Genomic DNA, 72,089 nt, shown 5'->3' on the forward strand with positions numbered 1-72,089 from the left:
CTTCCAAGTCTACTGACATCATAGTGCTAAGAATCAACAATAATGGGAGGCCCCGGCTTCTGTGTTCTGCTTCCAGGAGCATCTGGTTATGTGCTGTGCATCTCAGGGGTGGTTGGGGAAATTTACTTGGCCCCAAAACAAGCCAAGCTGCAAGCCCACACCTCAGAGCCACTCAGTTCAGACCCATCCAGCAGCACCAAGGCTCACGCTTTGGTGGTGTGGGAAGAAGCAACTGGTGAGCTGATATTGTTGCTGCTGAAGGCCTCAGTTGCTTTAATTGGCTTACCTTCAGCGGCTTCTACACGTTTTGGATCGGGACAGCTTGTTGGACCATGGCTGTTATACACGTCTACTACGGCCATCGCCCTTTTTTGTGTAACTGGGGACTATACCAGCTATAGCTATTATTGGCAATAATATTGTACATTTACTGGCCTTTGGAATTATTTATTGTTCCTTGTATTTTTGTATTACACACTAAAATTGCAGAAAGTTGTACAATTGCCTTGGGTATTTTCCGCCTGGGGTGAGCTTCCTTTTGTTGTGTTGCGTGGCTGAAGGCACCCAGTCAAGCAGAGTCCTGGGACTAGATCCTGCCTATCAAGGACCCTCCAGGGCAGCGGCAGTCAGAAAGTTAAATGGCTATTCCACCCAATTGGTCTAATGCAACAGGACTGCCTTTCTTTCTTTCTTTCTTTCTTTCTTTCTTTCTTTCTTTCTTTCTTTCTTTCTTTCTTTCTTTCTTTCTTTCTAACATAAACTGGGATGTTTTAAAACAACTTTTTTAGCAGCTTGATTAACCAAGAGCAGCTTTTGGGGTCGATGAAAAGATGTCTATTCGATTGTACTAACCCATGTAATTGACTAAACGTCGCAGTCCAAACTATTTGGGAAGGGCGCTGTTATCATCCGGCATCGGGGGCGGAGAGAAGCGCGGCCGGCTGGTTTGGAGGCCACCTAGCGAGTTTCTTTGGCGCGATCAAGGCTTGCAATTTTGCAGCAGAGCCTGTTCCCGGCTCAGGGCGCGGATTCTCCCAGCCGCCAGCAGCCTTAACCGGGGGACAGACTTTAGACGCAGCACTTTCGTTTGGCAAGGAAGTTTGGGAGCTGAGGCGCTGGCTTGCAGGGTCGGGGGGGTTTCCACCCGGCGAGGAAAGCGGGTGAGATGCTTTTGCCTGACCCCCCCACTCTCCCCAATTCCTCCCTCCAGCTGATGAGGTAGGTGAACCGTCTCCCCGTTCCAACTTTCCCCACCGCTCGGCTGGGAGGGAGGAGGGACGCTGGCCTCGCCCCGATCTGCAATGTGGGGCGGGGAGAGAAGAAAAAAGAGGCGCGTCCGGGCACGGCTGCTCCTGCGGGAGGTTCCCGGAGCAGCGCGAGGCCCTTTAAGCTCTCATCTTCCCACTAGGCTTGGCTCCCCCCACCGGCCGCTGGCCCCGCCCCGAGGCCCTTGGCGCGTCCCCGATTGGTGGGCAGGGCCGGTGCCTTTGAAGTGTGCTGCAGATCAGAGCTATTTGACGTGCGGCTCTGAGAACTAGAAGGCTTTTTTCCCCCTGTCTCGCCGGGGACGGTGCGGTCGTCCTCGCCGCCGCCGTTGCTACGACGCCCCTGCCCGCCTTTGCACGCCGCGGAGCCGGCCTCGCCTCCTCCCTCTCCCCCCCTTCCCCAGCCCGGCCCTACCCCACCCCCGCCCTGCCCGCCTCGCTCCCCCAAATGAGCGGTTCGCCCGCCGGATCTAACGCCAGGACATCGCCCAGCAGCAGCGGAGGCAAGAGCGCGGCCGCCCCCACCCCGCCCGCAGCCCGCTCCCCGGGAGCGCTCTCGCACCTGCCCCCGGCGGACCCCCTGCGCCAGGCCAACCGGCTGCCCATCAGGGTCCTGAAGATGCTGAGCGCCCACAGCGGACACCTCCTGCACCCGGAATACCTCCAGCCCCTCTCGTCCACACCCGTCAGTCCCATCGAGGTCAGTGCCACTGTCCCCGGGCAGCCCGTCGCAGAATCGGGACGATCCGAGTTGGGGGTGGGGGAAGGGGTCCTATATCCTGGCCGCCGGGGGGGGGGTCCCTATAGCCTCACCCCCGGTGAGGGGGTCCCCTCTAGCTTGGCCACCGAGGCTTTCGCTCACCTGCTTGTTTCCGCAAACGGCGGCGCCCCTCTACTCTCTAGTCCCGCGTCGATTTCGGGAGCCGCACCCTAGGACAGCAGGATTTGGGTCCAGAGGCACCTTAGAGCCCAACCAGATCTCCGTGGTATGAGCTTCCTAGGGTCAAAGCTCCCTTCTTCAAACACTTTGACTCTCGAAAGCTCGTACCACGAAAATCAGGTTGGTCTCTAAGGTGCCCCCAGACTCCAGTCCTGCTCTTCTGCTGCAGACCCAGACGGCTACCGGCCTGAAACTATCGCCCCAGGACTGTTTTTCCCCCGGGTTGGGCTCCAAAGAAGCCCTCCCGACTCGCTGCCTTTCGTCGTCTGCTTGCCTTTACCGAGACTCCCGGGAGCATTCCCTGTCCCAACTTGCCAGCTTTCCTATAAAGCAAACGCTACGTCGGGGGTCTGTTTTAGAGATGTATTATTATAACGCTTTTTTAAAAAGGGGGGGGGTGAGATCTTCGGAGTCGAGGGCTCCGACTTTGCAGGGCAACATTCCGGCGCTTCTGAACACCCTTGTCGAGCCCTTGTGGTTCCGCAATATTATATAAATGGATCGGGGAGGGGGAAGGAAAAGAGAGAGAGTTTGAGATCTTCGCGAGAGCCACCGGAGTTCGGATCCCCGGGGGTGGCGAGCGTCCAGGGGAAACTGCTTTGGCTGGGATAAGGAAGGGCGAGTTCTGTCTGCGTTATTGGCGGGGGGGGGGGGTGGTAAACAGGAAGGCGAAGCGATATGCTCGGTGAACTGACCGGACAAGAGTGGCCGTGGGGCGCCAGGTTGCGCGGGGAGGGGGGCGCTTCCAATAGGGGCGGCCTGCGCAATGCGCCCCGACGTCTTTTCGTCCAGCCTTGCCTTACCTGCTCTTTCTTTCCCCCCCCCCCCGTCCCGTCTCTCAGCTGGATGCCAAGAAGAGCCCGCTGGCGCTGCTGGCCCAGACCTGCTCGCAAATCGGCAAGCCTGACCCTCCGCCGGCCTCCAAGCTGAACTCGGGTGCTGCCGGCGGCCTCTCCGGCTCGGACAAGGAACCGGGCAGCCGCGCCGCCTCCGGCGCCCTCAAGCCGCTGGGCGAGCCGCCCGGCGAGGACAAGTCCAGCTTCAAGCCGTACTCCAAGGGAGGCGGCGGCGGGGGGAGCAGTGGCGATCCGCGCAAAGAGGGCGGCGGCGGCGGCCCGCCAAGCCAGGTCGGGCCGGGCCCGGAGAAGAGCGGCTTCCGCGTGCCCAGCGCCGCCTGCCCGCCCTTCCCTCCTGCCTCCGCCTCCTCGGCCGCCTCGTCTTCGTCCTCCCCGGGCGGCTCTCGGGGCAGCTCCCCGCAACACTCGGAGTGCAAAGGGCCGGACGAGAAGAAGGAGCTGGAGGCCAAGGCCAGCCCCGACGGCGCGCAGGGGGGCGCGGGCAGCCGGGCAGGCAGCGGCGCCGGGAGCGCGGAGCCCGGCGCGCACGGCGAGGCCTCTTCCGGGCGCAAGTCGGAGCCGCCGGCCCTGGCCTCGGGCCACGTGGCGCCGGTGTCGCCTTACAAGCCGGGCCACTCGGTCTTTCCCCTGCCTCCCTCCAGCATCGGCTACCACGGATCCATCGTCGGGGCCTACGCCGGCTACCCGTCCCAGTTCGTGCCCAGCCTGGATCCTACCAAGGCCGGCTTGGTGAGCAGCCAGCTGCCCGGGGCTTTGGCTTTGCCCGGGAAGCCACCGAGCTCCAGCCCACTGACTGGGGCCTCTCCGCCGTCCTTCATGCAAGGATTATGCCGCGACCCCTATTGCCTGAGCTACCATAGCACCTCCCACTTGGGCACCAGCAACTGCTCCAGCTGCGTCCACGACCCAGGCAGCAGCCTGAAAAGCGGATACCCCTTGGTGTACCCCACGCACCCGCTCCACACCACCCTTTCCTCCAGCGCCACGCCCAGCCTGCCGGGCCACCCGCTCTACACCTACGGCTTCATGCTCCAGAACGACACCCTGCCCCACATATGTAACTGGGTGGCAGCCAGTGGACCCTGCGACAAGAGGTTTGCCACCTCGGAGGAACTCCTGGCCCACTTACGGACCCACACCACCCTGCCTGGGGCGGAAAAACTTCTGGCTGGCTACCCTACCTCTGGGCTGAGTTCTGCCGCCTCCTGCCACCTCCATCTCCCGCCTACTGCCCCGGGAAGCCCCAGCTCCTTGCCGGGATCCCTGTCTTTGAGAAGTCCACACACTTTGGGACTAAACAGATACCATCCCTACGGCAAGAGCCATTTGCCCACAGCTGGGGCGTTGCCAGTGCCCTCCTTGCCAACAGCTGGACCCTATTATTCTCCATATGCCCTGTATGGCCAAAGACTAACTTCAGCCTCTGCACTTGGATATCAGTAATTAAAGCGCCGGCCGCGGCCTCCCTCCGTCTTGCGACCTCTCTTGTCCTTTGCCCTGGACTATGTATTTATTGACTGTATGTTAGCTTAAAGCTGGGAATATAAGTGCATTAATACACCAATGAATCAATGGTATGCAAAAAGTCTGTGTTCCCCCTCCCACAAAAAAAAAGAGTCCTTTACTTTTGCAGGTGTTGGGGGCTCTTCTTGTGTTTCCTTTTTATCCCCTTTAATTTCTTTCAAGTTTCCTGCCCCAATGTCCTTTTGCATGATTCTCAACAGCAACAAAAATGCATTTCTTCTCCCACCCTCCCCTTTGTTTTATCTTTTTTTAAAAAAAAATCAGTTTCTCTTCCTTTTGTACAGTAACCAGAAATGTAATTTTTTTCCCTTTTGTGTATTGTGTTCGGAGGAAGGGGTGGTGGGAGATCGGCTGGAGGTGGTTTGGCTTTGCTGAGTTTGCTAGGGTATCCCTAGCTTTTGGGTGCCATCTCGAGAGGGTGGGCAGGGAGGCAAGGGAAGAGTCTAGCTTACTCGCAGCTTGGCTGGAACTGCTGCTCTTTATAGTCAGGATTCTTTCTCCTCTGTAAGGGTCTGTGTTGTCCAAGCTAGCTGGTTCCCCCACCACATAGACATTATTGGCCTGCCAGTCTTATGGGCACTTGGATTGATGCTGTGACAGTGAGGCCCAGGAAGCAAGGAGTCCACCATGGGAGCATCTTTCACCTTTTTTTTCTTAAAAGACCTGGATTTAAATGAATTTGGCATCCTCGAATGACTGGAATAGAGCAACTTTTTCACAAGCGCCAAATGGAGAACTTGGAAGAACTTTGCTCAGCGTAGTAAGAGCTGGATCCTGTCAATGAGTCCAGCTAACCTTGGGGGGCCCGTTGTACCCTCATCTTGAGGCTCAAATCTACATACCAAAAAAACAACCCCAAACAAACCCTCCCTAATGCCCCCACCCCTCAACTTCTCTTGACCTATAGGAATGAAACAGTCATTAGGGTGCGGAGCCTCCCCCATCCTCAGTCTAACGCAACGGCGGAAGACTGTGGATCATTTTGGGTGAATAGAGCTCCGTTCTGGTAAGTCTTATTTTGTTAATAAATGAATACTTGGCTATATCTACTCTGCAGTGCGTGCTGTCTTGCATTCTCCCCTGTTCCCTGTCTTTGTTCGTACACCTTTTATATACAAAACAGAGCACCCCCCCCCCAAAAAGTAATCAAGGGCCAATGAGTTGTTTTAGCTGTTATCCATTGAAATAACTGAGAATTGTGTTTTGAGGTATGCATGCGTCTAGCTCTGGTTGACCAATATGGTGGTACGAACAGTGTGGCAGGGATAGAATGGACTCGCTGATTCAGACTACAAGCAGAAAGTTACATTTTGAGGCTGAAGTCTTGCAAATAGAAAACCAGCGCAACAGGCAAAAGCATAAACTAGAGGTTGCCTCCTTTATGTACTAGCTTTCTGGTTGCAGAGGAGTTTTTGTACGGGGGAGCAGTCAAAAGTGGCAACACCCTCCAGTAGTCTGAAGTAGAGCCATCCATTCTCTTTCTGCTGTGTGTATATGCATAGCCTGGGTTTCCATTTCTCTCTTCCAAGTGCTTTTCTTGCACTAACTCTGTTCCCTAAATTGGGGAGTTCTCATAAGAAAAATACAAGCTAAGGGGCATTAAGACTTCAGAGAAGGGAACTGCAGTAGACTTGAGCATTGAAAGACGACACCACCATCTAGTGGTGGAGAAAAGCAATACAGTGAGTATGAGTTGCACAAGTACAAGCGCAACAGCACACCTTTGCCTGGTGGTTGCTCATGCTGTACAGAGCCCTTTATTAGCCTATTAAAGGACAAACACAGTCAGCAGTTAGATGCCTCTCTATTATGTTTATTTCTCTGAACTTCTTTAAAAAAATAACTTCAACCATAAAACCTGGTAGTCTTGCAACACTGCTTAAGCTATGTGTACCAGTATCTGCAGGCAGTGGATTCCAGCTCTGTCTTTGTGTGTCATTTTTTTGTAAGTGAATTGTAAAAAATGGGTGGGGGCCAGGGAGAGTGGTTTTAGTTTGGCATCTCTGTCTGAAAATGCATACGGAAAGCTCTTGGAAGGCCTTCTTCCTTGTTTGTCTTGCTAGGTTGCCCCCCTCCCCACCGCAATAACTGTGGATTTACAGCTAGATTTATCAGTGTAAAGTTTATTTGGCTTTCTTTACTGGCTGTGACATTTCCACAGCGTTTTGGTGAATTGTGTATTTCATTAGCCTCTATATAATGTAAGCATTGTATACCCCACATTTTAAATTCCTGGGCCTGGTCTAGTATGCCATGGATGCCGTGCATAAAAGCCTCATTCCCCCCCCCCCCCCGCCCACCTATGGTGTTCACACATGGGCACTCAGACCAGTGCAGAAAATGGGAGGGGTAGCCAGCCCTTACTGGAGCAGAGTGAGATAGATAAAGATACAGAAGGCATGATCAGCTTGTCCCACCTCCCCTACACACACCATTCCTTGAAATGGCCCGCTATGCTAGGTGCCCATGTTTAGTTGCAACACAGACTTGTGTTATCCCTTGTAGGGTCCTTCCAGGCATTGAACCCAGTTGCACCCTTGGGATTCTCCGATGGTTTCAGACAAGCAAGCAAACTGGTATAGGATATCCCTTGCTGAAGTTGCTAGGATCTTGGCTCTTCTTTTTGGCTCATTGGCAGCTAGAGGTCCATTCTTGACAGGGTAGCCTCAGAACAGAGTCGCCGGAGAGAGGAGCTTAATTCAGTGCAAAGGTAGTGGGAGATTGCAGCCAATTTTCGTACAGCCTGGATGTTTTTCAGAATGGCGAGTTCTTGACACCTGACCAAGATTTCTGAGTCTGAGACTCATCCAGTTTTTGGAAAGATCCAAAGTGACTTAGCCACATACTTAGTCTTAAAAGTAGCTGGGTATAAATCCTTCCTGCATCACCTGTTTAAACAGAGTGGCTCTGAAATCCAACTGCTGTGCATTAAAAATCCCGAAGAAGAAGAATACAAGGAGCATACAGTGTTCTCATCCTTGGTGTTTAATGTTTTAAAAAGATGGATTCTGGGTCTTGTGTGGAAGCCTCACCATGGCTGTAGTTCTGCACTGCATCTGCTCAAGACTGAAGCCTCATGCCTGGCTTCGTATATAGCGTTTTTAATGTACAGCTTGGTTTGTGGCTTTATGCCTTCCTCCACAACACTCCAGAGAGGCAGGATGCACTTGATAGATGGGAGAACCATGGCTAGGGCTGCCAACTTCAGATTAGAAGATTTCTGGTGATTTGGGGGTGGCGCCTGGGGAGGGCAGGGCAGGGGTTGGGCAGAAGGGGACCTCAGCGAGGTATAATGCCAGAGTCCACTCTCCAACACAGCTGTATTCTCCAGAGGAACTGATCTCTATAGTCAGGAGAGTTGTAATTCTGGGAGATCTTCAGACCCCGCTTGGATTCTGACAACCCCTAATGGACTTGCTCAGTGCTCCCAAACTCTCTTGTTATGCCAGTTACAGAGTTAGTGCCAAGAAGGCAAACCAAACCCGTACAGGAAGCTCCTTTTGTGAAGCAGCTCCTACATTTGGCCTAATTCCAACCTCTCTTTGATCCCTACCCCTGTGAGAATCCCCTCTTGCAACCATTCCAAAAGGCTTCCATGGTGTGGCCATCTCAGCGACAAATTCACCACCAGCGTAATGAATGCAGACGACCGGTTCAGTCAATGGTGAAGGGATTGACTCTGAAGATTTTTTAATCTGCTTTTTGGGCAGGACTGAATTAATGACATGGGTTTTTTCCCTGCCCCCCTTTTGTTTTCCTTGAATGTGGATTCATGATGAAACCAAGCACCTTTTCTACCAGAGAATCCCAAGGCCTCTTCTGATTCATAAGAATTTTATCTGACGGTTCAAGAAGAACCAGTGCACTGTGCGTATACATTGCTGGAATGTCATGTTCTTGTAAGGGGGAGAAAATCAATCCTTTAGTGTAGGCACAAACATTGAAAGCAGTTGTATTTTATCTTTTACATCCATATCAAAACTGGTTTAAGTGTTGCAGGCCGACTGCATGCTTGAGGGGGGTGGGGATCTGTTTTTATATGATTTTGATATCATATAAAAGAGAGGCCAAGAGCATTTTAAAAATTGATCATGTATGTAAGAAGTTGTGGGAAGTAAAAAAAAAACCACCTTTGTTTCCTAGAAAACTGCAATGCTCATTTTCTGTTGTGGGCAAGCATTGTGGGTGTTGAACTGACTGAACAAGGTAGTGAAGAACAAACTAGCAAGGACTGATCAAACTAACAATTCTGTTTACGAACAGGAAGGGCTTTGATCATTTGTTAATTTTTTAAAAAAATTATAGTTCCACAAAATGCTTTGGGAAGGGCACCATAAAAAGTGGGTATACCCCTGGCTCCATCAGTCTTGCATACAAAAAGCAAATCTGGGGAATGGGCAAGATTCAGGAGGCAATTATAAGCACAGTTACTTGACAGTAAGTCTCTCTGAATTCAAGAGGACCTACTTCAGCGTAAATTTGCCTGGGATTAGGCTGTCATGTTGTCTTTTTTCTGATAGGGTTATCCCTCATGATTGTTTTCTGCATCGTTGATGTGGATGCCAAGATTTCAGTTGCTATCAGTGATCTGTGCAATTGTATCATTTCAATTTGCTGTGTTTATTTTTTAATATCTAGCACAACATAAAGCAATAAAAATAAGTGGTCTGTTGACCACCAAACTGACAATAATATCTAGGAATATTTTCCTTTAACAGGCACCTGTTTGGTCACATCTAATAGAGTATAAAGGGAGATCTTGACCATCTTCTCCTAATGCCTGGACTGCATCTGTACGTGTTCAAGGGGAGATGCCAAAGCCCGCTCTTCAGATATTATGCAAGGGCAAACAGGGTGATAGATGACTCTCTGGTGTCTCTGTTGTTACCAGGGCCGATTCCAGACGGCCCTCCCCATTCCGAAACGTCGCGCGGAAAACGTGAAATAATCTCGTTTTCTCATGCGAGTTTTGTGCGACATCGCGCGAGAAAATGCGATATTTCACGTTTTCCACACGACGACGCGCGACGTTTCGGAATCGGGAGGGCCGTCTGGAATTGGCCCAGTTCTTGTGGCAAAAGCCAGTTCCACAGCTTAGTTCACACATACAGAAGAATGAGGTGGAAGAGCTCAAAAGTGGTTTCTTTTCATTTATACTACATTTTTCTCCCCAATGGGGACTCCAAGTGGCATACAATGTTCACCCTTCTTCCATTTTATGCTCTCACAAGATCACCCAGCAAATTTACATCACAGATGGGGATTTGAACCTGGGTCTCCTAGATCCCAGTCTGACACTTAGACTTCAGTTGGTAGTTTCTAGCTGTGGATGTTTTTTTTAAAAAAAAAACCTTGCAAAGGGAAAAGATTCTAACCCCCCCCCCACTCCTTTGCCTGCTCTGGTTGCTTTCTACTCACAAGTAGGTTTTAACATTGGCAAAGCATTCCTACTATGTGATCCTCCACCTGCTATCTGAAGCAGCACCGTTCTTTCTACCACTTCCAGGCGCCATCACCCCATTCTGCACGGTGTGAACCAGGCCTAAAGCTACTCCTTATGTGATGCTTTTCTACATGGATATCATCTCTGTACAGTGAGAAACCTGTAAAAATACATACATTGTCAAGTGAAGAACATGTCCTATTTGGTTATAAATGCATGGATCGTGACGCTCCTACACTTGTTGCTTGGCTTCCTGATGGATGTATTCTCATAACTTGGCTTCCTGATAGAGCTGCCCATAGCAAAATAAGACACTGGCATGTTCTTCCCACATCACTCCTATTTGTTGCGACCATGAAGCAGCCTTTACAGGAGCTGTGAACAAGTACTTTTTTCTTGAGCTCTAAGATTTGGAGGTCTTCTGGTTCTCTTGTTTTTAGGGACATGTCTTGCTGAAGATCTCAAGGCCTTGTTCCTTATGCTTGAATGGGGGCTGAATTTATATTTTACTTCTAAATGTCTTTACATGGGCTAAGCAAAGTGAAGCTTTAGTTTAAGGTGTGTGTGGGGGGGGGGGTTGTTTGCTTGTTTTGCTTTTTTGGCATTGTGTATCACGTACACTCTTGAACAGGCAGACGTCAAGTGAAAGTCTGTATAAGAGCCCAGGATAAGATTCTACATTTCAGGTTTGAAACAAGCTCTGATCCACCTACCCATTTTCAAGTGGTGGAGAGAGGTAGGGTTGCCAACACATCTGGAGGAAAATGCTCTATCCCTTTAATACAGTCTTAATGGGATGTTATTTACCAGAGGGTAAACCTCTCGGCCGTTTCCACACATTTTTCTCCAAGAGTGTGTTGGCAACCCTAGGGAGAGGGAAAAAATCAAATATATATATTGCAATTAATGCAAATTCAGAAAAAAATGTCTTAATTTAGAATGTGGTTCAGTTATTTTATTCTGAAGACATCCTATGATTTGTTAGCCACAAATTTCAATGCTCCCTGTCCCTGTGGTATCATCTTCCTTGAAGTGCGCGGATGTGTGTGTGTGTGTGTGTGTGTGCGCGCGCGCGCCGTATAATATATGAAATCTGAAATCTTTTTTTAGCCAAGCAAAGCTACGAGAGCTTTGTGATCTTGTTTGGTAACAGACTTAACAAGCCAGTGTGGTCTACTATACCACATGGCAGTGTCAGACTGAGAAGAGAGACATGGGTTCAAATCCCCACTCCTTTTTGAATCACTCACCCTCTGCTACTTTAATCCTACTTCACAAGGTTGTTGAGAGGATAAGATGGAGGACGGACAAACCATGTACTCTGCTTTGAATATCTTGAAATAAAGATGGGATTAAAAATATGCTAGTATACAAGCTGCCACAAAGAGGCTGCCATGGCACGCAGATTAGATTATTTATCTCCACAAAATGACAAAAAGCAGGTTTTTTCCTGGGCGGAGGCAGTCACTTGTGTGGAGGCAGCTGGCACACAGAGTTTTTGAACACAATCTCTGCAAGGTAGCCATTTTGTAAAGGGGAGGTTATGATATTTCTGAGGTAATATTACATTTTTTTCTTGATTTTCCCTTGAGTGTTGCCCTTCCTTGGCATCTGGCAGGGCTTTTTTCTGGCAGCACTCACCAGTACTAAGTACCGGCATCTTTTTATGCGGGGGGGGGGGTTGTTTTCAAGGAATTCGTGGAAATCAGTGCAACCATATATTTATATATACGAGTACCAGCACCTTTTTAAAAAGGAAAAAAGATCAGATGAAAGGTAACCATGACTGAAAGTTTCTGTTCAGCTTGGATAACATTTTGAGTCTCAACCACCACAGACAACAGCTTCTTCATTCCTTGTTTCACCCAGACAAATTCCAGGTTGCAATTCCTTTTCCAGCATTGCAAAGAACGTGCTCCCAGTGCTGCAAAGCATTATTTGGAACCTGCAATTTTATCTGCTGCTGAACGATCGAGCCGCCAATGTATTAAAGAAGTCCCTGTCAGACATATGCCTTGGTTACTGCTGAATTCATCTTCTAATAAGAGCTCCGGGATGTACTTTATTAATCATTCTGTCTAACAGCCCACACTCGAGAGTTTTCAGCATGATTTGATTTCTTCCTGTCTTTCTGAAAAGAAAAATATATGGCTAGGCGCAATGGGTAATATATGGCTTAATTTAGGAGTTCTATGCTTTTGAATTACCATTTTCATGTATGTGAGGCACATGTAATGCACTCGCAGCATTTAGTGAGGAAATCTCCAGGGTTTTGTGTTTGCCTGAAAGCAAAGAATTGGCTCAAAGCGAGAGATTTTTTTAAAATTTTATTTTCCAAGCCAGCTGCCAGTGGTCTTCTGCCCTGTGGGGGCAGTTGTTCAAATGACACAGGTGGGAGCCGGGACACTGCAAAGGATGTGTTCCAATTCCTATTGACAGTAAACTGCTGTTCTCCTTATTGCATAACAACAAGTTTCCTAGCTCTAGCCCAGGACTGTGAAAGACCTTTAGTGGTTGACTCCCGGCTGACCCTGATCCCCACACTCCCCTATGAATGGTTGCAATAACACCAGCTGTCCGTTACTCAAACTCTAACTGAGGAGGAAAAAGCCCTGATTATCCAAATACAGTCATTAAAGGGGAAATGTGTTTTTAGGGCTGTCAGAGTGATTAATGAGGGTTAGCAAGCTTCACAAATGCACTTGTTTAGTCTAACTGGCAGCCTCTATTTTCCTATTGATTTATTGCAGCAGTTGTGTGTGTATGTGTGTGTTTCATTGGAGTGTGTGTGTGTGGGGGGGGAGAAGATTCCGGACACTTTGCAATTGTTTGCTGCTTAAACAGAAATCATGCAAAGAATTTTTTGTTCATGTTGTAGGGGATCACTTTAAAAGACAGGAGTCTTTTTTCTGTTTCTTTTTTGTTTTTGGCTAGCTCACAACCAAAACCTAACAAAGGCCATGTTATCCTTTTGGACTAGAAAAAAGAATGAGCTGGATGCTGTAGCCTGAAAGCTGTTCTGTCAAGGTGCAAGATCCTTGCTAAATATCTTGGTTAATTCATCATGAAAGGAATCTGGCTGCAGAGGAGATGTTGGCCACCAAACTCATGAATTAAGAGTGTCAAAAGTCTATTTCCATGAATGACGAATTCTGCTCTGGTCTTCATTTTTGCATGAGATGGATTCCTGTGCTAAATTAGGGAAAGAAGACAAATTAGTAAAGAGGTTCCAGCAAAGGAAGTTAAACTATTGCCATATGCAAGCAAGACCTTCAATACAACATAGCACTAGAAATCTGTGGGGTGTCACCTTTGAGGTACAATTGGTTGATTGCAGATGTTTTGGAGGCTTTTGAGAGTCGCGTTTGAAAACAGTAAGCAAGTTGCCAGCCCTCATGGATGAGAAACTTTGTTAACACAATGAAGATCTGAAATCCCCTTCTACAGATAATCCATTTAGTGTAATATAGTGGTTACTCTGACCTGAATAGCCCAGGCAAACCCCATCTCATCAGATCTCGGAAGCTAAACAGGGTCAGCCTTGGTTAGTGATTGTATGGGAAACCTCCAAAGAAGACGAGGGTTGCAGAGGCACACAAAGGCAAACACCTTTGTTAGTCTCTTGCTTTGAAAATCCCAGTTGGGGTTGCCATAAGTCAGCTATTACTTGACAGCACTTTCCTCCACCACCAGTGCAGTGGTTAGAGTATCAGAATATGATCTGAGAGACCCAGGATCGAATCTCGACTGTCTGCCATGGAAGCTTTCTAGGTAACCTTGTGTCAGTCACACAGCCTAACCTAAAATGGAGAAGAGAAGAATGATGTGAGCCTCTTTGGGTTCCCATTTATTTACTGCCTTTATTGCCCATTGGCAATAAAGGCAGTAAATAAATAAATGAACATGGCTCTAACGTAGAGAAGGCAGATTTTATATTTGAGCAAGAGCTAAACATTGATCCACGCGTGTTGTGCCTGCTTACTCCCATGTAAGTTATACAGAGGCAAAAGTTCCTCCAGGAAGAGCAAAAGAAACTAATAAAGACACTTTTAACAGCACATTTTTGAGCTTTTTGCATAAGGTGAAATGACATGCAATCACCATGAGAGGAGGAGGAGCAATAAAACATTTTAAAACAGCTGCCTCAGGTTCCAGTTCAATTGAAGATGCTGGTTATGAGCCTTAAAGCAGTTCACTGCCTAATAGCTAAAGGACCATCTCTATATGTTCCTGCTTGCCAACTTTGATCCTCACTCAGGTTGCCATCGGCTGCCTGTTCCCCTATTTAAGGGAGCCCACCTGGAATAGACCAGAACTGGTGCTTTTTCTATTGCATCTACCCTATGGAAGAGGCACCCTGAGGAGGTGAGGCTGCATGCACTGTCTCTATAAGTTTTAGGAGGCACTGCAAGGCCATTTGATTTGCCAGGGCTTTTAATGAATTGTAGGCTACAGGCATTTTTAGGTGGGGGTTATTTGGAGGTTTTTTGTATTTTATATGTTTTAAATTTGAATTTGGAAATTGCCTTGAACCATAGGGGCTGGTAATGGTAAGGCATAAATATTTTAATAAATATATAACGATACAAATCCTAAAGTATTTTGGTAGAAAATTACGCTCTTTATAATTTTCAAGGCCCAAATAACAGCACAAAACAGTCCAAGTGAAATTAAAAGGGGGTGGGATCCCACAAATGCATCTCAACTTTGTAATGGAATTTCTAAAGGATGGCAGGTTTTCTACACAGGTTTTTTTTTGTCAGTTCTAGCCCCATACTGCTTTGATCCCCTGATTTCTGCATGCAGTTTTTGCCTTTAGTTTTCTCATCTTCTTCGTCAGATTCTTCTTTATGTTTTCCTGGGGTTTCCCCCCAGTTCTTTTGAGATTACTTTTAACCTGGTCTTTTCTAGAACCTGATTTAGAGTCGATTTTTTCCCCTTGTATTCAATGCTTCCTTCAATTTTGTTTGTCCTTGCCATTCCCACCCACTTCCAACTAGGGTTGCTAGGTCCCCAGACCCCCACCCCCCTGGGCAGTTCAGAGGCCCAGCACCTACCTTTTGGCTTCCCTCTCGTGTGTGCACTCCCAGCCTGTGCGATGACATCACTTCCAGGAAATGATGTCATTGTGTGGGTCACGTGCTGCCCTGGAAGCGCTCCCGCACTCTGCAGGGGGCCAAATCAGGCCCGAATTGGCCCGAATCCAGTCACTGCGGAGCATAGGAGCACTCCTGCTCTCTGCAGCAGCCCAATTCCACCCGAATCTGGCCCAAATTGAGCTGTTGCAGCATGCAGGAGCGCACTGTGCCGCCCAGGAGTGCATACTGGGAGGCGCGTTCCCCCTCCCCTGCCAGCCAGGTAAACAGGGGTGGGGAGTGGAAGGTGGGAGCGGGGGGGGGGGACTGACAACTCTACTTCCAACCCACTTTTAGATGACTGGATGTTCATCATTGACGAACCACTCCCCCCTTCCTTTCCCCCCTTCCTGGTTTTGTTTTATCTATTTTTTATCTTCAGTTTCATATTGCTGTATTAACATGCTGTTGTACTAACAGGTGTAGCAGGTTCTCCAAGTTTCCAGTTTTCTGTAGTCCCTTCCATTGGGGAGATACACCGCCCCCCTGCCCTGCCCCCCCCCCGCTTTTTTCACTGCAAGGGAAGGGGCTGGAGGCTCACTTTTTATCATCAATTTTATATTGATAAATCAACATGCCATTGTAATAAAAGGTGCAGCAGGTCCTCTAAATTCACAAGTCTCCAGGCCCTTCCTTTGTGGAGATATATGGGATATATATCTTCAAGGGAAGGGTCTAGAGACTTATTTTTTTACTTTTAAAAAAATGAAAGCTAGGAATTCAGAGAACCTGCTGCACCTTTTATTACAACAGTAAGTTGCTCTATTAATCTATTGGTATGAAATTGATGATTTTTTTAAAAAATTGCAAAAGACTCAGTGACCGAGGGGAAGGTGGGAGTGGCCCCTTCTAGCACCAACCCCCCCCCCCCCATTACAGGTTGAAAAGCACATAGCCATTGCTGCTCCAGGTGCCATCCCAACAGAGGTCAGTTTGCCCCGCTAGTGCCAGCTTCAGCCTCCTGGCTCTGAATCAACCTAGGCAGAGCTCTCCATTTTGGATGGGGGAGGGCTTGGATATGGATGGCAGAGCTGGTCCCCATTTAGGCTTCCCTATATGTTCATTTTCAACCTTTTTTTAAAAACCAGCCTTTATATCATTCTATCAATCTATAGATAAAAGTATGTGCAAAACATAAATAAAGGGGGGTGCTGGGATGTCATCAATGATGCCACCAATGATACCGCCCCCCCTTGAAAATCCTGATTATTTAAGGCACGTGCAGAACAAAATTAAGTGACTCCACAACGGCAGGGCAAATGTGCAAAAGAACCGCACCCAAACTGAATCCAGTGTTTGGGGATCAACTGCTATGAAAATCAGGAATAAGTCTAGCGCGTGGAAAAGCCTCACATCTCCAAAAACCCCTGGACTCTGATCTAAGAAACAGTTTCCCTTTTCCTGAGAGAAGGAAGGATATGAGAGAGAAAGCCAGAGGAAAGAGAAATAAAAGGACTGAGAGAAAACTGTAGCTGGGAACAGCCCTGTGAATGCTGAAAGGCCACCAGTGAGTATTGTAGAAGTTAGAGTCATCATGAACATCTTGGAGTCCTGCTGTAAGACTGAATATCCAAGTAGAAACTTTTAAGACTGTCTATGTTAGGAGGAAAAGTTGTTCAGTCATACTGGTCCACAAATGCCTGTTACCGTTCGTGATATGAAAGAAGGGGTTGGAGAGCCCTTTGCCTTATATCAATGCATATTAAAAACGGATACAGGATGAAATGCTTTGCCCAGGGGCCTCCTTACTGCCAGATTGAACCCCTACATCCTCATTTACTGTTAAGATCCCCATATTCTGGATTTCATTACAGTTTCCCAGTCAGGGCTGCAGTTGGTTTGGAGCCTATGATTATACTGTCCAACTGAGGGTGGGGGGGCGTTGTCCCATCAAAGGATTCTGTGTAAAAATGGGTTTTAATTTGTAGCATGATAGGGGATGAGACTGGCCACTGAGGGCAATAGGATGCCTGACCAAATGGACCATTGGTCTGATAATCCAGTAAGACTGTTATTACACCATCATTGATATAGATTGGATGGAGAGATAGATGAGAAGGAGGGATGGGATGGTTATTTATTACAAATTGGCTGGGGAACATCTGGAAATGTGGCAACCCACCAAGTGAGAAGACTTGCTATGATCTGCCTGTTTCCAGTCCCAACTGTGCCTGCAGGTGTGTAGAAGAAAGAACCCTCCGGGCAGTCTTTTCCTATTTGATGTCCCCTTTGTTTCCTTCAGATGCATCCATTTCCCCTTTGCAGGCCTGAAGAAACTCTCTTTCCCCCCAAATTGACAAGACAATGCACAGAGCAGCACAAAGTTAAATGATTCTCTGCAGGGCTTGGTGACGTGAGACTTTCAGACAGATTTCCAGGCAATATTGTTTGGAAGAGATGTTATTTTACAATGATGATGATGTATGGGTAGCAGTTAGCTCTCTGTTTATTATCTTGGTGAATAACTGAGGAGACATAATTCTCTGCGTACTAGAAAAGTTCTCAACGAAACATTTAGCAGGCCACTTCATTTAGAAAGGATATTTCTTTAACATGATTCACAATAACAGCCTTCCATAGCTTGTAATGTTTTCTGTAAGGAGTCTCTGCCAAAAGTTGAAAAGAGAAGCTGAACTGTGATTTCTCACAGTGGAAGCTGACTGTGTGAGTATGGTATAGCAGTTAGTGTGAGGCCTGCATTCAAATCTTCTCTCTGCTTTGAAGGGACTTTGAGGGACTTTGGGTCAGGTACTTTGTCTCAGCCTAAGCTGCTTTACAAGGTTGTTGTGAGGATAAAATAAAGGAGGGGAGAGCCCTGAACACCACCCTGAACTCCTCTGAGGAAGGGCAGGAGAGGAAATGCAACACACAGGCTAGCCAACATTTCAAAAGAGAGAGAAAGCCCATGTGGAGTAGTGGTTAAAATGTCAGACTAGGATCTGGGAGACCCAGGTCTGAATCTCTACTCTGCCATGGAAGCTCACTGAGTGACCTTAGGCCAGTCACACTCTCAGCCTAATCTACTTCACAGGGCTGTTGTGAGGATCAATTGAGAAGAGAATTACATAAGTCATTTTGAGTCCCCATTAGGGGAGAAAGGTGGAGTATAAATGAAGTATATAAATAGATAAAAATACCTGTGTAATGATTAGACTAGAACTAGGAAAACCTAGGTTCAAATCCCTATTTAAGCATTACCTTGGGCCAATTATTTCCTTTCAGACCTATATCCTGCGATATCCCTTGCAAAGTTGAAACAGAGTTGAGGAAAACCTTGTATCTTGTTGAAGTTTGCAGCTATGGGGGGCATGTTGGGGGTACAGCCCCCTTAGAGATAAATGATGCCCTTCTCAGAATTTCTACTTGTATATTGTTGTCATTCCTTCAAGTGGTTTAAAGTGTATGAAGTGCAAAAATAATTTAGTCAAATAATGACATTGGATAGATAGCCACCATGTTTTGAATAGTTTACCCAGCTGTGACTCCTCTAGAATCCAGAGCCCAGATGAGTACATGGAAACCTGACCTTTAAAATCAAATTAATTACAAATTATATAAAGTTAGTGTAAGCATATTTATTATATTTTCATCCATCATTTCAGCCCAAGTTTTGCTTCCAAAGCAACACACAAGAAACAAAACTGACTACAAAATAATAATTTAAATTCAAAACAACATATTCCTGGGGGGGGGGGGGTGGATTCTCAGCTGAGTCTGTGATCTGTAGCAATTGAAAGCTGGAGGGACAAGAGTCTCAGCTGGATTCTGGCAAGGTGGAGGTGGGCCTGGCTACCTCTTGCCCTCCCTCTGAGGAATGTACCTATATTCAGTTTTTGTTTTCATGTTGGCATAAGATGTCTGCATGACATAAAATTGATGGCTGTTCTTTCCTCACAATGTAAGTATGAAAGTCCCAGCCCTTGTGAAGTCTACATTCTTAGACGCTTAATCCTAAACAGATTTTCTTGGAAAGAACAACCTACTTTATTCAATTGGGTTTACTCATAGGAGAGTTTTCTTAAGATTGCAGCCCTAAATTCCCCATCCTTGACCCATGCTAATAACTTTGATCAGGAATTTTAAAACATGCACATTCATAGGTATACACTGAAAATGAAAAATCTCTTAGGGATCAGTTTACATTCTTGATTTCTTATTTTATTTCTTTTTTTAGCAGAGGCTTCTACCTGACTATTGATTGTACCCACTGAAGAACTGAGAGAGATGATGGTAACACCTTTTTCGCCACATGGGGGTGCATTCATACAGATGTGAGCCTCAATGGAATTGCAGATCTTTTTAATATGCAAACATGGGAAGAATGGAAATTAATCCTTAAATGCTTTGACACTTGAGCTGAAACTTCCCAGAAACAAAGAAAACAGGAACAAGAAGTAGGTGGTGTTCAAAAGTGATTGGTATGTAGATGATCACAGGTCAACATCTGTCTTGTAAAGAGTTTGATTTTTTCAAAGCTTGCACATTGCCAAAGGTCATATCTTTGATCTACAGAGGTTTACCATCCTTAAGATGCCCATTTACTTGTTTACAGGGATCCACTAAATTGATAATCTTTAAATACAATGGGGTTCCTATTCATGCGTGACATTTACTGAATGTGGCTAAACCATTTCTAAAAGAGAGGATTAAAGAGGGAGCAGCGGTGGCACATTCTTGTCCACATCCACATCCATGCCAGACTTAAAGCTCTTGTTCTGCCTACCTGTGTCAGATGGATGGAGGCTGTTTTCTAACCTAGGGGGATATAAGGGCTAAGCTACGTGTCACTGGAGTTCTGCAATTAGAAATTGGTATTTGTTTTTCTTATAAGGGGTTAAAGCAGTGGGGGGACATTTTCAATCACAGAAATTACAGGGGGGTGGGGAGATAGTGACTCCTTCTCTGGCCATGTGACTCTGATCCAGATTTTGGGGAGGGGGGCAGACTGTTTTTTGTTTTGTTTTTTACAATTAAGTATCACAGTTGGAGTTCCAGCCTGCAAACTCCAACACACATGAAGCTGCCTTATACTGAATCAGGCCATTGGCCTATCAAGGTCCATATTGTCTGCTCTGATTGGCAGTAGGGTTCAGGTCTGCTACCTGATCCTTTTAACTGGCGATGCCAGGAATTGAACCTGGGACCTTCTGCATGCTAAGTAGATGCTTTACTACTGAGACACATCCCTTCCCTTGGGTCAATTGTCCCCTAGAAGCACTGTTATTTCCATGATGGGTGTAGAATGGAAGAACTAAATCTAGGATTTACTTTACACATGGGAATTACCAGTTACAGACTCATTCTTTTATAAAGTTAACTGTGGTCTTACTAACTAAGTAGGGCAAAACACAGCCTGTTTGCAAAAAAAAAAGAGCAGTTTACTTTTGTGTTGAGGTTTAACTTAAGATTTTCCTAAAAGTTCTTGGCTCCCTTCTTCCCAGATGTGCCACAAGCCACTAGGATGCTGTCAGTTCCACCTTATTACCCAGGGTGAAGCTCATCCATTGTGTTGGCCCCTGTGATTTCCCCAAATGTGGGAAACTCGACTGTCTAATTGATGATAGCTCCACCTCCAGACCATCATATATCTAATTTGGAAGTGGCCCTGACTGTTCAGATACTTATATCAGAGAATTGGGGTCACTTCAGAACATGCTGTGTGCAAACCTGGAGGACACCCCAGAGTTGCAAAAAAATTTAAAAACAAAATTGGGGGGGGAGGTAAAATCCCCCCCCAAAACACCTGCTCTCTATGCCTTCACTCTCTTTCAGTGAGTCCCAGACTGGCCACAGGAACCTCACAACCACTGGGCCCTCCAAAAGACACATTCCAATGCACCTGACCACGCTGGGTTGCCTCAAGCTGCTCCACTCAGGGCCAGTACCGTGCACCTGGCCCAAGATCTACATTGAGCCCCAGCCTTGCAGCACTAGCCTGAGGGCAGCAAGGCTCAGATGCTACAAAAAGGGTAATGGGTGAGGGGACAGAAGGAATGGGATTCCCCCTCTCTGCAACTGCCCTACCCCAACATCACCACTGCTGTGAGACCACCATGGCTCTCAGCAGGGCTTTTTTTCTGGGAAAAGAGGTGGTGGAACTCAGTGGGTTGCCCTTGGAGAAAATGGTCACATGGCTGGTGGCCCCGCCCCCTGACCTCCAGACAGAGGGCAGTTTAGATTGCCCTCCACGCCACTCAGCAGCACAGAGAGCAATCTAAACTCCCCTCTGTCTGGAGATCAGGGGGCGGGGCCACCAGCCATGTGACCATTTTCAAAATGTTCCAGAATTCAGCACGGCTTGCAAACCCCTCCCCCACATCAACCCAGCACAATCCCAACATTTTGTTGTAGGTCCCCTCTTGTGTTCCAGAATTTTGATTTTCAAAATTTGACAAACTAGTAGCAAAGAGATCACTTGTGAGTGGTCTCTGGGTTTCTCTAGAAACTGGATTTCTCCTTCCCTATGTAAATACATTAGCCAATACATACTATCACTAATGAAACCACTTCAATGTTTTATGTATTGTGCTTTTTTATTTCCAGTCACCTGAATTACTGTTTCTCACTAATATTCCAGAAGTTCTAACCCTATTCCTCCCCTTCCAGTTTTTCCAGTCTCTAATAAAAACCCGTTTTTGCTACAAAGCCCTCCCCTCGTACATAAGTCTGAATAATTTATTTCAGTCCATATCTACTGCAACCTCTTGTTGCTAAATGTTTTTAACAACAGTAGTATTTGCTTGTGGGTGAGATAACATGGTTACAGCAGTTGCTGGGACACAGATGCTTCCATTAACAAAACTCTGTGTAATTAGCACTGCCCATCTCATGGACAATGGTATATTTCCAATGTGATTGCTCTGGGATATTTTTTTTCTGGTTGCAGAGCACTGAGTTGGATCCAGCTAGCCTTTCTGCTGGTAAAGAAGGAAGGAGGCATCCTCTTTGACCACCCCAAAAGGCCATGCCAAAAATCATGGAACCTATATGTACAAAAGCCATGTGGTATGAGGGCTGCAGAGGAGTGGAACTGGGTAAAACTGAGTGGGAAAACCAGCTGGATCTAAGCTATTGATTTTTGATCTGCAGCAAATCTTTAGCCCTGTTTTCTTACAGATAGGAATACAAAAGAGAGAGGGGGGTAAGTAAGGGATTTGTGAGTTATTAAGTCATAAGAACAGAGTCCTGCTGGATCAGACCAAAGATCTATCTAGTCCCGCATCTTGTGACCCATGGGATGACTGCAGGAAGTCTACAGGAAGGCAAGCATCCTCTGTTGCTGTTGCCTTTAAGCAAATGTTTTTCTGTGGTTTCCTTTCTACAAACATAAAGGTTTCATTTAGCAGTCAGAGCTAACAGCCATTAGTAGTCTTCTCTTCCTTGAGTTAGTCTAATCTCCTTTTAAAGTCATGGTCATCAACACATCCTACAGCAGCAAGTTCCACAAGTTAACAATGCACAGGTGTGGGGCGAAGGAATATTTTATTCTTTCTGTCATGAATCTATGGATAGTCCTCTTCACTGTATGATGCTGAGTTCTGGTATTATGGAGAAGGGAGAAACAGTGGATTGGATCCAACCAGCTTTTCTGCTGGTGAAAAAGGAAGGAGACATCCTCTTTGACCACTCAGAAGGGCTATGCTGATGAGAATCACAGGCTTGTGTGTGTACAAAAACCATGTGGGATGGGGACTGCAGTATTGAAGGAAATTGGGTGAGATTGGCTGGATCCAATCTGGTGGATCTCACTCAATTCACTCTGAAAAATTTCCCTTACACATTGTGTCATGAACATACACATGTTCCACCTTGGACATTCCATGCTAATCATGCCATAGCCAGATGGGTCAATGGAACTCTATGTACTGACTCGGAAAATCTCCTTTTAAATAAACTCTGAACTAAGTCATGCATGATGTTAGGATTATGGAGTTGAAGCTCCAGATGTGTAATTTAGCTCTAAAAAGCAGCCACTAGGGGTAGGGCAATCTGAAAGGATGGGGTAATTTTTCACCCTTGCTGTTTGTTTATTTATTTAGAAAATGGATATGCCATCTCTGCAGAGATCGGCTGGAGGCAGCTCACTAAGTAAAGACAATACAATAAAATCATAAAAGCAACAGTATAAGAATGAATAATTAAACACGCCGTGAAAGCAAGCCAGAGGCATAAAACCAGCACAAAACAAACATTCACAATGCAATCTTAAGCAGAGTTACTCCTGTCTAAAGCCTGTTGGTTTTAATTGGCTTAGACTGGAGTAACTCTTCTTAGGATTGCACTGTCAGTTACCTAGCATGTCCATAAAACAGGCTAGAAGTAGACCACAAAGCAACTTTTTAAAAATGGAACCACTCAGATAAAGCCTGAGTAAAAAGCATTGTGGCTGGGCACTTACAGTGAGGTGGGCACCAGGCAAGCCTCAAGGGAGAGGCTGTTTCAAATTCAAGGTGCCACCACTGAAAAAGTCCTGTTTCTGGTAACTCCCTGCTGTCTCCTCTGCAGGTGTGGGCACAGAGAGCAAGGATTGTGAGGAGGATTTTAACTGGTGGGCTGGCCAGTACTCAAGGAGTTTGTCCTTCAAGTACCCTAGCCCCACATCACTGAGGGCCTTGAAATTAAGCACCAGCCAGGGCCAGTTCCAGATTTTGGAGGGCACTGGCCAGAGCATGCTCAGCCCCCCCCCCCCATGCCCACTACTAGGCTCCTCTTCTTGCCCTCCCACCCATGTCTCCCTGCCTGCCTATGCAGCCTTCCTTTGCCCACTCACATGATCTCCCACCATCTGCAGTCCCAGCTGACCACTCTGCCTGCATGCCCTTTTTTTGACACTGCTGGGTACAGCTAGAAGCGCCACTGCCATAGCCACCAGGAATGTTGATGCTTTCTGCAGCACCCACATGCCCTTCTCCAGCACCACTTAGCAATACAACTGGTAGCAGAGGTGACAAAGAACTCCCAGGCAGGCAGTGGAAGGGTGTGAGCGCAGGCATCAGAGGAGATGTGTGAGTCAGCAGCAGTGGGCCCCATTGGAAGCCACAGGCCCTGGTAGCTGCCCCATTTTGCTGTGTGCTGACATCAGCCCTGGAACCAGCACTTTTTACTGTGCTCAGAAACAGAGGTCCAGTTTCCATACTAAAAGTGCACTCCTACAACTCTACCAGGCTGCTTTTGGCAACCATAAAATAGCTTCCTATTTTCTTTTCCCTACTAAGGCTTAAAGCAGCTGGTGATGCAGGGACCTATACGGAAGGCACAGGAGAGGAAGAGTAACTCTCCTAAACCCCACACTTGGTGCTGATTCAGGTACCTCTATTATATGGCTCTTTTATGTACACCTAAATTACTCATCTGGATTTCCGATCCAGAACTCCTAATTTGGTCCTTAACTATTTCTGTTGATGGTTGCCATCAAAGTTCTTTGTACCTGATTTCTGCGGTCTCAAGAAAGGTTGTGTTAGCTTGTAGAAGAAAAAGACCTTTTTTCTGGGGGGGGGGGGCAGAGAGACCATCTTCACCATAAACCCATCGAGTTCCACATTTGCTAGCCACATGCTGATTTGTCCCAGGCACAACCTGAACTCGCGGATGAAGTGTCATTGGCACAGCAGAAAGGAACCGCAAAAGCATTCTTCTCCTGGAATGGCTGAGCCCAGAGGGGAAGCAAAGGGAAGTATTTATCACTGCAGCATTTTGAAAAGTGCCTTGGAAAGAGTACCAATTGTGGGTAGGCTTTAAATCTTCTCCTAGGAGCTGACTGAGCTGCAGATTGGAATGGGCTCCTTTTAGAAGTCTTTGCTTAGCAGGAGTCTTTTAATTCCCCCATCCTGCATTCTTATTTTGTGCTGCATCGTTGTTGTTATGTCATTTTCTCCTGCTTAAATTTTACTCATTGAATGAGATTTTGGCAATTCAAATATTATAGAGAACATGGTTTGGATCTGAATTGGTGGTTCTGCTTAATTCCCCCACATCAGAATCTGTTTCAAACCACAGCTGTGGCATGTGTGGCTTCAGCACCCCTGCCCCCCCCATCACATCATTTTCCTAACGCGAAACGGTCCAAAGTGGGGTTCTAGAGGATCCTGAAGAAAGGAAATTTTAAAAGACAGTTTTTGAAAACTGAAACTTACAGATGTCCTCATGAATTGATCAAGATACGGGAGCAGCATACCTGAGCTAAGTCGTATGAAGAAGAACCAGAGGCCAAGGAGCAGGAACTGCAGTAAGAACCGCAGAGCACTGTAGAAGAGAACCGAGGAGAAATCTTTGCCAAAGAACTTAGCTCTTAAGGAAATGGCAAGGAACTGACCTAAGGAGGGAATCAGGCTGAAGTAAAAGAAATTGTTTTGCAACAGACATGATTCCTGGCACTTGCTCAAACACGTGTAATTCGTAACGTCTGTTTAGGCTCTTAGAGTCTCCTAGGATAGGGAACAGCCTAGTTAGGTTTAGCTGAATATATATTTCCCATGTTATTTTCTTACCTTTAATGCTCTTAATGGCTTTTAGATATACTGTTGAACAGGATTTTTGTGCATGTGCCTTTTAAGAATGCTTTTCAAAACCTTTAGTAAAAACTTGACTTTGTCAGGTAAGCTCTTGTTTTTGATGCTGTGCTTCCCACCCCACTCTGTATGGTTAGGTTGGATCCTATCAGAAGCCTAACCCATAAGGGTTTAAAGCAGTGGTTCCTAAACTTTTCTGAGCTATCACCCCTTTGGTTCCATAAACTCAGTGCCCCATACCCTATAAAAAAGTATTATTCAGAAGAGCAGTTTGCATGAGCTACTAAGGAAGACAGTAACAATAATATTCAAAACAGTAACAATTAATTGCACATTTATTCAAAATCCAATTAAAACTTTTTAATTTAATTCAACAAAATTGATGAACTTGATCTAGTTTGTAAATTAATCAACATCTGAGAAAAGTTTTTTTTAAAAAACATCCTGATGAGGACTGGGTATGCCTCAGGAGGCACAGAATCCGGGGAGCAGTTGAGAATTAGTTAAAGGGGGGATAGAAAACTGGCTACAAGCTACGGGGAGCTTATAGCGTCCTGGAGAGGGAGATCTGGGATGATTTTTAAATCATCTCCCTTCTTCTGAGATTTCTCACATGCCCAAGCCTCTCCCTCTCCCTCCCTCCCTCTCTCTCTCTCTCTCTCTCAATAAAATTTGGGAATTGTTGGCAATACTCCTCTCTGTATCACATCTCCCAGACTCTATGTTGAGCAGCAGTTTGTGACTCCAGAAGTCCCTGACATGTGAATCATTCTTTCTCTTTGTGATGCTTACCCATGCAGAGGTAGCTCTGTGCCAAAGCAGATAGCCACAGACAGATGCTTCCTTCACTCTTTTTCCTTCCATCCTGTCCTGGCCTCTGAAATTGTCTTAAGTACAGATTGTATTTTTCTCCTCCTGTTCATCCAAGCTGCCAGTCATCTTTCCTCCAGCTGGGTTTGTGCCTGCTGATCCCTAATTCATGATAAGAGAAAGCTCACAGTCATTTACAGCTGCAAGGGAAATAAAAATAACCCAAAGCAAGCAGGTCTCAGAGGGCATATGCCTACAAGATTCCACACATGAAATAAGGACATGCTTGTAGTATCCCTATTATCATACCCCAGGGTCACTCTCTAAGCACTTCCATATTACATATTGGCAAAAGATCTCCTCCACCTTCAGTTGAAGCTATCTTATACCAAGTCAGGCCATTGGTCTGTCAAAGTCAGTATTGTCTCCTCTGACTGACAGCAGCTTTCCAGGGTCTCACCTACATCACCTGCAGCATAATCCTTTTAACAGGAGACGCTGGGGATTGAACAAGGCCTGAAACCTTCTGCAGGTTTCATATTGCAGATGTCATATTGCTGAACCATGGCCTAGGGTCCCCTAGCGGGAGGGGGGGGACTCAGTGCTTACCTTCCAGAAGTTCCGGGCATGCTCCTTGTGTGTGCATGGAACCACACCAGCACGATGATGTGATGGCATCATGCAAGGTGGGAGAGCATACACGTGCTTAGCAGCGGACCAATTTAGGTTCCAAACAGGCCCGTTTGGCCTGCTGCAAAGCACAGGAGCATTCTCAGGGCAGTGCAAAGACGTCAGTGATGTTGTGCTGGCCCCAGGAGCGCCTGGGAGGCTTGTTCCCTGCCTCCCCCCCACACACCGGGCCAGGTAAGTGGTGGCAAGGGGTAAAAGGTGGGAGCAGGGGATCCCGCATCCCCACCGTGGGAATGGGATCCCATGGTCCCATCACAATAATGACTTCTCAGGGGCCAGTACCAGAAAGTAAGAACTGTCCTTGGTAAATAGAAACAATTGGATTATATACCAGGTCTACTGGACACAGGAACAGGATCCATTCTGAGGGACGAAGTTGGCGGTTGATGAACTCAGATGAAATGCAGAGGGAACAGCAGCTGAGGGTAATTTCTTTGCAACTGCAAAGGAGACCATGAGGTTACAGTGCTGGGGTTGAAGCATTCCCTCAGCAAGAGTCAGGACTCTATAAGAGCAAAGGCCTACTCATAAGCAATGGCCCATTTGGGGAGCAGCAAAATATAATCTGAAATGTCTCTGTGCTTAATTGGGAACAATTTGCAAGTATTATCTGGAAGACCCAGAGTAAAACTAGTGCAAGCAAATAGCAAAATGTATCTTATTCAGCTTGTTTTTAAGGCCTAGTCCCTCTTGTGACCTTTAGATTGAAAACAGTAGTTGACTACTGCCTCAAAGCAGTCAGTGTGTAAACTGAATCACAAAACTTCTTGTCAGCACCGGCATGAAGCATTCTGTGTAAAACAGATTTTTGAGAAATGCAGCAAGATACCGTGCTCAAGAGAAATTCTACTGAAGAGTAGCAGGTCAGGAGGAGCAGGAAAAAGGGGTGGCTTTGAGGCCTATAAAAGATAGGCCTCTGGAGCTATTTTGAGAATAAATATGGAAACACCGAAAAAGTATTCGTTTGGTGGTGAGTCGGTGACCTCCTTTCTTCTTTCTAAGCCTTTATGCAACTAGTAGAGCACAATTATTATATTTCTGTGGTATGTACATTTGGATTTTCAAGTTTGTTGCCTAAATAGTGTTAGGGTATTGGACTAGGGCTGAGGCGGAAGGACCCCAAATCAAGTCCCCACACAGCCACAAAACTAAGTGGGCCGGTCACACTCTTTCAACCCACAGGGTCATTGTGAGGATATAATGAGGGAAAGACCCTTTTGTGTGGTACTGTACTGCGGTTAGCAAAACCTAGTTCTTCAGTAAAACAGAGTTGCTAGCTGCTTCATGCCACCCATAATAAGTTACCATTTGCAAGTACGCTTTTATATGGAGGCTTGGGGAGGGCAGGGTTTGAAGAGGGGAAGGACCTCAGAAGGGTATAATGCCATAGCGTCCATCTACCAAGGCAGCCATTTTCTCCAGGGGAAACTGATTTTCTGTGGCCTGGAGATCAGTAATTCCTGGAGATCTCCAGCCACCACCTGGAGGTTGGGAACCCTACAAATGGTTCCATGCCAGTGTCCTGTTCACACAGGGTGAAAGTGGGTGGTATTATTATGCCTCTTAAATATCATTGAAGGGTGTGTGAGAGAGGAACAGAAAGGGTGGCATATGGAGTTGTTGTAGAATACTGGTCAGCACAAGGCCCTCACCCTTTTATCCTCTGGCCCCACACCACACAGAGCTCTGTTCCTTGCCCTGTTTCCTCCTACAGGGAGGCTCCTACTCTGCCCTTCCCTCCGCATCTCCTCCTCCACTCCATTTGTTTCAATGAACAGCCCTTTTATCTATTCTGTAGGTACAAATGAAGCTGTCCAGTTTGATCAGGTCTTTGATATGACAGGTTGAGGGAGTCGGGGCCCCTTGAACAGAGCGGGCCTTGTCTGTCAGGGCTGCCTGACACTCCCCATAATAGCCAGATTGATGAGGTTCTGAAAGTAGGGCCCGGCGCGTTTTCAACTCTATTTTGGGTGAAAACACTTCTTGAAAGATCTTGAAAGGAGCTGGCAGTTTAGTAGTTCAAATGATTAATGAGTGCTGGCTCCGCTGGGTGGATTTTGTTGGCCGTGCCAGCAACAGTGGGCCTGTTCCAACAGGCCAGAACATGAAGCTCCCTCTCTCTCCCAACCAGCCCCCACCTCTTCCAAATAACTCTCTCTCCCCTTTACACACACCCCCTCCATGTTTTCCCGGAAATGACACTAAGGCGACAGGCTACGCCATATGGAAAAAGTTAAATATAAATAATTGCTGAAAGAGAGGCCTAGCTAAGCAGAGTCAGTGAAAGAGGTTTATGGATTCAGGAACATGGGCCTGCATATGTAGAATATATTTAAAGATGATAAATATGATTCAGTAAGTCGAGAATCAGATATTCCCCCCCCCCTTTTTTTTTTAGATGCAGGCAGAAGCTTACAAAATCCTGATCTCGCTTAAGTTCTCCAAAACCACAGCTCCATAAATTTGACGAGACAAGCAGGTCGGAACTTGGTTTTTACAGGCTCCCTTTGAGGTAGGCCTAGCATCATGGGTTGACTGCAGAGGAGAGCAAAACTCACTTAGTCTTAAAATTTTTGCAAGTGAAAATAGGGATGTTTATAGAACACCCGTTTTCTTATACCAGGAATCACTACACATGACCTCCACTTCTAATATTACATTTTGCTTATTGTACGGCTCTTGTTGGTTGTATCCATTTACTATGTCATAGCTTGACTTGCACTTATTTAAAAGTAAAGAGGATATCTTTCGGGTGAAAAAAAACACCTTTATTGTCCTGCAATGTTTTATTCCTCAGTTTTTCAAAATATACTGATGACAGCCTGAACAGAAGGATTTCAGTGGCACCTTAGAGACCAACAAGATTTTCAGGGTGTAAGCTTTTGAGAGTCAGAACTCCCTGCTTCAGACACCCAGGCTGTATGATATGGCACCTTAGAGTTCATGCACACCCATTTACTTGACTTGACTGGGCATGGCAGCTGGTGCCTTAATGGTAGGGTTGCCAACCTCCAGGTGGATTTGGAACATCTCCTGGAATTACAACTGGTCTGATTTCCCCCTGGAGAAAATGGCTTTTGGAGGGTGGACTCTATGACATTCTACGCTGCTGAGCTCCCTCCCCAAACCCACATGCTTCACCCCCAAATCTCTAGGAATTTCCCAACCTGAAGTTTGCTACCAGACTTAATGGTCATCCACCTACGTAGTTATCTTGCTTATGCACCAGAGACAACATGCATCCCTTTGTACATGGTCTTAGAGATTCAATTTCTGTATGTGTTTACATTCAATGACAAGTTGTGCTTCAGTGTGCTTTATTATTCATCATGTGGGATATATTATGGTGAATCATCTCATGCTGCATTTTAGATCATGGTTTTAACATTTGTATTGGAACAATGAAATTGTGTTTTATCTTTAATTGTGTATTGTTTTAATTTATTGTATTACTGTACGGTGTTGTAACCTGCCCTGAACACACTTGCAGGAAGGGCAGGCAAGAAATCTAATAAATTAAATTAAAATTAATTATTCACAAGTCATGATACTTGGTGACTTGGGGAAGCAATCCTCAGCAGGTCTACTCAGAGGTAAGCCCCAATGGTGCTTAATCCCACAAAAGTGACTTTATGATTGAAGCCTTTATATGCATATATCCCATATTTGTGCTTGCTCACTAGAGACAAGATGAATGCTCCCTAACATAGTCTCAGAGATTTAACTTCTGGACATGTGAACTCACACTGTCAAAATTTTAATAAGCCATCATAAAGAGGTAAAAACAGGAACAAAACAGGGACCATGTCTCACCAGCAATAAGTACTAGAAAATCCGAATTGTCAATGGTAAATAGTTGGGGCGTATGAACACTTTCCACAGGCCGGGTCTCAGGTCATCAGTCTATGAACCACCGATTATTGGCCTTTCTGTTTGGCCAACGCTTTATTTGCAAGATTTCCTCTTTATTTCAAACCTGCACAACATGTAACCCCATGAAGCCAAATACAACTCACCAACCATGTCTTAAGGCTTGCTGAGTGCTTGACAATTTGAATATTCCACTAGTGAGCAAAAATTCTATTTTCTGCTAGAGATGATGGCAGCTGATTATAATCAGCATCTGAGCTAAGTACTTGAACAGTTTTAGAAATACTTTCATAATTACTTCTTAGGTGGGCTTCGGTTCTGGCACCTCCCCATTTTACAAAGGAAGTGCTGCAAATATTCACAGTTCACTTATTTAAAAAAACAAAACAAGCATCTAGCCCTTATAGTTTTAAGGAAACAGTTGACAATGTGCAGGAAGAAGCGTCTTGAAGACTCCTACAGTGGCATGCTTCAAACTTGTGGAGTGCCAAGCCAAGTGCAATCCATTAGCTAGGTCTTGTGGCCTGCTGGGTGTTTGACATTTGGAGTATACATTGCAAAGGAAAAATTCTGCTTTCTGCTGCAGAGATAATTGTAGACAATCTGAGATATATACTTTGTCCTACCCATTTCATAAATACCATGAGTTTTTAGGCAACTTTGAGTCCTCCCATTTCACAAATAAGCCATTACAAAAAAGCATAATTTACTGTTTTAAAAAAACAAGTTGCCACTCATCATACTTTTAAAGTAATATTGGACAATGGGTAGGATGTTAGCAGTGTCAGGGTCACAAATCCTCCCATAACTTCAGGCATGGCACCCGTTGCTATAATCAAAAGGCTTCAGAATGTTTCATGGCTGTACTGCCTGTCATCCTCCCACTCATTCTTTTCCTCCTCAATTCACTTCTTTTTTTAAAGAAAAAATATAGTTATCACAAAACATTAAGATAGAGTCAAACTACACAAGACGAATTCCTTCCTTCCTTCCTTCCTTCCTTCCTCCCTTCCTTCCTTCCTTCCTTCCTTCCTTTCAATATCCTCTTCCAGGATACCTGGCAGAAAGCTATTTCTCAACATGGTAGACTCTTGCAGAAATTATATTGTCGCCTAATTCTTCTCCACTACTCCTCATGTATTCTTTTGTCAACCCTGCTCTCCAGTTCTGTCCTGCCCCTTTATGAAGGCTGAATCCAACCAGGCTAGCTTAGATATTACATTCTCCTTTACTGTGTGTCATACAATGTGCACATCCAGTATACACAGTCATCACTGATGTACACACACTTTTGCACATGACTAAGCTATGCACAGGAGGAAGAGCTTTAAACCTGTAAATGTATGTGTGTCATGGTTCAGATTTGACAACAAACCAAGATTTGTCATGTGAACAAACCTGAAAGATCCTCCAACTAATGTTCCCTATTCCATGTGCAGTGATCTAATGAAAGGCTCCCCCTTTGTCTTTATTTATGAACCATAAACTGTGGTTTGCTGTGTTGCCTGCAAACCAGGATTCCAAACTCTGGTTTAACCCTGGAGAGAGAGAGAGAGCAAACCATAGTTTGAGGTTTGGATGTCATAAGAAACTATGGTTTGCTATGGAACGGAAGGCTTTAGTTTGATGCCCCTGTAAGCTGATGAATACAACAAAAGTATTTAATCAGAACTGCATGTGAGAGGAGAGTGCCAGAAACCATGTCTTTACAGTCATTACCGTCAGACATATGAAGCAGCCTTATACTGGGTCAGACCACTCAGTATTGTCTGCTTTAGCTGGCACTGGCAGTAGCTCTTCAGGGACTTAGGCAAAGAAACATTATCTTCAAGCCCTGAGATCCTTTAATGGGGGGTGCCAGGGATAGAATCTGGAACTTTCTGCATGCAGAGCTCATGCTCTGCTACTGAGATCCCTCCCTACACTGAACCATGCCCACCTATGGGCATGGGGAACATGTTCTTTGCCAGTAGGGAGTCTCTCATTGAGCCCCTTCTCCATAAACCCAGGAGCAAACTGATCCTGATATTTCCATGCAGCTGGAAAAAGAGTTCCCTGCTCTTTCCTTTATCTTCAGATGGATTTTCTTTAGGCTCTTTGATTTACTTATAGACATTGGCCTCATTATTCTGGAAAGAGCCTGCTCCAGTTTTGGGTTCTGCCGTCTGCATCTTCTAACACCTGGGCCTTTGCATGGCCTTGACAGATCTATCACTGGAGAGAGGCTTTTCACTGACCTGCTGAAATGGAAACATCCAAAGAAATGTTTTCTCTGTGCGCACACGTGCAGGCATGTAGAGATCCAGCTAAGCCTGGCTTGCCTTTGATCTGTGTCCAGATCCCATTAGTCATCTTCATCAGGACATCTCTAGCCTAGTGTTCCTTAGAACGGCAGGGAGTGCCAGGGAAGAAAAGCTATTCCCACTATTGCCTCCATGCAGAGTGGCTTATTCATTCATTCGTGTCTGGCTTTTTACTTGAATCTGCTCAGCTATTACCAGTTTGATCTATGGCTCACAGGGAAAGATTGTATTCATTGTCTCCAGAGAGTATTTGCTGTTTGGTACAGAATTCTAGTAGGTATTTGCCAGAACTGAAAAATCTTGAAAAACAATTTTGTGATTTGTTGTTAGCAAATAGAACAACAGTGACATTCCTAGTGTACCAGCATAGTATAAGGGGTAGTAGGTAGACTTGGGACCTGGATTCGAATCTCTACTCAGGCATAGATCAAAATTATATATGTTGTTGGAGATCTGTGATCAGCACCCCCACCCCACAAAAACTGTAGGGCAACCTCATATAAATTGATGTTGCCATGCTGGGGAAAGAGCCATTAAAATTCTTTGCCCATGCACTGTTTCCTTGAACAAAAATCACTTCTCATCCAGGTGCTTTAAACACTGGTAGGGAAATAATGACAGGCTCTAAGCTTCACTAAGGCAGCTGCAGGGGGCGTTTTCAATTTGGTAAATGGTATGAGGCAAACATTTAACCTTGTCGATGGTTGTTGTGGGTTTTCCGGGCTGTATTGCCGTGGTCTTGGCATTGTAGTTCCTGACGTTTCGCCAGCAGCTGTGGCTGGCATCTTCAGAGGTGTAGCACCAAAAGACAGAGATCTCGATCTCTGTCTTTTGGTGCTACGCCTCTGAAGATGCCAGCCACAGCTGCTGGCGAAACGTCAGGAACTACAATGCCAAGACCACGGCAATACAGCCCGGAAAACCCACAACAACCATCGTTCTCCGGCCGTGAAAGCCTTTGACAATACATTTAACCTTGTCCTTTAACCCAGAGCCAAAGCATGGCTGATTCTTGCAGCTAAACTACATATCTGGGTTCATTGATTCCCAGTGTCCCCAGTATACTTTGTCACATGCCCTCAAAAGTAATTCACAAACCCAGAAATGGGCTGAAATGTAGATAATGACCAACTATGAGTAGGTGGCTTATTACTCATGTCATCTTTTTAAAAAAACTCTTGCTCTAATCCATTGAAGACACCTATCCCAAAGACTATCAAAATCTGGTTATTGGAATTGCAGGAAAATCCCAGCCAATGTTGGGGGAAAAAATAAGGATTTCAGTGCCGTTAACATTCCCTTTACCCATGATAGTCTGTGTTTTTAGTGCTTAGACTAAGATCTGGGAGACCCAGGTTCAAAATCCTGTTCTGCCATGCGAGCTTGCTGGGTGGCTTTGAGCTAGTAACACTCAGCATAACCTAACTCACAGGGTTGTTGTGAGGATAAAGTGAAGGAAAAGAGAATGATGAAAGCTGTTTTGGATCCCCACTGAGGAGAAAGACAAGATATAAATGAAGTAAATCATAATAAATAAGTAAATAAATGTGCACATAAATCAACAATTTAAAACGTAGAGGAAATGTTTTGCTGACTGCTAAGGAAATAATAGTCAGATGAGTGGCTTGTAGCACTGTTACCTCTCTGTGCCTGATCTGTGACTTGCAATGCAATCCTCATTTTAATTGGAAGTAAGTGCCACTGAAGTCAATAGGACTTACTCCCAAGTAAATGTGCATAGGTTTGCAGCCTTAAATAAAAAGTGCTGCTGAAACACATTGCAAGTCCTCATTGACCTATCAACTCTTGGCAGCTCAGGATATGACCACATTAGGAAAACAGTGTTCAGATGGGCATCTTAGTTTGAAAAGAGTGTTGACAAGCCAAGAAGGGATTCAGAGAAAAGCTACAAAGATGATAAAGGATTTCAGGCAAATCCTATGATGAAAGGCTAAAGGGAATGGATATATGTGAGCTGCAGGGGAGGAGATTAAGAGAAAACATGCTGACAGTCTTCCAATTTTTCAAAGGACACCAGGAAGAAGAGGGGGCAAGTATTGTTCGCCCTTCCCACCAAAGATAGGTCAAGAAGCAATGGTTAGAAACTGCAGGGAGGACGTATTAAGCTGTGTGTTAGGAAGGAGGTCCTAGCTGAAAAATGAAAGATGCTTGTACTAAATCGTTATACAAGGAATGATGTCAGAAGGATGCTTTTTGAACAGACTCCTTCGAAGAGTTCATTAGGAATGTTTGGCTCAAGAGATGAGATTCAGTCCCACCCTGAAATTCTTGGGGTTGTCAACATCCAGGTGGGGCCTGGAGTTTGCCCAGAAATACAACTGGTCTCCAGATCAGTTCTGCTGGAGAAACTGGCAGATTTGGAGGGTGGACTCCATGGAATCACATCCGTGCTGAGCTCCCTCCCTTACTTAAACTATCTGTAGGTTCCATCCCTAAATCCCCTGGAATTTCCCAACCCCAAGTTGGCAAGCCTAATGTCCTCTTATGGCAGGCCACATTGCTGCAGTGACAGTAGAAACCCAAACGAGAGTTTTCTTTTCAGGGTCTAGACTCTACGTGGCAACCCTGCTTCCTTGGGCTCTTCGACAGGACTGGTTCAAGATTGCCACACCGAGAAAGATACATCCATCACCTCCTGGGCCCATGCTGCCATTGGCTTGGACCAGTGTTGCCAACTCCAGGTTGGCAAATTCCTGGAGATTTGGGGTAAAGCCTGGTGAGGATGAGGTTTGGGAAAGGAAGGAACCTCAGCAGGGTATGATGCCGTAGGATTCACTCCCCAAAGCAACATTTTCTCCAGGGAAACTGATCTCTGTAGGTCTCTGTAACTCCAGAAGATCTCTTGGCCCCATCTGGAGTTTGGCAACCCTAATTTGGACCCAGCTGGCAGCAGCACCGGGAAGTGATACAGGCTGCAATTTCCTGAGAGAGTGTGTCTATGTGCATTATGTGAGAGTAAGCCCCATTGAATATAGTGGGACTTACTTCTGAGTTGAGTAAACATGAAGAGGATCGTGCTGGCAGTCACCTCCCCTGCGACTCACATCTGAGATTGAGCTCTGAAGTTTACAGGCATCTTCTTTGTTGGACAGAGAATAAGAAGCAAAAATCCAAAATCCATTTTGTTGCTCTGTCAGAGCTACATTGTGGTTCTGTTGTGTCTTACTGTTATTTTTCAGCAATGCATTTCATGGCAACTTTTCAGCAGTTTTTAGCCCTAAAGATGATTTAGAAATATGCACGCGGCTATCTGGTTGTAGCTAATTGCTGCTTTTCATTTAAAGGATGTGGAAAGAGCTTACCCTCGAAAGGAAAGATAGAATAACAACAACAACATTTTATTTATATACCACCTTTCAGGGCAACTTAATGCCCACTAGGAGTAGTTTACAAAGTGTGTTATTATCCTCACAACAATCACCCAGTGAGATGGGTGGGGCTGAGAGAGATCTGAAAGAGCTGTTACTGACCCAAGGTCATCCAGCTGGCTTCAAGCGGAGGAGTAGGGAATCAAACCTGGCTTCCAGATTAGTCTTGCCATTCTTAACCACTACCCCAAACTGGCTCACAGTAAGATAATCTGCTTGCTTTTCTCATGTTCTCTGGTTTTCCATCTAATTCATTGTAGCCAGTTCTAGGGAGCTGAGTTCTACCAATTTCAGTTTCTTTGCCTAGGGAGTTGCCCCTGTACCAGTTTCACATCAGCTGTGATTTCCTATTTACGAGGTGTCCTTTCTCTTGCATCCCATTCTATCCACTTACCACTGAAATACAAGGATCATGCTAGGACAAATACAGTAGAGACGGTACATGTGTATTGGGGGAAATAGCCAAGTTGTTTGATGCCAAACATAGAAGGCCACTTGAAGGAGGCCGGCTCATGTCCCCGAGGCTCTTCACTTGCTTTTCCCAAGACAGCTGAACTCTTTGGAGTGACTGGCCCTGTCAGGATTGTCAGTGAGTGATTAATGACCAACAACCTTGAAATTGCCCTCATTGCCACTTTGGGTATTGTATGGCCTGATGCTTAATGAGTTCGGACATATTTTTGCAAAGCTCTTTACTGAGGCAGCTGTTTAGTCTCATGTCTTTATGTGTTGATGGAGTGGTGCGTGTTGTGTGTTTGTGAGAGAGACTGTGCAAGAGAGATAGAAAAGGAGGGACAGAGAAGAGGAGGAGGATGTATGCATACAACCCCAAAGGTCCATCACACCAATCTGTCTGGCTAATTGCAAGGATCTGATACTGACTCACTGCACACAGAGCCCCATTGCACCCCATCTCTAGGGTGCAGATGCTCCCAGTATTAGGTGACATTTGCTTAAGAATGGTTCTGATTTTTTCTTATCTGAATTTCTCCTGAACTTTTAAAGCACTTGGAGTTTGTTTTCACGGCAGAGATGATACATAAGGATGTGTGTTTGGATATTAGTGAATCAAATATGGTAAACCAAACCAGCTATTTTTATTCATAGTGTTACATGTTCACTGGTTGGAGCCGAGCTCATTTGGTGGGGAATGCGCCGGAACACCATTGGCCATTTGGGGCCCGTTTTGGCTGAGATCAAGGCCAAAACCACCCAGGGACCCCTCCTCTGCCCAGCACCGATCTGATATGGGCTGTTTTGGTCCTGATCCAGGCCAAAACATGCCCCAAATGGCCATTTTGAGCCATTTTGGGCCCGTTTCGGCCTGGATTGGGGCCAGAAGGCTCTGATCGGGCCATTGCCAGGTGGGGGAACACTCCCCCATCTGGCAACAGCTGAATCCTGGCCATTTCTGGTCTGATCAAATCAATTATGCTAATTACACACTTCTGGTGATGTCAAGGGGTGTGGCATATGCTAATGAGTTATGCTAATGAGTTCCTGCAGCTCTTTTTCTACTAAATGACCCCTGGTTTGGAGCAAGAGTCAGGTCCAACAGCACCTTAAAGGCCAACTAGATTTCCAGGGTATGAACTTTCGATAGTCAAATCTCCCTTCATCAGATACTTGAAGCTTTGAGACTCAAAAGCTCATTCCCTGGAAACCTAGTTGGTCTTTAAGGTGCTACTGGAACTGATTCTTGTTCTTATACTGCAGACTAACTCAGCTACCCACCTGAAACTAAAAATTAATGGCATTCATTAATATCAGTGTACCTTATTCTTGGGCCTTGCTAGGTGGTTTAGAATTCCAAGAGTACAGATGGAGGAGGAGAGGAGAAAATGTGGCTGTTTTTCTCTTCTCCCATCTCACTTGTTACATGAGCCGGTTAGATGCCATGGCAGAAACCGCAACTGCTATTGACAGGCCAGTCAGGAGGCTGATGCAAATAGTGGGCCTTGCCACACATTTTTTGGTGGACAACCTGGTGCAGATATCCAGTGAGAATTTTGTGCCTCCCAGTGGCATGTTGACCTTTTATGCTCATGACCATAGCACATGGAGAGAAGTAGCTTTGGCTTTCCTCTCTGCTCTGTTTTCACATCTGCAAACTACCCCATGGAGATACTATTGGCTCCATTGTGAAACCACATTCCATGCGTGGCTGCAAGAGAAAGAACAGCATGGGAGGAAAGGGACTCCGTGGGGAAAGTTTCTCTGTGTTGCTGTCAGTCTTTTAAGAGTGTGTGTTTGTGATATGGAGAAAGTCACTCAACTTGTGTTTAATACTGACTGCCCCAGGACCTGGCTAGGGTTATCATTCCCACCAATGGAAGCAGGAGATCCCCTGCTCCCAGCCTCCACCCTACCACCACTCACCTGGCTAGTGGGAGAAAAGCATGGGGAATAGGCCCAGGAGCTCTGGAGAGTGCAGGAGCATGCTCCAGAGCTCTTCCTTGTCATGCTGGGAATGACATAACAAGGAAGGGAAGCCCCCCTCACAGGGCTGATTCAATGAAATTCAGGTATGATTTGATGAAATTCAGGTGTAACAACCACATCTGTTTGATAGTGACTCACACCTGAATTATTTACAACAGCTGTCTCTCCACTACAGCTCCCCTCTTCCCCCATTTTGTAATTTTGGTTATAAAGGAGTTTACAAAATAATTATGCACTTCATGCATCTGATGGTGTGAAGTTGAACCTACAAATGCTTATATGCTGAAAAATAAATGTACTCAATCTATAAGGTGCCAGGAGATTCCTCTTTATTTTAATCCATTTGATGATGAGCCATGACTGTTGCCACAGGAGGGCCTTGATGTGGTCAGTGTTTTATAGGCATCATCCATGCGATTCATTTCCTTGTGTAGCATTCAGGATTCTCCAGAATTAAGCCACAGAACGAGTTTTAACAATTGGGATCTGTCCTGAAGCCTGTGCAATGCTTTTGAGCATGAACCTCTGTGCCTTGCTTACAAAAGTCCAAAAGCACCTGGCTGGCTAAATCTTCCCCAGTTATGTCCCTTCAGCTTTCCCCTACCCCACAACAAAGAGTGAAAAATACCAGTTTTCTCCCTTGCATTGCATTCTGCTTGTCTTCTTTATCCTAGCCTTCTCCCTGTTTTTAATGGAAGGATCCACAGTTCTGCAGCTAAGCTCACATTTTGCATACATGGGCTCCCTGCCTCAGCTACCAAAATCTCTAATGAAAGGGAGGGGCTGTGGCTCACTGTGTACATCTCTGTGGCAGGAGCAGATCTACATTTTTGGGGCCCTGAAGCTTGAACTGTTCTGGGGGCCCCTTCGCAACCAGCAACATCCAATAAGGCCCAAATAGCAGAGAACGGGGTGGTGGGGTGGGACCCCTGAAAATAGGTCATACAGTGAACCCCTCATCAGCAATGGTCTGGGTAACCGCTATTATCTTCTTCAATGGGGTTGTTCCATGGCAGATCACCACAATTTTAAAAAAAAGTTTAACCATTACATCTCAGATTTTGATTAAAATTGCTGTACTGGGTTATCAAACATGTCAAAGTCACTTGTGTGAATAAAAATTTCCTAGGCTATGCCTTATAGTTTTCGTGTTATGTGGAATGAAAATTAGGGGAATGTTGTATACATGCATGATGCATGAAGCGCAATAGTAATATTACAGAACGCTTCAATCAGGTGTTGCTCACAAATAAGCTGAAGAACTTTTGCACACTGCATTTTAGATGGAATGTGTTCTGGGATTTCCTAAGGTGTAAATATTCTTTGAACTGATGACACTCGTTTACTAGTTTGTGGTCAATATCATCTTTGTAATGCAATACTATATGTTTAATATTGTCCTCATCAATTTCAGAATTGTTCACCAATTCTGAGAGGAACTTGAACTTTTTCACCATCTGCTCATATGGGTCAGTCCTCTTGCCTAACTGGATTACCAAGCAGTCATAGAGTTGATTTAGAACTTCTATTCTAAATTTGTCAACTCCTTTCAAAGAAGCCCTACCACTTGTTCTATCTGAAAATTTCTTTGTAACAATGCATTTGGAAGCATCAGAATAACCTGAAGTAATATCTTCACCCAAACCTTTTGTTTCTGATTCATATTGTGCAATTTTCTTGGAGTTCTTTAACGAACAAAAGTAAAGATAATAGCAGAAGATAACCTTCAAATACATCAAAACCAGGGGTTTGGCGTTTCTTCCTTGCTTTGTTGAAATGCTCTTCCCAAACCACGGTTAAAATAGCACATTCCAACTTTACCAGCTTGTGGTATAAATTCTTTGCATCTCGTTTATATTCAGGCTTCTCTTCTGAGTCTTCAAAAATATGTTTGAGAGTTTGTAAAATACCTGTATATCCATTTTTAATTGCCTGGACGGCTTCATATTGTGCAGACCATCTAATTACAGTTAAACTCTTTAGGGAAAAATCTAGATTTCCCTGTGTGTTTTAAATTCCGCATCTTCGTAGAGATCCAGAAAAGAAAACATCGAGCTCCTGCAAAATGCCAAAATAGTCAACAACTTCAGGCATAGTAGATACTGCCTTTACTCCAATAAGGTTGAGTGAATGGGCTGCACATGGTACACAGTCTGCATACCTGTTAATGTTTTTAAAGAGTGCTTGCAGCCCTTTCTCTGAGCCCTTCATGTTAGATGCATTATTGTAGAACTGACCACGGATATTTTCAAGTGAAAGCTTATGTTCACACAGAACTTCTTGTATTTTGTTAAACAAGGTCGTGGATGAATGATTTTCTATTGGTATTTATTTATTTATTTGTTTATTTGTTTGTTTATTATATGTTTAGCCTTTTTGTACTGTGCATCTTTGTGGATGCTGAAGATATTTGTAACCAATAATATCCTAATCAAAAAGAGTCCAGTAGCACCTTTAAGACTAACCAATTTTATTTTAGCATAAGCTTTCGAGAATCAAGTTCTCTTCTTCAGATGCCTGATACAGAGACTGGCATCTGACGAAGAGAACTTGATTCTCGAAAGCTTATGCTAAAATAAAATTGGTTAGTCTTAAAGGTGCTACTGGACTCTTTTTGATTTTGCTACCACAGACTAACACGGCTAACTTCTCTGCATCTATGACCAATAATATCCTAAAGAGCCTTGCTATGAAGTAATAGCAGCTGGACTGGAATGAACGAGGGTTCCTATGAAAACAATACTGGAACAGCAGATAAGATTTTCAAGCTGTACCTGGGAGTTCTCACTTGGATCCAGTTCTTCTCACTTGGATTCTGAATCCCACTTCACCTTTGTTTTTAAAGATCTCCAACAGTTGCACAGGTTAACAATCTTTACCTGCAATAATCCAAAGCAGGCCTTGAAACAATAAGATCTGTGCAGAGAGCCAGTTTGGTGTAGTGGTTAAGAGTGCAGGACTCTAATCCGGAGAACCAGGTTTGATTCCCCACTCCTCCACTTGAAGCCAGCTGGGTGACCCCGGGTCAGTCACAGCTTCTAGGAGTTCTCTCAGTCTCACCCACCTCACAGAGTGTTTTGTTGGGATAATTATAACACACTTCGTAAACCGCTCTGAGTGGGCATTAAGTTGTCCTGAAGGATAGTGTATAAAATGAGTATTATTATTATAATATTATGATTATTAGGCCTTTCCCCACCCTTATGGTGCTGTCGCCAGGCCAAACTCCTCAGAAGCATTGACAAATAGAATATTAAGAAAGATTTGCAACAGTTCTAAAAGGATTAATAACTATAAAATTTCATATTTTTCAGTCATATGATTTCCCATTAAAAGTCTTAATAATTCCAAATGAACATTTAATAACTTCTCAAGAAGTAACCACCTTTCTTCAATTCAATTCAATTCAATTCAATTCAATTCAATTCAATTCAAATACCTTTAATGGCATACAGACCACCTTTGTTTTAAAAGATCTCTAATAATTGCACAGGTTAGCAACATTGGCCTGCAACAATCCAAAGCAGACCTTGAAACAAGATCTGTGCAGGCCTCCCCCCCACCCCCTCCTTATCGTGCTGTTGCTTCTTCCTGGGCCAGGCTGAACTGCTAGGCTGCTGGGAACAACCAGCCCATGCTCCATTCTAAGGTCAATATTAAGTACTTCAACCCATTGGCTTATGATTCTATTACTAAAATAGCCTTATTTTAATAACAAACACTTTAAAAACGCCATTATTTTTTGTTGAAAAGATTTTGTTGAAAAAAAAAGTTGCTTCAGGGGCCCTCTAGGATTAGGGGCCCTGAAGCTTAAGCTTCATTAGTTTCCCAGTAGATCCACCTCTGCTCTGTGGCAAGCGTAAGGTCCCAGGTTCAATTTCCGGGGGCATCTCCAGTCAAAAGGTGGGTGATGGGAAAGACCTCTTCCTGAGACTCCGGAGAGCCACAGCCAGTCTGAGTAGTCACATTGGAATCAAGAGTGACTTCCAAGGCTGGGGCAGGCAGGTGGTTGCTCCTGCAGGAGTCATTTGGAAGTTTTGCCAACACCACCTACTTCCAAGCCAAAAACGTGGGTGAAAATGCATTTTCCCTCCATGCCCTCAGTCTTCCCTGAAAGCCAAACAACAGGTGACGCTGGAGTTCTGTGACTGTAACCTAATAATATGGTCCTGAAAAGCCATGGGGGGGGGCTTTTTGGAATGGGGCCATGGCTGAGAAGACAGACTTAACCCCTCCAATAAGGAAAAAAAAGACTAGTAAGAATCTTGTGCCTGTCTTTTTTCCCTATTGGTTAAGCTCCAATAAAGAAAAAAGACTGGTAATCATCTTGTGCCTGTCTTTCCCCCCTGTTGGGAACCTAAAGCATCTAGGGGGGAACAGATGCAGAGGAGTTAGCCGTGTTAGTCTGTGGTAGCAAAATCAAAAAGAGTCCAGTAGCACCTTTAAGACTAACCAATTTTATTGTAGCATAAGCTTTCGAGAATCAAGTTCTCTTCGTCAGATGCCTGATACAGATACTGGCCAAATACAAATAGTAGGGTGGAAAGAGTTAATCTCTTTCTCCTTTCTTCTGTAGCTCCAATCCTGATTGGACCTCCTGAAGCCTGTTTTTTACATGACTGGAGTTCCAGTCACAAAACCCCAAGGTCACATGTAGTTTGTTCCCCTTTCCAAGCAGAAGATGCCAGAGAAGAGATGTGGAGAAGGGTCTGGTGTCTCTGCATCTCCCTCTTCCAGTCTTGGAAAGGACTCTGGACATTTGGAGAGGTGCTAATGAGTGTGCTCCTCATCTCCTTTGGGAACAAGATCCAAGAGATGGTGATTGTTCCTTTCAGGAGCTCCCCTCACTGCACCACAAAAACTGGCATCTTCCATGGACCTGCTCTGAAGGACTGCGCAATCCTAAACAGAGTTACATCCTTTTCAAGCCATTGAAATCAATGGGCTTTGAAAAGTGTCACTCTGCTTAGTACTGCAGAATCAGAGATCATCAGACACCGGTGCCATGCCATGCCATTCAGACAGCCCAAAGGAAACACATACATGAGGCCAGCGGCTCTGTCCATGGGGACAAATCAGTTTCTTCCAGGCTTTTCTGTTTCCACAGCAGTCCTTTGCCCTGGTCACATCTGCCAGCAGTATGTTGGAAGAACCCTCTAGCAAGGGCTGGGTTTATTGCAGTTTGATTTCTCTGTTAAAACAATACCATGAAACAAATGCATTTGGAAATCTGGGATGTGTTTGTACATTGGAGATTTATTGCTCTGATGGCTTCCAGGGGGACGTGGCCTTTCATTCCCTTCCTTATTGGAACAGATCCTATTGCAGAGTTGAAAGAGATCAGCAGTTCTGATTTATTTGAAGGAGGAAGCTGGGGAAATGCAGCATTCTGTGTTCCTGGCTTGGACCGTCCAGAGTCTCTCGGCCAGGAAATGCAATGATGCTTCGTCTGTGTTCCTATTTGTTTGGTCCCGGCTGGGCCCCAGGCCCTGTCCTTGACATTTTAAAGGGAATCTGCCTAGCTTAGCTGGTTGCAAACCTTCCCAGTTTGTCTTCCCAGCTGACCATGCTTATTATCCATTTTCAATCCACCTTTCTCATTTTGCTTGCCATGCTTTTTTCTTTCTTTTCTTTCTCTTTGCCTTGAGCTGCCTTATAATGTTCAGTGGCCTGATTAGGAGCAGAGAGCCTCATTTTTTATCTCTCAGCTTGTGATGAATCCTCCCCACTCGCCTTTTCCAAACCCAGAAATTACACAAGGGCTCGAGATGCCAAAGCAGAAAGAACGCAGCTGCTTGGACGAGAGTCAGTGATCGTGCTGGAGGACTCTTTTCATGCATTTCCAAGCTAGCCAGCTCCTGCTTTCTCTCAACTCTCCCTGCTCAACAGTCTGACAAGGAGGATTAGGAAGCTCCGAAAGCAGAACCAAGGAGAGAGCTGATGTTGGCTTCAGCCAGCCGCATGATGGTGATGGTCATCTTGACTGGTACCCAGTCCCTGCTGAAAGTCATTTCCAGCCAAGACCATGTTGTTCCATACTGTAGACTAGGCTGAAATAGAGTTAACAGAGCAGATGTTGCTGAGAAAGCATTCTGCTTCGTGTAAAATAAAAAATCAATGACACTGATAGGGCAGAACTGGACTAAAATATTTGACCCAGGATTAGTTGTTCTGCTTTTAAATATTGCAAGCTGGAGGCCTGCAAGGAATGACAGGAAAGGGGAACAATTTGAAATTCCTCAACCAATCTCAAACTCTCAGTGGATTGGGCAAACTAACCCCCTCTTCTTTTTATTCTCAACTGCAGTCAACAATCTGTGCTCTGAGAGCAGAACTATTCCTCATTAGGCCCTTTTGAAGGGTATTTTTAAAACTTCTGATTAATTTACAGTCATATTTTTCTGCATACCTGGGAAGTCCCCTGAGTATATGGAGACCCCTACCATATCTAGGCCCCTGACCTGGATGGTCCAGGCTAGTTGGATCAAGAACAGTTGGACCTGGTTAATACTTGGATGAGAGACCAGCAAGGAAGTTCATGCCTGCAATGCAGAGACAGGCAATGGCAAACCACCTCTGAACATCTTTTGACTTGAACCCTGCAGGATTGCCATAAGTCAGCTGTGACTTGAGGGCACTTTCCACAAGCACCGTGTCTGAGGTTGCCAGCTCTGAGATGGGAAATCCCTGGAGATTTGATGGTGGGCCTCCAAGAGAGGGTGTGGTTTGGGCAGGAGAGGGACCTCAGCAGGGTATGTTGCTACAGAGTTCACCTTTCAAATCAACCATTTTTCTGCAGGGGAACTGATCTCTGGTTTTTCTTCAGATCGCATAAATCTTTCGCCTTTTACTAAATCTGTCGCCTGGAGAGCAGTTGTAATTCAAGTTCACCTTAGCAGCCCTAATCTATGTTTGTAGGAGGTCTGATTTTTCTGCTTTCAAGACTGCCACAGAAGCCAGACATTTATTAGATATTCTGGCTCTATTTATTTTTACAAACAATGCACATCTGTCCTGATTAATGCCCTACTGGTCATACACATTTATTTCATGTGCCATATGGCAAAATGGGTTATATTGTATTTCACTGGGGTCTCTGATTCTTGTGGCCCCCTAAAGGCTAACAGGTTTATTACTGTAGAAAAGAGCAAGAGTCCAGTAGCACCTATAAGATCAACAACATTTGTGGTAGAGGATGAGCTTTCGTGAGCCACACAGCTCACTTCTTCAGACAATGGGTTTATTGCTGCATAGGCTTTTGTGAGCTAGAGCCTGCATCATCAGGTGAAGTCTCACTCAGAGTTTGTTTATCCTACAATCAATCTGTTGGTCTCCAAGCCTGCTCCCTTTTCATTCAGGGTAAAATTCCTTACTAAAAAAAATGTATTAAACTTTCAACTTGATCTTACTTTAAAAAGATCTTCCCCGATGTAAAGATTCTGAACCTGGGCCCATTCTATTAGAAGTATGGTAGAGTCCAGTTGAGTGGTGCTAGGCTGAGAAAAGAGAGAGAGCAGTTAGGTCCATTACACTTCCATTTTCAGCAAGTCCCAGAAGGAGGAGATTTTGCTGTGTAGGGCTGCTAAGGCAGGTGGGCCTGCAGTACTGCATCCTGCCCCCACCAGGGATATTGTTGAGATAAAATGGGAAATGGAGCACCATGTTGGACCCCTTGGAGGAAAGTAGCATCTCGTAAGCAGCCATCTTCCTTCATAGCAGTTTCTTGCAGAATACTGAAAGAGCTCATTTGGGGCCGAGGGGGTGTCGTTTGGGTGCTACAACTCAGCATTGTGGGTTGCTTTAGTCTCTGGGACTCTTTTGCTGCCCCAAAGCTTATGCAGAGCGGTACTGACCTGGGCAAGATGTGCAGTTTGTATGGTTGGCTTCCTTTAGGGTGAACATCTTCTGAAGGGAAAAAGGCAGAGGTGCTTCCTCTGTTGTCTGCTGTGTATCACAGTGAAGCATAATCTGAACTGAGGGTTGGTAGACGGGTGGAGGCAATCAGATAGCGTCAGTTTCTGTCTCAAAGCTTTAGAACATACAAAAAACAGTTTGATGGATCAGATACCTAGTTGTGCATCCCGTCTCCCAACCAAATGCCTTCAGGAACAGACCTTCCTTTCTGTTAGCTCACTGCCACTATTATTCTTGAAGTACATTGCCTCTGAATATGGAGGTTCCATTAACTGTCATAGCTAATGGACATTGATACCCCTATCCTGTTTGATTTTGTCTAGTCTTCCTTCTTCCCACCCCCTTTGGTTGATAGGGTTGCCAACTCTGGGTTGGGAAATCCCTGGATATTGGGAGTGGACCCTGGAGAGGGTTGGCTTTGGGCAGGGGAGGGAGCTCAGTAGGGTATAATGCCATAGAGTCTTCTCTCTAAAGAAGCCATTTTCTCCAGGGGGACTGGAGATCATTTGTAATTCTAGGAGATCTCCAGACCTCCCCTGGAAGTTGGCAGCCCTATCTGTTGGTCACATTTTTATTCTAATCCTTCCTCTAAGGAGCTTCTTGCCACTTGCCTTCCTCCATTTAATTGTCATAAAACACTGTAAAGTAGCCTAGGCTGACAGCTAGGGGCTGTCACTCAACAAGCTTAATGGCTGATTGGGGATTCGAACCTGGGCCTACCCTTGTCCTACTCCAGTATTCTAACTACTGCACTACACAGGCCCTGTCTTCTGGAGTTTTCTCCACCCCCCTTTTTCTATGGCCATTTCTCCCAAGGAGCTTTTGTTTCTCGAACACGTCTCCCTCTCCTTCTCTGCACAGATGGGTTCTGTTTGCCATTAGCTTCCCTTCACCCACCCCTAGGAGCCAATCGGAGCACTAATTCTGATGTGTTTTTTGGGCAAGTCTACTTTCTTTCCCTGGATGAATTGTGGTTTCTTAGTGCCATTAATCATTTTCTCTTTACAAATGGGATGTGGAGCTGGAAACATTGCTCCTTTATTTACTGACAAGATGACCTGGCATCCTGGCAGCTGTCCACTGGACTGGCGTCTGGAAGATTAAGTGAAGGAAAAGCCTCTGGGCAAATTCCCCACAGCAAACTCCGAGTCCCCCCTTCCCTCTCTAAACACTGGGCTCATCCGGGAGGGCTTCCGCCAAGACCCCAAGCGCTCAGCAAGACCAAGAGTGCAGCTCAGTCCCTAGCCAAGAGCTGGAAGTGTTCCACCAATCTGCCAGTGTTCCATCCAGCACTGGTAGAGGGACAGGAGGCCAACCTAATCCATGCAGATTTATCCATCCAGGAGGCAGGTTGCATGCAAGAGATACAGAAATCAGCAGTTAAAGCAGTAATTCCCTGGCAGAATATTTCTGCCCCTGAGCATTGCTGAAGAGAGATCTGACACCTTTATGAGAGAGCATCAGGAGAAGGGATGCTCAAAACCCACCTAATTCAGCTCTAGAGCTAGTTTTTCAATGAAGTGTTAGTCTGTTGGTCAACCCATTTGTACCCATTCAGCAGGTTGCTTCACTGATGCCTTCCTAAAAGTACAGTCCAGAACAATCAGCTTTTCATGCAGCTTTGACCACCATTTTCCCTACTGAACCACTGGAGGGATTTCTTTAAAAAATGGCAATTGCTATTACACGCTAACATTCTAATTGATCTAATATCACAGTCTCTGAATTCCCAGCTTTCATTTTGTAAAATGTAAGTCTCTGGCCCTTTCCTTCGTTGAGTTCAAAGGGATGCACGTGACTTTCCCCTGCTGTTTCAGCACCGTGCAAGCACTTAGCTGTTGCGCTTGCATGGTGCTCAGACAGCAGCCCTGGTACCTCTGCTGTCAGTAAGACTGAAAGACTCCCCTCCCCTGTGGTCAGCACCAGAAGGTGGAAACCCACCAGCAAACCATGGAAACTAGAAGCCACGCTACAAGTGATGAATTACACTTGCCTGGCAAGTAAACAGACTCACGTGTATTCCTCCCTGTTCACTTGCCATTCACTTGCCACTTGATCAAGTGAAGCGCAGGTGAATGGCAAGTGAACAGGGAGGAATACACATGAGTCTGTTCACTTGCCAGGCAAGTGTAATTCATCACTTGTAGCTTGGCTCTAAGAGGCATCAGTCTAGGTTATTAACTGGATGAGAGACCTCCAGAGAAGACCAGGATTGCAGAGGCATGCAATGGCAAACCTCCTCTGTTGGTTTCTTGCCTTGAAATCTCCAGCATGGGTCACCATAAGTCAGCTCCGGCTTAATGGTACTTTCCACCACCAGATGTATGAAGGATAGGTCCATCAAGGAAGAGCCAATTTGGTGTAGTGGTTAAGAGAGGCAGGACTCTAATATGAGAGAACCGGCTTTGATTCCCCACTACACTTGAATCCAGCTGGGTGGCCTTGGGTCAGTCACAGCTCTCTCAGAGCTCTCTCAGCTCCACCTACCTCACAGGGTGTCTGTTGTGAGGATAATAACACTGACTTGTCAATCACTCTGAGTGTGACACTAATCTGACCAGAAGACACCTGTTATTGACATCATATATCATCTGTCTGCCCTACCCCAAGTGATGGGGTGTATGGTGAACACTGACAGCCATCTTGGGTAACCTGGTTTTAACTTGATAATCTGACTGTTTTTACTTCTATGTATTGTATTTTAAATTATTTTATTGTTATTATGGTGTTGTAACCATCCCTGAGCCTGTTTGTGGGTAGGGCGGGTAAAAATCAATTAAATTAAATTAAGAGCGGTATATAATCATGAAGTTATTATTAGCCAAATTTCCTGCTCCAGGTAGCCTGGGCCCTTTCCACTCTGCTTACAGGGGCTCTATGGCATCACATTCCTGTCAAATTCTCTCCCTTCCTGGAATGCCACCCTCCCCAGGCACTGCCCCAAATCTCCCAAATTTTCCAAGCCGGAGTTGGCAACCCTACCTTTAACACATGCTACGAAACCTGTGGTACTCAAGACATCCCCACCTTTAGCTCCCAATAAATACCGATGGACTGAAATAAGGGCCCTTTCTCCTTATCACCTCAGTAAGGAGCAAGTCGATGCAAATAGTTCGTGCCATGCCTGCCACAGCAGCGAGTAAATAGGTACACAGCACATATGTGAGCAGTTTCCTACTTTCCACTTCAGGCCTGTCAGAGGGTGATTAATGACTAACAGCCAGAGCGCTGCCTTGATTGCCAAGTGCTGTATTGTTAATGCTGACATTTAATGAGTCTGGACATCCTTGAACACAAATCGGCACCATCATCCACAAATAATGTTTGATAGACTTAATTTGTTAAGTTTTTTTCCCTCCCCCCACTTCCTTTTCAAAATGGTGTCAGGGAACGTATCCAAGGAGAGGGTTCCGACTCACCATCTTGTCAGAAGGAATAATAGTCCTTCTGTACCAGCAGTCCAGTGGAGGGGATTGCCATGAAGCAAGGTTCACGGCTTCTTTCTGAGGGGTCTGTCTGTCCGGCACAGAAATGGACGCAGAAAGCCTGAGTGGTTTCTTTGCAAATGGCAAAGATTCATTTCCAGGAACAAAAAGCTGTGTTCACATTTATTTCATATGAAACTGAGGAATGTGCGGAAGCTGGATATGGACATTTCCTTTGGGACTATGATTAGAGATGGATGGCTCAGTAGAGGAGAGACACTGAAGCTTTCACTAGGAATGTTTGAAGAAGCTCCTTTCCATTTCTTTTTGGTTTTGTAGATTGTGGTTTTCAGTATTTTCATTTTGCCCATTTTTCTTACTAGTATTCCTGATTTCATGCCATTTTAATCCCATTTTTACATTAATTTGATGCAAAAAGCAAAATAACATTGAACACTGCTTAAATTTAACAGAAAAAAATAGCAAAGGGCAACAGGGATTGGCTTGAAAATACAGACTTAGTCCAATTTAGTACAAAGGAGAAAAAAAACCTCAGGTAAGGGTAGGGGGTCAAAACAGTGGGGAAGCAAAATTCTTTATCATCTCTATCTTCCATTCAGAATAACTGGTCAAAAGTAGTAGTAGTAGTAGTAGTAGTAGTAGTTTATTTATTTAACTTATATTTAAGTTATATACCACCTCTCTATCATATTTAGTGCTTGAGGCAGTTTACCTGTCCTAAATTTCTTTTGCCATAATCCAAAGTTTTGTTGCCTGGGTGATTGTAGGTATTTGTGGCTTCTTGCAAACAGGGCATCCATTCTTCCCCCACCAACTCTGTCCCTCTTCTTCCCCCATTTCACTGCACCCTTCTTTCCCCTCTCCATCCATCCATTGGTCCATCAGAGGGCAATCTCCCATTCTCAACTGGAGGGGCAACTGAAGGAGCTGTTTTCTTCCCTGCCTCATGGCACATGTGAAGTTGCTTCCTACTACATTAGGCCATCAGCCTATCAAGTTCAGTATTGTCTACTCTGACTGGCAGTGGCTTTCAAGTGTATCAGGCTGAGATCTTTCATGTCACCTTGTACCCAGCTGAAGTTGCTGGGGATTGAACCTGAAACTTTCTGCAGTGCAAATAGGGTTGCCAGCTCCAAGTTGGAAATTCCTGGAGATCTGGGGGGTGAAACCTGGAGAAACCTGGAGAAAGTGGGGTTTGGGGAGGGAAAGTACCTTGGCATGGCATAATTCCGTAGAGTCTACCCCCAAAAGTAGCCATTTTCTCCAAGTGAACTGATCTATGTGGCCTGGAGACCAGTTGTAATTCCAGGAGATCTCCAGCCACTACCTGGAGGCTGGCAACCCTAAGTGCAAAGCAGATGCTATACACCTGGACCAAAGCCCCTCTCTCATAGGAAAAGCATCAAGTGCTCCTAGGGAAATGGGCAAAATATCATTTGTGGGCCTTCTGTCTGACAGGTTGTGGGCCTCACCAGTTACCCAACACCCCTTCTTGCCTCAGCCAATATATGTGCTTGGGAAGGAAGTGTGCATAGAAAGATATCCACACACTATCAAGTTCATCTTTGTTTTAAACCTCAGGTCATGCCAAAGCAAGAGACATGCCTCCAGGCTGTTTACTCAAATCTCACTGACTTCCAACAGAATTTATGCTCCCAAGTTTGTGTAAATAGGACTGGAGTCTGAAAGAACTATACAAAATACTGGTTGTCAGTATAACTTTAAATACAGAATTAGAAGGCCAACTATCAATAAGATTGCGGTGCAATATAGAATGTTTAGATCAAAGAGAAAACTGCATTTAGCTTCACAAAACAATCTCTAATTTTTTTTCTGGCCACTCCCTCAAAGAGGGCGACTTTGTACACAGTATTTCAGCCCTGGTGTCTGAATAGGGAACATATTTTGTTTATGTCATCCTGGACTCTTCTTCTCACTCACATAATCATCAAACAACCCCAGCATATCAGAGATTTGTGACAGTGTTGCAGGAACTGATGGAATTTTCAAGCTCTGATTGCTGGACTCTCTAGCCCTGTACAGATGAAATATCAACAGTGAGTGACCATGCATTGGTGGGTGTGGGGGTTGCAGAATAGCGACAGCATGCTCTGACTCCAACCTACTCATGCTCAGTTTACTGCATGGAAACTGTGTGCATGGATGTATGTGCATCTCTGTGTACAATGGGGAACCTTGGAAAAGCAGGATTCCCATTTCTGAGGAGAGAACTTACACAAGTATGGTCATTATGTTCACAGGTCCCATGAAGGGATAAGTCCTCCTCACAGTGTAATCCTAAAAAGATTGACCATTTTCTAAGCCCATTGACTTCAGTGGATTTAGAATGGTGTAATTCTGCTTTGGACTTCACCAACAGGGGCATTCCATTCATTTGGATGTGCCATCTGAACATGGCTTTTATGTGTTGGTTTTTCCATCCATAAAATGGAAATAATAGATATTTTCAACATTGCAAAGAAGGGAAATCCAAGGTTTCTGCCAATGCTAAGTTTGCGTTCATGGGGAAAAAAATAACAGCAGAATTTTTCATCATCTTTATGAATTTTTAAAGGACTCAAAAAAACAGATCCAACAATACCCACATCTTGTTTCTGATTTTTTCCAGGAAAATCCTCATGAATTGGAGACACTGGAAGCACAGAGCATAAACTTCTTGAAGGGATTTATGATGCTGTTTACAGCAAGAATTATTATTATGAAATATAGAAAATATCAAGAAATGTCACATATCAAGCAATGGCTGCACAGAGTGTGAACAGTGATGTACCTCAAATCGACAATATTCTGCCAACTACAAATTTATATAGGGGCCTCCAAAAGTTATAGCTATATCTATGTGGATGATTAATTCCAACATTACATTGTCCATGCTTGTGCCTCCACTGAAAGTATCCCAAAATAATGTGTGTGTGTGTGTTTGCGGGGGTGGGGGATAAACTGACTAAATAAATACCACAGACCTGTGCTCACAAATCTATACTTAATGGGTATGGACTCTTAGGCACAGTGTAATGCTTGTCTACTTTATCATCTTCTGGGTTTCTTAAAAGGGGTACTGAGCTGATTTAGTGTTTTCCCAGTGCAATCCTACAAACACTTTTGTGGAGTAAGACCCATTGAACAGCTCTTAGAATTCAGAGTAGAACTACTTAGGATTTCTCCATCCGTTTTATCTCACTGTGATAATTGTAACAGACACTGAATATAGGTATCGTCATTCAAAGTATTAGCATCAGGCTCACTGAAGCAGTTATCAAAAGAACAGTGTTTCTTCCTTATTTCTAATCATGACCCATTATTATCATTTTTAAAATCAATCTTTATCCCAGAGTTCAGATTCCCTTGCTGAAAAACTTGGTGGTCTGAGACCTGCTGTACCTATATTGTAAAATTGTCACTTTTAATTTTTTAAAATCAATGTTGCATATAGCTATAAACCTATGTGGGTAATCAATTCCAACACCACATTGTCTATACTTGTGTCTCTGTTAAAATCTTTCCAACAGCATTCCAGGTAAGATGCTGGGGACACACGACTCAGTGGCTGAAAAAAATCAGTAATGTATGGATCCCACAAGCCTGAGTCTCTCGCTTAGAGGTTTTACACCCATCCTGGAATTGCACATACAATTTGCAGCTCTGAGTGCTGCCCGTTTAGGGTCCATGGGCTTCCTTGTAGCTTCTCTATCCCATAAACCTAAATCTTTACTTCCCCATATTATCCTTTTATCCAAAGCTTCATCCAAGGAGCTCAGAGGAGAGCAGACAGCTTTCTGCTCTGCCATGACATCTTCGAAATAGCCCTAGGGGATCCTTGGCAGAATGACTGGCCCAGTGGGCTTCATGGTGGAGCTGGGCCTCCCCAGTAAAAGTCCAACATTTTAGCTGCTAGACCAGCCTGGCTGTTAAAGAGTTGGGCTTGTTCCACTGCTTATCAGTTGGATTATTTTGCAGCAGGTATTATGATTTGAACACGTCTATGTACCTTATCAAGGGTTCTTTTCCTCATTAGAGGGGAACTGTGATTGCACATCTGGAGGTCCCCTTTTCTCAGTCACAGTCAGAAGTTGCTGGACAGGCAGCCCATCCAACTGGATTGCGTTGTGGCTTCTTGATTATTATTCCTGCAACCAGGGCTGGCATCAGTGTACCCTGAGATGGGGCAGCTGCTGGCACTCGGGGCTTCTGGAAGGGCATGCTGCTGCTGCTTGAGGGATTATGGGTGGTGCAGGTGTGTGTGAGCATGGGTGGTAGAAAGTTTTGCAAGTGAGCTGAGGGCACAGGCAGGTGGGAGGCATGAGGGTGAGTGGGAGGGAAGGAGGGCACAAGGGGAGGAAGGAATGCCTAGTGGTGGGCAGAGGGCCCTGGGAACTCTGCTTGTGCTCCTCCAAAATCTGGAACCCTCCCTGCCTGCAACACGTGCATTTCTGCTTTGTGTAACTCTACAAACAATTTGACTGCCAAGGTAACATGGGGGCAAACTCCTGTTGAAGTCCCAGAGCCAAGAAACTTGTATATGCAGCTGTTGTTGGCTTTGATGGGTGCTCTTGGGAGGGCAGGATCAGGCCTGGCAGTTAATATTAAGGTGGGATTTGAATGCAGAAACACGGTTTCTCTTTTTCAGTCTTTCACCCATTTGGAGGCCTCACCCCTGCACTCTTCTGTTCTATAGTGCTTTGATTTTCTTTTTCACCAGGTGTTTCCTTTCTGTGCCAGCTCCCAAAGCCACAAATAGACTACAGAAGTCAGGCTAGCCTTCTGGATTCCATTTAGTAATAAGCTCTTTTGTCAAATTTGACTTCCCCCCTTTACCTGCTTAAACAGTAGCTAACCTATAGTTATGCCTAATTTTATTAACTTTTTAAAAACACATATGCCACCTGAAGATAAGACACCATACTTTTGGAATTAGGAGGGCAACTAAAGGATAAAATTGAGACATGCTTTGATAGTCCTCAAGGATCATCGCTCCGAGTGGCAGCCCGTGTGGCAGGTCTGCCCAGCTCAGCTGTGCATTCTAGCAGTTCCAGCCCCGGCAAGGACATGAACAATGAGTGCCCATTCGCGGGCTTTTTTGATGGCCTCTGCAACCCAATGAACAGTCTCCCAGAGGACATTAGAAGACCCACATCCCTTCTGCAGTTTGAATGTTTTTAGTATTCTGGCTTTGAAGGACAACTGCTTAGAATCTATTGCTGGCTATTTTAATGATTATTCTTTAATGTTTTTATGAAGTACAGTTTTTATTGTTGTTACTTGCGTTGGGTACCAGTTTTATAAATGTTGTTTTAAACACATTGACAAATAGATCTCTAGAAAAGACAAAGTTTGCCTCCATATTTGCAGCATCGGATGAAACTGACATGCTTTATAGTACTGCTTTTAAGAATGAACACGACTGTGCGCCCCTTCAGGGACACCCACTGTACCCTTATTTATTCAGTAGATTACTCCCAACTAGCTTCTGAGGTAAGAGAAATATTTTGTCAGGGTTCACACCACTACTCTTATGATTTAAAATAATAGCACCACCAGGGGACTGACAGGTGACTTTAGAGAGGAACGGAGAGCTCAGGTCACACAGCATCACTGATCACTCCTGCATTTCAGGCAATTGCATTATAATCAGGTTGCTTCTCCATTATGAGGCCTCTCAAGGACAACAGAGCATCCACACGAGGGCATTCTCCATGCTTTTCTCAGATTTCATAGTATGCCCGTAATTCCGCCCCCCCCCCCCAACACCTGTACTCTCAAAAGATCATGAGGACAATGCAGAAAATAGGCAAATACAGCCCTTTGGGAAGGAAAATTATCCAGATTCTCAGGAATAAATAAATGAGTAAAAGTTTTCAATTCTGGATAAAACAGCTACTGTGCAAGAGTCCTAACTGTCCCTCCTGTACTTTGTCCTATGTGGCTTCACATTTTTGTTTAAGACTGCAAACATGGCTTTGGGAGAAAACGGGGCGGGGGGGGGTGTAGAGTAGGGAGATGGTGGGTAGGAGAAGGGTTAAGTTAATCCCACCCTCTGTCCAAACAGCATTTCAAGCACAACAAGGACTAAAGTTACATATGTTTGCTTCTGCATAGATTGGACCAGACTCTTTGTTGCTTCTTAAAGTCACTTATCACCAGATGAATCCAAAGCTCCTGGGAAAACAGACCAGCTCTTTTTTGTTTGCGTTCTGCTTGTTCAGCAACTCATTAGTCCTTTGGATAGGTCCATAAATTGAAGACTGGAGCAACTTCTATCTCAAGTGATCATATAAACAAACTTTTTTTTTGTGCTCAAGAAATGACAGTTTGCAGCTCAGTTTTGCGAACTTGTAATTCACATTCCCATGCATAAATAGTTTTGGTAACTTGTAATTGGCTGCCTGTAGGTCATGTGTGTCCCACCACAGTGGACAAGGTCTGCTTGATTTTCAGCATGACTTGTCAAAGCAAATTAAACAAAGTTGACGGAGCTCAGCCAAATAATTCAGAGTCCTTGAAGCGTGCAAATTGAAATTCCATATTTGGCAAAGGAATTGTATATCCCTCGTCTTGGTGGGCCTTTGCACATCAGGTGGATGGAAGGGAGGGGAAAAGGAAGCATGAGCGAGCAGCACTTCCTGTTTCTCGGAAGCGGATGTGATGTTAGAAAAAGAACTTGCATAGAGTAAATATGCAAGCAGTTTCCACATAAGAAAATTCAGCATGGCCCCACCACCACAACCTTGCAAGGTCCTTTTGACTGTTACACCAATAGTGTGAAAATACACACAGTTGTTCACTCATCATGATTTGAAGGTCATTTCTGGTCATGGCTTAGAATTCTATCTTTGACTTTTCTGACCTGCCCTAAGCAGATCTATGAGCAAAATAAAAATCTTTCATTTGGATGTTTAGGTGGGTAGCCATGTTAGTCAGCAGTAGAACAGCAGGATTTTAGACCAGTGGCTCCTTAAAGAACAACAGGATTTTCAGAGTGTAAGCTTTCAAGAGTCCCAGAGCTCCCTTCTTGGAGTCTGAAGAAGGGAGCTCTGACTTTGGAAAGCTTACACTCTGAAAATCTTGTGGAGCCACTGGACTAAAATCCTGCTGTTCATCTGGATGTGTTGCCCATACAGTACTTAAGCTGTATTGTGGGAGGAATTGAAGGTATTTACTCCATGACTTTTTTATAAAACACTCCTTGTGTCAATTTTGTGCAGGGTAAGGTATTTTGGATTTATTAACTATATTGATGGAGTGCTTTATATAAATATATACTACTGAGAAAGGCCTTTGGGCCGAAATGTGTCTGGTTCTGGTTCTATACATAGGGAGATAAAATGTCCTAAGATACCTGTATTTGAAGAAGTGAGCTGTGGCTCATGAAAACTCATACTCTACCACATATTTTGTTAGTCTTATATGTGTTACTGGACTTTTGCTCTTTTCTACTGTAACATACCTGTATATGTGTGAGCTTACTATGTGTACATACACAGTTTTAGTACTTATATGTCAAACCACATTGTTGATATTTTTAGTCATACGTTTGCATGTTTATTTGTTGAATTAAATCATATACTGGTGTTTAATTCATTTGTATCACGTTTGGAGTTATATTTAATTCATCTTTGTTGTTGTTGTTGTTCCAACCTCTTCAGAGGTTGTTCCAACTGTTCCAACTTCTACAGAGTTTTGTTTTTTCTCCTCCTTTTTTGTTGTCCTCAGCAGGATAAGGATTTGGACATGGGTCTCCCAGACTGTAGTCTGGTGCTCTATCCACTATACCACATTGGGTCTCTCCAGTGTTTTGTTCTGATAATTTCCACTTTGGACTTTGTTTTAAAATCAGATGAGATTTCTTTATACAGAGCACTGGTCCATCAAACTCAGTACTGTCTGTTCAACTGTCTGTCCATGGAGCTGACCATGGACCCAGGGAAAGAATGGTCTGTCCAAACACCTGTTCCCTGAGATCTTTTCTCAATGGAGATGCCAAGGATTGAATCTGGGACCTTGTGCACAAAAACCATGTGCTCTGTTACTGAACCATGGCCCCTCCCTAAAGGACCAGGGATATCTATTCCTCGGAGTGCTGAAATCAGCATCCCAGTCCACAGATCCTCCAGTAGGCTGTGCACAGCTGTGCATTCAAGGATCCCTGCACATTTGCCTATAAAACACATGATTTGTGTTAGAAAATATGGGTGGATACTGTGTGACATGTCCTGACCTGGATAGCCCAGGAGAGCATGATCTCATCAGATCTCAGAAGCTAAACAGGGTCGGCCTTTGTTAGTAATTGGATGGGTGATGCCCAGTGAAGACCAGGGTTGCAGAGGCAGGCAATGGCAAACCATCTCTGTTAGTCTCTTGCCATGAAAACCCCACCAGGGGTTGCCATAAGTCAGCTCTGACTTGAGGGCAGTCTCCACCACCACACTGTAAGACATGATCAATTGCAGAAATACACGAGATCGCATTCTTGTACTACACTACCATATGGGGCCTAACTACACATTGCAAAGTCCCTAGATTGCATCTGGGTCTTTTCAACTAGAAGTGCAAAATGTCCAGTGGTATCATAGAAACTGACAACGTGCCACTGGATTCAAATCCTGCAGTTCTACTGCAGACCAACACGGCTACCCATCTAAAACTTCAACTTAAAGTGGGTTTCAGTTTTTGTGTCTGAGACTCAATCTCCTGTCAAGCAGGGAGTCCAATTTAGATCAGTACTGTGGCATGAGGGGAGAGGATGCTTAAGCCGCTCTCACCACCATTTTCCTAACTAGACACAATCCCAAGGAGGTGCTGTTTCCCCTAGTGGGGAAAACCTATCTGGACCTCATCAATATATAATGGGGAAAACAGTGCCCCTGAGACCGTTTCAGGTACGGGATGGAATAAACAGTATCTCCCCATGTGCTATGGTCATAATATGAGTCAGGCTCTGGAGTGACTTCGTGATTGAGGTCCCTTTGGGCAACTCAACAGTGCAAGTGTGATCAAAAGTCCTCATGGTGGACATGTAGTTACACACCAAGTTTGGTGTCAAGCTGAATCTTCTTCCTTCCTTATCCGTATGCCCCAACATGTCTAAAAAATCTCCAGTACATAAGGAATAGCTCAGAAAAAAATGTATCCCTTTTAACACTCTTTAACCATCCTGATGTGTGATGAGATGGTTATAGTGTATTTAGGAATAAACTTAATTATGCTGATTATACATTAATTAAGTTAAGCATGTGCCCTGCTGGGAGTAGGAAAAGGGCTTCAGTTTTTCTGCTATGTACACATGATTATGCCGTTGAACTCTATAGGTGCATCCAATTATACTTCAAAAACAGACTTTGGCTATATATATATATTTTTGCCCATGTGGTGAACCTAGCTTCTATGCACCTTTATGCTACACATCCCAAATGTACATGCCACTGGTTCCAACAATGATCCATTCCACAGACATGTCTTCCTCCACTACATGTTCTTTTCATTCATATTTCTGAGGTTTTTAAAAAAGCAAAACTACTTACTTGAACACTGATGAACTGATCTGGGGATAGAAGAGAAGGCATTTTGTGGCTGCACAGGGTCAAGCTGATCAGCCCTGTGTTCAGAGCCACTTTAAACAGAATTGGATCCTGAATGGGAAACTCAAATGAGAACAATGAGCAGTGTCTTTCTAGTGCAGGTTCATTGCTCAGATGATGCACCTCTGCGCTCAACTTGTGTCAATTCACCCAGCACCACTACATCTCCATAATCACAAACAGAATGTATAATCCCTGCTTCAGTTAAACAGGCTCTGAAAGGATGGTGAGAGCTACCCATTTATTGCGCGACAGTGATGCTGATGGTAAGTACAACTGGCCAACGGATGGATCAAAAGGTGCGAGAGGGCAGTAGTGAAATTATTTTGACACAGAAGCCAGCTAACCTCTTGAGAGCCACATTTGGGAGCCTTCATTCTTCTTCCTCTCCCTCCTTTTTGATTGGATTGTACATCCGCTACTTATAGTCAAACAATACTCATTCATGCCACTCCTCTGTATTAGGTTATTCTCTAACCCTAATCCCCGCTGTCATTTCATCAGGTTTTTGCCTGAAGCTTCTCCTCTGGATCATAATCCCTTCTGTCGGCAGCACTCCTTTGATCATGGTGTTCTGGCTTTGGGCCTCTCCCCACCCAGGACACCTGCAGGGCTGCAAGCTTTCTTTGCAGCATTCTCTCTTTAAAGGCAGGCTCGTTTTATAACCCTCCCTACTCGGCAGCCGCTCACCTGTGGTCCTCTCTTTTGGCAACCAGGTATCCATGGGGCGAAAGGTTAAGCTCTACAATAGGCCTAGAACCCAGAAGCAGAGAGCCTCACTGGTCTCAACCAACACTGTTGAAGTGAAATGGAGTACAGGTGATTTTCATTCAAAGGGATCTTTGAAAGAAGAGCTGCTAATAAAATGTAAGCAATTTGGGGGTGGGGTCAGGGGGTAAATTGGGGGGGCTACTAGCAGCCAAGTTGTGGAGTCTTACCTCCCGCACTACCTATGCACCTTCCTGCTACACATCACCTTCATGCTTCTGTAGAAAAGAGCAAGAGTCTAGTAGCACCTATAAGACTAACAAAATTTGTGGAAGAGTATGAGCTTTCATGAGTCACAGCTCACTTCTTCACAGTAGGTGCTACTGGACTTTTGCTCTTTTCTACTGCTACAGACAGACTAACACGGCTACCCATCTTGATCTATTTTCATGCTTCTGTGCACCACCACTGTATTGCTTGTCATAGATATGTTCAAGAAAGTCATAGATGTTGCCTTTGTACACAAAAACAAGGCTAGCCCAGCCCCATAACTAGACATGCCACAAAGGGTCTAGAGGCCTACAATAGAACAACCTTGGAGAGGAGCATGAAACAGTGGAGTAACACAGTCGTGTGGCATTGTGTAGTTCAGAAGAGCCATCTAATTCATATCACTATATACAGTGTATTAAGGCTCAGGTACAGAGATCATCTGAGAATGTCAGAAATGTCTAACTTCATAGAAGCTGACAATATTACTCAAGGATAGAAGTATTGGTTGAGAGAGCCAAAAGATATTTATATGTATGAAAAACTTATAATAATTAATTTTACATAGCCTTAGTAAAGATAAGAGGTAGCAAGAATGAACAAATTATTTTTGTATATTTTAAAAAGATGTTTCAAATATGGATAATCTTATCTGGTGTTTGAAGTTATAAGATAATAAGTTAGCTAAGAATGTGCGTCCCTTTGAAGTGGGACAGATAGCGATTCTAAGGAGATGGTTCTGAAACCCAATAAATATGACAAGCTGAATTGATTGGGAGCTTCCTTTTAAGAAGGACCTCCTTGCCTGTGACCTTTGTATCTTCGGGTAAGATACTTTTTTGGACTCATGACATTTCTCTCCTTAAATGATTTACGTAACTATTATAATGGATGGTATGATTTTCTGTTGATTGCACTGATATGAAGAATGTTGAATAATTACACTGTAATAATAAAGGTTTAGAATGGATGCAGAGATTTCATAATTGTATTACTTGTTTACTATACTTGGTAATGAACCTGAGACTTTATCTTGCCGGGAGTTACATGATTTGATACAGGAAAGTTAACCAGATGCTCAGGGCTTCTTGAGTGCATGCCTGTATCTGAATCAGGCCTGTCCAGAGCCGTCGAGAATATGTTGCTACCCCAAACCTGCAGAAGACAGCACCGTTTCAAGGGTGCCACCTAGGTTTGCAGTACCAGCCTTGCCCCTTGATTGAGCCTCTGCTGACTTCAAGGATTTCAAGTCCCTGTGTACCAGGCCTTATAAAGCTCCAGCCTCAGAGCTTGACCTTCAGTCTGAGTAACTAGTTCCACTGCAAAGATTAGGCTTGCCAGGTGCCCAGCAGCAGCAGGCATTCTCCCAGCATCTCTGCCCGCCAACCACTGGCAATTAGCAGGAAAAGGCAGGCCACCCAGGCAGCCTGGGTGAATGGCCGCACACACTCTCCCCTGCCCCTTGCAATGACGTGACTTCTAGATACACCGGAAGCAACAGCATCATGCAAGGACCAATTCTTTAGGAATCAGCCCCAAACTCCAGAATGGAGAACAGGAAGTACCCACACACACACCCTCTGCCCTCCTGGCCTGATGCTTGGAGGGCCTGGAAACCCTAGGAGAGATTGGGGACCAGCCTAGATTTAGCAGAGTTGGAAGACATCAAGTGAAAGAAGGACCAAAGTAGAATCAACCATCAAATTCAGGGACAACTAGACATGACACTGGCCGTTTCCCTATGGTCTAAAATAGCGTGATACTCACAGAAGGTTGCCGGCTTCCTCCTCATACAAGCACCATCATCACTGCCTGCCTCTATTTTGGAAACGGATGGCATCAAAAATCGTGCAAGGAAGCTGGCAGCCTTCCATAAGTGTTGCACTATTTTTAGACCGTGGGGAAACGGCCAGTGTCTTTGTGGCCACCATAAAGATGTTGCTGCCATTTTAAAATGCTGCGATGCCCTGATCCTGATTGGGCCCGCAGTGCTGTACTCTCGTTCCTCCCTCCCCACCTTTTCGAATGGTATGGCTGTTTCTACATTTGATAAGGCTTGGGGGATGGGGAACACTTCAGCCTGCCACGCTGTTGGCCCAATCAGGATTGGAGCCTCACGACATTTTTAAATAACTTTTAAATGGCAGCGGCATCCTTGTGGTAGCCACAAAGATGCTGTCACATCTAGTTTGGCTCTCAGAACACAGTATATTGCCAGCTGAAGCAGAAAGCTGAAAATTGCCTAGAAGGTATTCTTTCTGAAGTTAAAATAATCGAGAATGGAGTCTTGTATAAGCTTAACGACTAACATATTGAATGCCGTATTTAAGGACTCCCTTTTTTCGGCTAGCATGGGTAACTCTGCTGGAATTTGGAACTCTGTGATGTGAGATCTCTTTCCCGTTCTCATGATTCTATAGGCTGCTCTGCATTTTGAATGCTTTTGGTTAGGGGGAAAAAAGCCGAGCGAACATGATAGAGGCTTATGAAATGATGTATGGTGTGGACAAAGTGAAGAGTCTCTCTCCTGTATGACTAGAACTTTGAACCACCCGGAGAAATTGATTGGCAGTATGTTCAGGAGAGATGAAAGAAAGCAATTCTTCTTTCAAGACAGAATGCATGAGTCATTTGTGGGATTCCCCGTTATAAGATGTGAAGATAGCCACTAATGGCTTTGAAAGTATATTAGAACAATTCCTGGAAGAGTGACTTACTAACGGTTATGAGCATTAATAACGAAATGTTTATAAACTGTGCCTCTGAATTCTAGTTGCTGTGGATAACAGTGGAGAAGGGCTGCTAGCTGCTCTCTTATCCTGTTGCAGACTTCTTGGAGGCATTCATTTGGCTCCTACCGGAAGCAGGTCTAGGTGGGCCTTTGGTCTGGTCCAGTAAGGCTGTTATGTGGGAGGGGCTGTGGCTCAGTAGTAGAATATCTGCTTGGTATGAAGAAGGTCCCAGGATCAATCCCCAGCACCTGCAGTTAAAAGGATCAGGTAGTAGGTTATGTGAAAAAAACCCTGCCTGAGACTCTGGAGAGCTGTTGCCAGTCTGAGTAGACCGTACTGACTGTGATGGATCAACGGTCTGATTCAATATAAGGTCAGAAGACTCCTAGGGTAACTTTACAGTGATAACAACAATGCACTCCTAATAACACTTCAGTAACTGCCATTGACTAGATTTGAGTAGCATTCTGAGTAGACCAGAGCCGATTCCACACGGCTTACCTGAAGCCGGGACGCTGGAAAAAACGCAGAAGATCACGTTTTCTCGCACGAGTTTTGCGCGACATCGCTCGAGTTTTGTGTGAGAAAACACGATCTTCCGCATTTTTTCCGGCATGATCCGCAATGTTCCACAACGTCCCAGCTTCAGGTAAGCCGTGTGGAATCGGCACAGCTTAGGATAGGTCTTCAGGTTACCTGCCGCTATTTCATCTCCTCTTCATATTGGTTAACAGGAATAACACAAAGGGAGTTCTTGATCACCTTTCTGATTTGTTTCAAACTGTTTCCCAATAGGGATGCCACCTTCCAGGTGGCGGCTAGAAATCTGGAATTACAACTGATCTCCGGCCGACACACATCAGTTCCCTCAGAAAAAAATGGCTGCTTTGGAGGGTCGAATGTATGGCATTACACCATGCTGAGGTACCTCCCTTCCCCAAACCCCACCCTCTCCAGGCTCTACCCCTCCCCCCAAATCTCCAGGAATTTCTCAACCTGGAGCTGGCAATCCTATTTCCCAAGCCTCCATTTCCCACTGATCTGCATCAAGAATCTCCTGTTTCCAAGTAGCAGGCGATATTATGGCAATGGCATGAGCACTAAGGTTCTAGTCATGTACACAGCCTGCCTTGTTTCACATCCTGAAGCATTCCCAGAGTCAATCTGGTATACCGGGTAAAGTCTCAAATTAGAAGAGGGCAGTGGGTGGGAGGTAGGGTTGCCAACCTCCAGGTGGTACCTGGAGATCTCCCAGAATTACAACTGCTGTCCAGGCAACAGAGACCAGTTCCCCTGAAACAATGACTGCTCTGATGGGTAAACTCTATGGCATCATACCCCACTGGATCCCCTCCCCAAACCCCGCCCTCTCCAGGCTCCACCCCCCAAATCTCCAAGAATTTCCCAACCTGGACCTGGCAACCCTAGTGGGAGGAGACACCAGTTCAAATCCCCTCTCAATCGTGAACCTTGCTGGGAGACCTCTGGTGAGTCATCTAATCTCAACCTAACTTGCTGAACAGGGCTGTTGCAAGGATAAAATAGATTAGAGACCTGTCTACGACACCCCAGGCTTCTTGGAGAAAGAGCAGGATGAAAATATAATATACGGTAAATGAAGCCAGCTAAGTAGGAGTAGCGTCTGAACGGTAATAGGCCTTGGGCAGTGAGTGAAATGAACCTTGATATTAAAATTGGGATGTTACAGTTTTGTGTGCCTATTTTCATCCTATCATATGTCTAGGATCGCCCTATCAATCAAGTTTTCCAGTCAGCCTCAGGCTGAGAATGCCATCTTCTCTTTGATTTTCAGGGAAACTTGCCCTTCCCTCATAAATGTTCTAAAAAAAATTCCCCTAAAATATTCTTAAAAGATTTTCATAAGATAAGGAAGATAAAAAGGAGCCCTCTTCCCCCCTCCGCCTGTCAAAAGAACCCCCTTTCAACTCTATTTGATCAGGGCGCAACATGCAGCGAAGCCACCTGTAAATAATAATTGTGTTTCCACAACACGTTTCATCTTCAAAGCATTTTACAAACAACATATTAAATAATGATTAGCCACAGTGATTAGGGAAGATTAGAAGCGCCTTGTCTCTTGATTCCAATAATTTGCCCGAACCCATTGGAACTGAAACATGGCAGGAGACGGGAAGTGAAGGGCCATTTCCAGAAAAATGGGGCAACGGGGAGGAGGAGGGAGGATTATTCTTAGCACTTCTGCAGCTGCGAGCTCTGATCTAAGGCCCGTAGAGCGATATTTTGTCCTTTTCGTGCAAAGGAAGGGCTCTGCAGGACCTGAGGGAGGGAAAATCAAGGGGGTAGGAAGAGTAGCACCCACCTAGGTAAGTTGTGAGGAGGGGGGCTGGGTTCAGTAATGATACAACAGTGGTTAAAGAGTTCAGTTAGAGTTTGGGAGAATGAAGTTAAAATCTGCACACAGCTGTGAAGCTTGCTGAGTGACCTTGGGCCAGTCACATAGGGTTGCCAAAGCTGGGTAGGGATATTCATGGAGGTTTGGGAGTGCACCTTGAGGAGAGCGGAGTTGGGGGGGGACCTCAGTGAGGTTGGTAAGGTAAAGGTAGTCCCCCTGTGAAAGCACCGAGTCATTACTGTCCCATGGGGGGACATCACATCACGACATTTTCTTGGCAGACTTTTTACGGGGTGGTTTGCCATTGCCTTCCCCAGTCATCTACACCTTACCCTCAGGAAAATGGGTACTCATTTTACTGACCTTGGAAGGATGGAAGGCTAAGTCAACCTTGAGCCAGCTATCTGAACCCGGCATCTGCCGAGATCGAACTTAGGTTGTAAGCAGAGCTTGGGCTGTAGTACTACAGCTTACCACTCTGCACCAAGGGGAAGTAAGAGCCCCATGGCGCAGAGTGGTAAGCGGGAGCAAGGTTGAGGGGTTTGGGTGAAGGGAGAGAAGTGAGGAGGGGGCACTTGGGAAGCAGGGGTAGGGGAAGAAGGGAAAGGAATTAATGAAGAGAGGGGGTACCAGAGATGGGGGGTTAGTTGGAGGGAGTCTGTGGGAGGGACCAAACAATTGGAGTCCAAGAGGAAGTTGAAGGACAGCAGGCCAGGGTCTGGTGTTAGGGTTGCCAGGCTGGGTTGGGAAATTCCTGGAGGTTTTGGGGGTGGAGCTTGGAAAGAGTGGAATTTGGGGAGGGGATGGGATGGACCTCAATGGGGTATAATGTCATAGAGTCTACCCTCCAAAGCAGCCATTTTCTCCAGGGGAACTGATCTCTGCGGCCTGGAGATCAGTTGTAATTCCGGGAGATCTCCAGCCACCACCTGGAGGCTGGGCTGCCAGCTGATTTTAACTGGGTTTTAGGAATATTCAGCCACCTGTTTTTTTTAAGGGGTTTGCTATTATCTGAAGGTTTTTTCTTCACTGCTATTAAGATGTACACATTTGTTTTATTTTTGATATTTATTGTTGCATTTTTATGGTTATCTTCTGTCATTAGCCACCTTGGGAATTCAGCAAAATGAGCCTGCCGGATTGTAAATCAAGTTGATAAATAAATAATAAGTATTATACAGAAACAGCACTGCTGTGGAGGAGATGGCCTTTCGGTCCCTGTGTCCATCCCTGCCCCTGTGCTTGAAATAGGGTGGGAAAGTGGGTGAAAGAACATGGACAGATGATACAGCATTTTGCGAGAATAGGGCAACATGCATATTTTCCAGCTTCGGACATGCAAACAGATTTTTGAGGGTACACATTTGTCACCGTAGAACATGGAATGGGGCCAACTTGACTGTAGAAGTTTTTCCTGTGTTGATGGCCTCATGTCAGTTCTTTGATCATCAGGTCTTCAAAGCAGTTTACAGTCATTTAACACACAATTTTAACCTCTTCTCTTCTACTTCTACTCCTGCATCTATTCCCAATACCTGAGCTCTCACTATGGAACATCCTTCTGCTGGATCTCATCTCTCCTCAGTATCTTAGAATATATTGTCCTCCCGCCATCCCCAAAATGTGGTAACCAATTAAAGAAGACCCATACTATTATTCAACTCTCTTCAAAGCAGTATTCCCAGAGTTGTTCGTTTCCCTTTGGAAATTGCTCAGAGACTGCTGTCCTCCCAAGGTCACAGAGCTCCAAATAAGCTTTCAGGAGCCAAAATACAGGCAAACCAGTCCTACTTTAAGTGACATTCCATTGGTAGTATTTGGAATGGCATTTCCATAGATGGTGTACTCTCTGCAAAAAGCAAGCTTGCCTCTTCTATAAGGCAACAGCAGCAGCACAAAGGGAAACCCCGGATAGTCAAGCTAAGCAACCATACAAGTCCAGGAATACATATATTTTTTAGAAGCAATAAATAAGTATCAAAAAAATTTTATATTTGTGCAAAATACCAAGTGCAAAGTGCAAGTGAATATTCAATAAATATGAAAGTTGTAAATACAAACAAATAAATCTATTCATCTAAAGTCTGTCCGAGTCTTGTATTCATTTCTCATCAGTTCATGTCTCAATGAGTTCCACAGGCACGAGAATGGAGAACATTAAGGTGACTTCCAGTCCAAAGGTGGATAAAAGTGGGCGTGCCACTTTTTGAATATTTATTGAATATTCACTTGCACTTTGCACTTGGTATTTTGCACAGATATAAAATTTTTTTGATACTTATTTATTGCTTCTTAAAAAATATATGTATTCCCGGACTTGTATGGTTGCTCTTCTATAAGGCAAGCAGCTGCCATTGAAATTATTGTTATTGTTATTGTTATTTACAGTCTGCCTTTCTTCTGAGAACCAAGGGAGATTACATACTGCAAGTGAATACAATATAATCAACAGTTAAGACAGTCACAGAGCAAAAACATAATATGATCAGCAATTAGGATGTTCAATGAAAACAGATACAATAGGGGATAGAGCCAGCGGGAGGGTGGAGGACTTGGGGCTTCCCTTTTTGGTGTTTCTGGGTGCTCCTCCTGCATGTGCTCCCGTGCCTACACAATGACATCACTTCCCAGAAGTGATGTCTATGCACAGGCGTGGGAGCGCACACATGCTACTTAGTGGGCCGATTTGGGCCCCAAACAGGCCCGATTCGGCCCATTTGGAGCCAAAATTGGCTCGTTGAGAAGCACAGAAACACTCTCAGGGGTGGCATGATGTCATCACTCCTGGAGGTTATTCAAGAGTTGGGGAACAGAATGAAGTGGACAGTATCCCAGAAGAAAAAGTCCTGCAGTACTTTAGGGAAAACTCTGCTGAAGAAATAGGTCAAGATTTAGACAGTGGAAGAAAAACAAAAGGAGGGAATGGAGGAAAAAGCAAAGATAATAAAAAATGAACCCTCAGACATAGTTGCGTGCCTCTAAAGAGTTGCTAACCTTAGGTGTTGCCCTTTGATAGTTCACTTGCAAGAGAGAACAGGGCCAAGACAAAAGCTTACATTTTGGTGCCACATTTTAGTGCTAAGACAAAAGATACATTTTTAAGGAACAATAAGCGATTTGGCACCATGTAAATGTCCTCACGGGACGTCTTTGGCACTAGGGCTGATTTAAAGTTCTCCCGTGTGGCATCCATGAAAGTCTTCCAAATTAAACTTCAGTGTTTGCATTTGACTTCTGTGATCATGATATAAGAAAGCAGCATGCTGAGATAGAGGGGCACTGCTATAGAAAACTGGAGGTTCTTTGACATGCCAATGGCATGAGTGAAGAAGCAAGCTTGCTTTTGCTGAAGCTGAAAAATGGTTTGCCTTTTCAGTATGTAGTGAAGACTTTAAGGAAACCTCTGGATCTTTATTAGACTCCCCCCCCCCCGTTGTTGTTTTCATTGTGGTCTCAAAAATCACCTGAAAATTCCCAAGGGACTAAGGGTGCCCCCCCCCCAATCCTGCAGAAGAACCGCTGGCCTAGTTGAGATTCTTTTTGAGTGAGGCTTGTGTTGTTAGTAACCGCTACTAATTCTCCTTTTCCAACCCACTTCACTAGCACTGCCTTCATGAGCACATACCGATCTGCACAGAGGTAACCTTAAACTCCAAAGCAAGAGGTGGGAGGAATGGTTTTTCCACCCTATTTATGACTGTCAAGCAGTGATTAATGACCAACAGGCTGAAAATTGCCTTTAATGCCAGCTCCGTATTGTTGCTTTTGACAGTTAATGAGGTTAGACAGACTTTTAAACAGCACTTTATTGAGGGGGGGAGAGATTTGTCTCCTGCCGAGTTTAACACTGCCACCAGATTTCCTACACAAAGGGCTAAGAATGTTTGATTTCCCCCTTACGACAATAGACAAAGAACCCGACTCACTGCCTAAGGTGGTGTTTGTCCACCTGTTGGAATCCATTATCCTTCACGTCTTTTTCATGCGCTCCTTGCAGGAGCTTGTAAAAGGCTCCAGAAAGGTAATGAAATAAAATATTGCATCTCAATTAAAAGGAGGGAGGGCGATTGTTTGCGAGGCCCTCCCTCTTCAGACAGGCAGGAGACAATAGTGTTAACAAGAATATTTCAAAGACTTTCCAACTTGGTTGGGTTCAGTTGCTAGTAAAAAAAGGCCTTGGTAATTTCTCACTGGCTCCAAGACAACAAGGTGTGTGTGTCTATAGGCCAGAGATGTAGGAGTATTGGATGCTGAGGGCGGGGTAACGTTGGGTTTTGAAGCTGGAGTGGTAAAACCATGATTCATAGGGTTTAAACCAGGCAGTTGAAAGCTTGGCGAATTTACGAAGTGGGTTTTACGTGTTGACAAAGCCACCGCCTCCCTTCAAGTTGCCAGGCTTTGGCCCTGAGATTTGGGTTTGGGGGCTGATGCTGAGGGCAACAGGTTGAGCTGCTATAGCACAGCAGTTACAGAGCTGGGCTGTGAATAAGCACTTTGCTAGTTTGACTCCCACTACCACCATGAACTCTGCAAGTGGCCTTGGGTAAGCCATTCCTCTCAGCCCCAGCAATCCAGCTGTAGTGAGGGGATAATAATAACACTGACTTTGTTCATCACTCTTGAGTGTGGCACTAGTCTGTCCAGAAGGACAGTATATAAGTACACTGTTATTATTATAAATCTCAGAGCCGTCAGCTATCCCACACCCTTGATGGCATCTTTGAAGACTTCTGACTAGGCGTGGGCACAAACCGTGAAAAAACCGAACTGTGCTGTTCGTGGTTCGTGCATTTTCACAAACCACGAACTTCCCCGAAGTGGGTTGAGTTCACGAACCGGTTCGTGGTTCATAGTTCCTGGGGTTTAAATGCCCCTTTCTGTGCCGCTTAGCAGCGGCACGGAAAGGGGCATTTAAACCTGCAGATCAGCTGCTTGTTGGGGAGATCCCTGACAAGCAGCTCATCTAAACAGCGGGGCTTGGCTGGCTAGCCAAGGGGTTTAAATGCCCCTTTCTGTGCCACTTTGCAGCAGCATGGAAAGGGGCATTGCTTTTTAAAACCAACCAACCAAATGAACCAACCAAACCAACCAAAGAACCAGGCTGGTTTGTGGTTCTTTTTGGTTTGTGTTCCATTTTGTGCCCATCTCTACTTCTGACATGCCTTCTTCTGGCAACAACTACTCATAGAGATTGGAGATGGGAGGCAATAATCAGGCACTGGCAGCTCATCAGCATTTTATGTTGATCATGTGATTAATTCCTGCTGTTTTGCTGTGGGCAACGAACAGACCAGCTCTTCAATGCCATACAGTAGTGACAACACACATTTGCTCATACTAGATAATAAAATTGCCAGCAGTGTGGGGAATTCTCCCATTAACCCTGCTGTTCAGTGTGATGTCACCAGACCCCACCCCATTACATCATCAGGCCCCACCGCATGACTCTCTGAATTTGTAAGGCTGGGACCAGGCAACCTACACTCCTTCAGACAGCGTCTCAGGGTCAGACTAGAGATACTGAGAGATCCCTGAATGGATATTCACAGTGTCTTTGAAAGGAAAATTGTGAGAAAAACAATTTGAGATTGGGAACACAACATAATGGAGAATGTAAATCTTTACCTGCGTGGGTTTTGCCAGTCGAAATTGACACCCCTCCCCACATTCTATTGCAAGCAATGAGCAGGTGCCTGTCTTTTTGAACATTAGAGCTAATTGTCCTACAATAGTTCAAAATATACCCCAGCAACTGTGATGTATGAAATGGTGGGCTGTACATTGCAGGTGCCTTAGTGTCCATGTGCATGCAATCAGATGTATTTGTGCTAGAGACAAAATGCATTCTCCAACCATTCAGAAACTGAACTTCT

The 72,089-nt window shown here is 44.9% G+C and overlaps 1 protein-coding gene across 3 annotated transcripts; it reads left to right on the forward strand.

Moving 5' to 3' along the window:
- The first annotated feature begins 1,540 nt into the window (after nucleotides 1–1,540).
- On the forward strand, nucleotides 1,541–53,255 carry ZNF703 (zinc finger protein 703). Of its 3 annotated transcripts, XR_008598228.1 has the most exons (4): nucleotides 1,541–1,965; nucleotides 3,048–5,592; nucleotides 19,339–19,582; nucleotides 53,166–53,255. XR_008598228.1 is itself a non-coding variant. In XM_054998545.1 (2 exons), the coding sequence occupies exons 1-2, from the start codon at nucleotides 1,714–1,716 to the stop codon at nucleotides 4,503–4,505; spliced, it is 1,710 nt and encodes a 569-aa protein (XP_054854520.1). In that variant the 5' UTR covers nucleotides 1,541–1,713; the 3' UTR covers nucleotides 4,506–5,631. The 3 variants fall into 3 exon arrangements, 1 of the variants encoding a protein (XP_054854520.1); XR_008598229.1 differs by lacking the exon at nucleotides 19,339–19,582 and having other exon boundaries at nucleotides 53,166–53,244; XM_054998545.1 differs by lacking the exons at nucleotides 19,339–19,582; nucleotides 53,166–53,255 and having other exon boundaries at nucleotides 3,048–5,631.
- The last annotated feature ends 18,834 nt before the right edge of the window (nucleotides 53,256–72,089 follow it).

The sequence above is a fragment of the Eublepharis macularius genome, chromosome 14, assembly GCF_028583425.1.
Source record: "Eublepharis macularius isolate TG4126 chromosome 14, MPM_Emac_v1.0, whole genome shotgun sequence".
In the NCBI taxonomy this organism is placed as follows: domain Eukaryota; kingdom Metazoa; phylum Chordata; class Lepidosauria; order Squamata; family Eublepharidae; genus Eublepharis; species Eublepharis macularius.

Excerpts from the sequence above, each read along its gene's own strand:
- ZNF703 (XM_054998545.1), top strand. The coding sequence starts at position 1,714 with ATGAGCGGTTCGCCCGCCGGATCTAACGCCAGGACATCGCCCAGCAGC. Across the intron at positions 1,966-3,047 it reads CACCCGTCAGTCCCATCGAG|CTGGATGCCAAGAAGAGCCC; the intron begins GTCAGTGCCACT and ends CCCGTCTCTCAG.